The 69,327-nt window shown below is 42.1% G+C and overlaps 1 protein-coding gene and 1 long non-coding RNA gene across 5 annotated transcripts; one reads left to right on the forward strand and one right to left on the reverse strand.

Moving 5' to 3' along the window:
- Positions 1-5,980: 5,980 nt before the first annotated feature.
- Positions 5,981-12,130, reverse strand: LOC309856720. The gene is made up of 2 exons (XR_014307329.1): positions 11,817-12,130; positions 5,981-6,264 (listed from the first exon to the last, which is right to left on the reverse strand). It is a non-coding gene; the product is annotated as an uncharacterized lncRNA (long non-coding RNA).
- Position 12,131: 1 nt separating this feature from the next.
- Positions 12,132-56,513, forward strand: ZNF41 (zinc finger protein 41). 4 transcript variants are annotated; one of them, XM_082718124.1, is made up of 6 exons: positions 12,132-12,220; positions 31,563-31,869; positions 41,133-41,255; positions 45,313-45,439; positions 45,704-45,799; positions 50,067-56,513. In XM_082718124.1, the coding sequence occupies exons 3-6, from the start codon at positions 41,208-41,210 to the stop codon at positions 52,097-52,099; spliced, it is 2,304 nt and encodes a 767-aa protein (XP_082574250.1). In that variant the 5' UTR covers positions 12,132-12,220; positions 31,563-31,869; positions 41,133-41,207; the 3' UTR covers positions 52,100-56,513. The 4 variants fall into 4 exon arrangements, 3 of the variants coding, with proteins under 3 accessions (XP_082574250.1, XP_082574248.1, XP_082574249.1); XM_082718122.1 differs by lacking the exon at positions 41,133-41,255; XM_082718123.1 differs by lacking the exons at positions 12,132-12,220; positions 41,133-41,255 and adding an exon at positions 12,298-13,008.
- Positions 56,514-69,327: the final 12,814 nt, after the last annotated feature.

The following is a 69,327-nucleotide window of genomic DNA, read 5'->3' on the forward strand; positions in this document are numbered from 1 at the left end:
ATCTGCCTTCGGCTCCAGTTGTGATCCGGTGTCCTGGGATGGAACCCCGCACCAGGCTCCCTGCTAAGCAGGGAGCCTGCTTCTCCGTCTCCCTCAGCTGCTCCCCCTGCTTGTGTTCCCTCTCTCCCTGTGTGTGTGTGTGTGTGTGTGTGTGTTTCTCTGTCAAATAAATAAATAAAATCTTTTAAAAAATAGAGTCAACCATTTATGAGAATAGGACGGGGTGGTGGTCACTCTGGGTGGATATTCTTGAGTATGTGGGGTACCCTTTCCAATATTTTTTTTCTGTACCTCCCACTTGCCAGAGACAACAGCCATGTGTACATTAGACAACTTGAATTTATCCCATGGCTGATACACGGCTCATATTTTCCATCATTTTTCCTTCTATATTTTGGTTTGGATATTTTCTATTCCTATGCCTTCAAATTCGCTAATCTTTTCTTCCACCGTGTTTCACCTGCTATTAATGCCGTCCATGCATTTTTCATTTCAAACTTTATATTTTCATCTCTAGAAGTTCTTTTTTTTAATAGATTTTATTTATTTATCAGAGAGAGAGAGGGAGAGAGAGTGAGCACAGGCAGACAGAATGGCAATCAGAGGCAGAGGGAGAAGCAGGCTCTCTGCTGAGAAAGGAGCCCAATGTGGGACTCGATCCCAGGACGCTGGAATCATGACCTGAGCCGAAGGCAGCTGCTTAACCAACTGAGCCACCCAGGCGTTCCACATCTCTAGAAGTTCTATTTAGGCCTTTTTAGAGTCTTCCATGTCTCTCCTTAAGATGCTTGATCTAAGCTTTTGAACATTTGGACTAGAGTTATAATGACTGTTTTCATGTCCTTCACTATTGATTCAAAACCGCCACAACTTCTGGGTCAATTCAAATTGATTGATTTTTTCTCCAAATTATGCATCATGAGTTCCTGATTCACTGCACGCCTGGTTATTTTTTGCTGGGTGGCAGACATTGTGAATTTTACCTTGCCTGGGGCTGGATAGTTTTGTATTCTTATGAATGTTGTTAAGGTTTATTCTAGGACACCATTAACGTATCTGGGAACAGTTTGATTCTTCTGGGTCTTGCTTTTAAGCTTTATTGAGCAGGGGCAAAGCAGGTACACTCCAGGGCTATTTTTGCCCTCACTGTTAGCCTCCTAAGTACTCTACTCAATCATCTATAAATTATGAGGTTTTCTTCTCTATCTAGTGGAGATCAGGAACTCTTGCCAGCTCATTGTGAATTCCCAGGATTATTCCTGCTAATCCTTCTTGGTTCTTTGCCCAGCCTTGGGTAGTTTCTTGTATGTGAATACAAGAGCTGAGGAGTACTTAGCTGAAGACTCATCTGGGACCCTCTGCAGACCTCTAGAGCTCTTTTCAACTCTATGCAGCCCTCTCTTCTCTAGTACCCTGCCCTTGACCTCTACCTGCCTTGGTCTCCTCAGACTCCCAGGTCCATCTCCTTAACTCGCAAGAAGCACCAGGCTCTGCCTGGATTCCCCTCTCAGTGCTGTAATGGGAAACCATCCAGGCTGAGGCATTTGCAGGGCTCATTTCACTTGTTTCTCCTTTCACAAGGATCACCGTTCTTTGTTGGTTGATGTCCATCATCTTGAAGACCGTTGTTTCATATATTTTACCATTTTAGTTATTTCAGTTGGGAGGGTAAATTTAGTCCCTGTTCCTCCATCTTGGTCAGAAGCAGAAGAAAGTCCAGTATGCCCTCTCAGTATATAGGGTTGTTTTATTATTATTATTATTATTATTATTACTCCAAGAAGTTTTATGAAATTATAGTTTTTAGTATTTATTTTGTTTCCTTAGTATGATTTTCTTTTTCAGGGACTGTACTGGTATATGAATTAGATCTCTTTCTAACTTTGATATTTGTCACTTGTTCTCAAATCTTTTTACTTCTTTAAAAAAATGTTCCTCTTTGTCACCTTCTATTTCTCTTAAGCATTATGTGTTGTGTTTATTTGGTTTGTGTTCCTTGTAGTTTAATCTTTTATTCTGAAATGATTTTTCCTTTTAATTCCAAATATTTCCTGAGATCTATCAAGTCATTTCTGAGTTTTTCTACTATTAATTTTATGTTTTCTTTCACTGTTTTACATTTTTTTCTCTCTTTTTAAAGCTTTTATTTTCAAAGAATTTCTACACCCAACCCAGGGCTCAAACCCATAGCCCCGAGATTAAGAGTCACACGCTCCACTGACTGAAGCAGCCGGGCGCCCCTTACATCATTTTCTTCATATCTTTTAGCTTGTTCAAAGTAGCTGGCTCGGGGGTAGAGCTCAGGGGTAGAGCATTTGACTGCAAAGTAGCTGGCTATAGCTTTGATCTGTTCTGTAGGCGTGGGTTTCTAGCACGCCTTCATTGTCTCTTAGGGTGGTAGTCTTCCTCTTATCCTCATAGCGACATTGTATGGGATTTTCCTTGTACGTTTTTTATTGCTCTTCTTTATACAAAATTAGTTTTCCTTAACTTTTGGAGGGAGGTGGGGTTCAGGGTAGCTTCTTAAATGTCAGAGCTCCCTCTTCTGTTGTTTTTGCATAGTGCTAAAAATTATGGCAACTTGTTTCGAAGACTTCTTCACTCTCTATTCACCTACTTTTATCTGGGCATTCTCTTTCTTTACTGAGGTAGGCTAGATTGTTTCTTCCTAAAAGAAATCCAAGTCCTAATCCCTGAAACCTGTGTTACCATAAAAGGACTTTGCAGATGTGATTATAAGGATTCGAGGTGAAGAGATTATTCTGAATTATCCAGGTGGCCCTAACCGCAATAGAATGTGTCTTTGTACAAGGGAGGCAAAGGGAGATCCCACAAATAGAAGAGAAGAAAGAAATGTGATATGTAGGCAGATATTGGAGTGATGGGGCTACAAGCCAAGGAATGCCAGCAGCCACCAGAGGCTGGAAAAAGCAAGGAATGAATTCTCCCTTAGAACTCACAGAGGGAGCATGATCCTGCCAGCACCTTGATCTTGGCCCAGAAATACTGATTTGGGACTTCTGGCCTCCAGAACTGTAAGAGAATAAATATCTTTTGTTTTAAGTCACACAGTTTGTGGTAATCTGTCCTAGCTGCCATAGGAAACAGGCTTTGGTGCTGGAAGAATGGTGTTACTATAAGAAATCTCAAAAAATGTGAAAGTGACTTCAGAATAGGGTAACTGGGTAATAGGTGGAGGCTGGAAGGATGGTAAGGAACAGGACAGGAAAAAAAAAAAAGCCTAGATTGCCTAGAAATAGAAATCCAGATGCAGAAGGTGCTGCTGGTGAGGGCTCAGAGGTAAGGAACATGGTAGAAAAGCCTATTTTGTCTTAGAGAAGATAGACAATTATATAGATATAGACATTCAACAAAATGTTGGCATAAATATGAGCCTTCAAGTGTTGCGCATGAGGGTTCAGAAGGAAATGTGGAACATCTTGCTGGAAACTGGAGGAAAAGCGATCCTCATTATATCTAAACAGGGAATGTAGCTTAATTGTTTCTACAGTGATAGGGAGAGCAGAACTTCTTTTTTTAAAAAGACAGATTTTTTTAAAAAGATTTTATTTATTTATTTGACAGAGAGAGAGATCACAAGTAAGCAGAGAGGCAGGCAGAGAGAGAAAGAAGCAGGCTCCCTGCAGAGCAGAGAGCCCGATGCGGGACTCGATCCCAGGACCCCGAGATCACGAACTGAGCTGAAGGCAGAGGCTTTAACCCACTAAGCCACCCAGGCACCCACTGCGGAAATTTTTTAAGCAAAGTGTTGAAGGTGTAGCCTGGTTTCTCCTTGCTGCTTATAGGAAAAAGTGGGAGGAAACAGGAGAAACTGAAGGAAGAACTGCTGAGCAAAAAAGTCACCAACGCTTGAGGATTTGGGAAGATCTCAGCCTATCCAGATTGCAGAAGGCGCTAAAATTAGGAGATTCACTGTCAGGAAAGCACGTTCTGGAGATGGTGCCAAGAGTGTGGCCAGATAACCTTTTGCTATTACCGAAGAGATCAAGCCTTTGACTCAGTGATCCCCTCCACCTTCACAGCGGAAGCCAGAAGTAGAGATGGGATTAATGAGGGAAGCACGTGTTGAGGCACCTTTTCTCCAATGGTGTGAATCCCTGTGACATAGAGAGGGGACCCGCAAGGTTTTTGAGACCGTTATGTCATCGGAAATACTGCCAGTGTGGACTGAAAGGGACAAAGATAGGATGAAATGAAATGAAGGCTGGCAGATTCCTGAAACAAGAAACAGGCTTCTGAAACTCCTCAGCTTTGAACGTGCATTACCCTTCCAGAAAAAGCATGAATGAGTGGAGTTTGGGGTGGGGTAGGGTCTCAAGCTATGAACGATTATTTCCCAGACTTAAAGTCTGATGACCGTCTCTGCCCTCCTGGATTGCAAAATGGCTCAGTGACAAAGGCTTTCTATTTTCCTTCTATTTTTCTCTCTCTTTGGAAATAGGAATGTCTATGACATTTATCCTATGCCTGTCTCACCATTGTATTTGGGGAGGTGGTTTTAATTTGTTTTCTTGTTTCACAAGTGCACAGATTGAGCAAAATTTTGTTCCAGGATGGCATACTAAAAGAAAGCATTCATCCTTGATTCAAATGATGAGATTTAATACTTCTGAGCTGATGATCTTTAGATGAAATTTTGGACTTGAGTTGACACTGTCATGTGTTGGCCCTTTTAAGGGTGTTGGGGTAGCGTGAATGTATTTTGTATGTGGAATGGACATCGATATTTGGGGACTAGAGGGTGGACTATGGTAGGTTGAATAACAGCTCCCCGAAGATATCCTCATGTTAACTCCTGGAACAGTGAATGTTAGATTATTTGACCAAAAAAAAAAAAAAAAAAAAGACTTTACAGGTATGACGGTCTTAAGATAAGGCGTTAAATTAGGGGTCTCGAAGATAGAGCGATCACCTTGGATTATCCAGATGGGCCTTAAAGGCCATCACAAGTGCTCTTACAAGAGAGAGGAAGAGATGACATGGGCAGAAGAGGAGATGATAATGTGACCACAGAAGCAGATTGAAGTGATACAGCCACAAGCCAAGGAATGCCTGCAGCCTCGGGAGGGAGCTGAGCTCTGCTGACACCATGATTTTAGCCTAGAGATGCCAATTCAGAGTTCTTGCTTCCAGAACTGCGAAAGAAGAAATTCATTGTCTTAAGCCACCGTAGGAAATGAATACACTCACTGTCGACTGTTCTAACCTGCTCAATTTTTATTTCACCCCCCGCAGTTTCTCCTCTCCACCCCCAGATCCCCGTGCAAGGAGAGAGACCCCCATGGATCAGTATGGTAAAGGGTTAATTCAGCCCCACTGGAGTATCCAAACCTCACACTTTCCTAAGAAAGTTTTGGCCCTTGAACAGCTCCTGGGACACAACTTCTAAGACCTTGGAATATCCTGCCTGTTAAGAATATCTTTGTTTGGGGCACCTGGGTGTCTTAGTCGGTTAAGCATCCACCCTCGGTTCGGGTCATGATCCCAGGGTCCTGGGATAGAGCCCCATATTGGGCTCCTTGCTCAGTGGGGAGTCTGCATCTCCCTCTCCCTCTGTCACTGCCCCTGATTGTGTTCTCTCTCTCTCCCTCTCTCTGTCAAATAAATAAATAAAATCTTAAAAAAAAAAAAAAAAGAGTTCACAGGAATTAGGTTGCTCCACCCCACTCAGACCTTACCACAGACCCTTTGCACTTGCTTCTCACTGCATGGAGCAAAACACCTGCCTGTTTCCGCTGCTAAATTCATGCTGGCCTACCATACCAGATGATTGTTTTGGCATTCTCCTGTTCTCAGGTTTGTCAAATGCCAGTTACTTCTTTCTGCTTTTTCCCATTCAAATAACTATATCATAGAGTTCCTGTGGCTGTTGGTAACTTGTCCTCACCCACACGTCTTTTGAGACTCATGGACATTTCCTCTATCTATTGCTGTGTAAATAAACCACACCAAAACATAGTGGCTTAGAATAATAACCATTTTATCGCTCATCATTATCTGGGTCTCGAACTTGGGGAGGGCATAGTGGGGAGGGCTTGTTTCTTCTTCATATGATGTCAGAGACAGCTAAGGCGGGGTCGAACGGTCTGAGATGATTTCATCACATGCCTGGGACCTCAGTGCTGGTTGGGAGCTGGGGCTTCAGTCCTCATGCACATGGTCTGTTTTGAAAATACTGTCTCATTGTCCAGGGTCTCTGTCTTCAAAAGGATAGAGTCCCCTGCTTGTGCTCTCTCTTTTTCTCTGCCAAATAAATAAATAAAATCTTAAAAAAAAAAAGAAAATCATTCTAAAGATTTTTTTTTGAGAGAGAGAGAGAGAAAGCGAGTACAGAGGGAGGGACAGAGGGAGAAGCTGACTCCTCACTGAGCAGGGAGCCCAATGTCGGACTTGATCCCAGGGACCCTGGGCTCATGACCTGAGCTGAAGCCAGACACTTAACCGACTGAGCTACTCAGGTACCTGGAAGTGAAAACGTTCTAAATGTTTCATGCTCCTGAGAAATTAGGGGTAAATGCAGATAATGTGTGTGTTCAATCTACCAATAGAGAAAATCTGAATCATGTTCATAGTGGAAGAGTAATAACAGTAGATTGATAAGCACAGTTGAACATCCAAATTACTAAGAAAGGGAAAAGGAGATTGAACAGAAACTTGACAGAGACAGCAAATGTAAGGAAATGGAAAAAGAATGAGCAACAGAGACAGTCCTTCTGAATAGAAGACACAAAATCAGGCATATCATTAACAAACGCAGTAAGAGACTGGGGAATTGGGTTTAAAAAACAAGAGTTCTTGGATGCCTGGGTGGCTCAGTCAGTTGAGCATCTGCCTTCAGCTCATGATCCCAGGACCCTGGGATTGAGTCTTGAATTGGGCTCCCTGCTCAGTGGGGAGCCTGTTTCTCCCTCTCCCTCTGCCTGCTGCCTGGGCACATGCTCTCTTTCTGACAGGTAGATGGATAAAATCTTTTTAAAAAAAACAAAACAGAACAAGAATTCTGTGTTGTTTACTAAAAGAGGCAAAATTTAACAATAGCAAAGGATACATATCAGGTAAATGCAAGCAGAATGAAAGCAGGTCTGATGATATAATTATCAAGTTAAATTTGATGGCTAAAAGCATTCAACAGATAAAAAGAGATATTACATAATAATAAAGTCTACCTTTGGTGAAGATATAATATGTATAAACCTTTACAAAAACACAAATAGAATGAGCAAAAATAATAGAGATGAAACAAAACCTTAAAATCATAATTTATAGTGAAAGATTATACCTCTTTCAGAATATGATGAATCAAGTTAACAAAAACAAAGGCAAAAAAAGATATGAAAATTATAATCAATAAGATATTTAATACACATAAAAAGAACTTTATATCTTTTTTAATTTTATTTTTTTAAGACTTTGTTTATTTATTTGACAGGGAGAGAGAGACAGCGAGAGTGGGAACACAAGCAGGGGGAGAGGGAGAGGGCGAAGCAGGCTCCCCACCTAGCAGGAAGCCAGATGCGGGGCTCCATCCCAGGACCCTGGGATCATGACCTGAGCTGAAGGCAGACATTTAATGACTGAGCCACCCAGGCGCTCCTATCTTTGTTTTAAAAAGATTTTATTTATTTACTTGAGAGAGAGTGTATGCAAGCTGGAGGGAGAGGGGAAAAGAATCTGAAGGAGACGCTGTGCGGAGAGTGGAGCCTTGCCACTTGCTTGTTTCCCAGGACCTGAAATGAAGACCTGAGCAGAAACCAAGGGCCAGACAATCAACCGACTCAGCCAGCCAGGCACACCAAGAACTTTATATCTTACAAAGAGACTATATAATCCCATGTCCTTGCAACATTAAAAGACATTCAGTTGTCCCACCTGGCCTAAGAGAAATGATGAATACATTTTTAAAAAGTAGGACCTTCACAGATCATTTCCTGTGATAATAGTCAGTAAGAACAGGAATAAATTAAAATGTTACCGAAATACCTTAACCAGCTGGAAGTTAAGAAGCACTTTCCTAAATAAATCATGATGAAAGGGGTCTATGTTTCATAAACTCTACCAGCTCCTAGAGAAAGGTGGAAATTTTCCAATTTATTTTATGAAAGAATAACCTTAATGCCCAAACGGAAATATATTGCTCAAAAAACAAGATGATTGGAGATAACCTTTCATAAATGTGAACGAAAAATTCTAAATGAAGTATCCACATAACAAATCCAGACGTGTCTCCAGAAAACAAGGGGCTCCTGGGTGGCTCAGTCAGTTAAGCATCCAACTGTTGATTTCAGCTCAGGTCATGATCTCAGGGTTGTGAGATCAAACCCCACCTCTGGGGCTGTCTCTGTCTCCTTCTGCCTCCCCACCACCCCCCACCACGCATGTGCTCTTTCTTTCTCTCTAAAAAAAGAAAACGAAAAAAAATACACCATAACCATTAAGATGATTCTAAAAATGCTAGTGTAGTTTAATATTTATAAGTCAATCAACAGATGTCATTACCCCAACACTTTAGAAAAGTTACATAATGCTATTGATATTTCAAAAGTATATGACATAATTCTAGCCATTATATTAATAGTAAAAACTCAAAATAACAGTAGAAGAAAACTACTTAGGGTGCCTGGGTGGCTCAGTCGGTTAAGCATCTGCCTTCAGCTTGGGTCATGATCCTGCTCTCCTGGGATCAAGCCCCACATCAGGCTCTTTGCTCAGCAGGGAGCCTACATCTCCCTCTGCCTGCTGCTCCCCCTGCTGTGCTCTCTCTCTCTGTCAAATAAATAATAAAATCTTTTAAAAAAAGAGTCTGTTTCTTTTTTTCTTTAAGATCCTGTTTATTAAGAGTTTCTTAATAAATTTAAATTTAAATAGTCACATGAGCTTAGTGGCTACTGTACTGAACAGTTAACACAATAAAAAGAATCATAGCAAGTATTGGATAAATGAGAAAATATTATCTATATCTGATAGGTTGTACAATTAGAAAACGAGACACTATATACTAAGAAGCTACCAGAATTGGCAGGTAGTTTTGATAATGGGCTGGATACAAGATAAAATTATAAAAATAGGTATTTTCTTCCTATACTAATAGTAAGCAGATAGGAATAACAAGCAGGCCTTAACATTGACAACAAAAATATTGTGACTATCTGAGAACGAATTTAACCAAAAAAGACGATGGACTTACAAGAAGACGACAAAATGTCATTGCCATATATAAGACATAATCAAGTGGAGACTCATGAAATCTCTAGATACAAAGGCTTATTGTAACGAAAAGCATTGACTCTTCCCAAACTATTATATTAGGGTAATATAATTCCAATCAGAATCCCAAAAGTTTTGTTTTGTTGGGGTTTTGGGGAGGGGGTAGTGTTCATTTTGAAACTTCATTTTAAACTTCAGGGAGTTGTTAGAAAAATAAATTTGTGGGCGCCTGGGTGGCTCAGTGGGTTAAGCCTCTGCCTTTGGCTCAGGTCGCCCATTGGGCTCTCTGCTCAGCAGGGAGCCTGCTTCCCTTCCTCTCTCTCTCTCTCTCTCTCTCTCTGCCTACCTCTCTGCCTACTTGTGATCTCTGTCAAATAAATAAATAAATAAATAAATAAATAAGAAAAATAAATTTGCAAGAAAAGAACTCCTTTGGGGCGTCTGGGTGGCTCAGTGGGTTAAGCTGCTGCCTTCGGCTCAGGTCATGATCTCAGGGTCCTGGGATCGAGTCCCACATCAGGCTCTCTCCTCAGCAGGGAGCCTGCTTCCCTCTCTCTCTCTATGCCTGCCTCTCCGACTACTTGTGATTTCTCTCTGTCAAATAAATAAATAAAATCTTTAAAAAAAAAAAAAACTCTTTTGAAATCAGATTGCAGAGACACAATCAAGAAAGAGTTCAGGTCAGGCAAAAAATATGTGTGACCTTGTATGAACAAAGTGATATTTAATTCAGGGGATACAAGGCAGTGTGTTTCATAAACAGTGCCACGTGGCCCTGTTGAATTTTACCTGAGCCCTGTGATCCTGGTAAACAGTGAAGGCTGAGAAATCCCCTTATTCTTTCATGTTCTGGAAAACTGCTTACTGCTAAGAACTCCCCTTTCCTCCCTGACTTAGACAGGACTCGTGGATGCTCCTGTTCTTTACGTATGACAAGGACAGACGCAGACCTTCCAAATTCCCAGTCCTTGCCTCATAAACACTGACTTTGTTTCAGAACAAAATGCTTGTTACCAAACGGCAGTCGAGTCTCTCTCTTTCCTGCAGCCTCCTGAACTCGGCTTGTCCCCAAGTCTGAGACACACAAAAGATTGTGGAATGGGCCCTCTCTTCTCAGCCTCCCCTGGGAGGGAATCAACCGGCCACAGTAGGTGCTTTCCCTTCAGATCCTATTGGCCTTCTCCTGCTAAAGCAGTTCCTCTCTCACAGATTATGCTTATCTCGGCTTGCCTCCTCCTTACCCGTCTACAAATTAGAAGCCTTTTTCTGCTTGGTTATGAGATAATTGCAGATTTCTAAAATGGAAGCTTTCTCCCTATTTGATACAGGAAGAACAAACCTTGACCTTAGCCTCATACCATACATCACAGTAAATTCCAACTAGATTTAAAAAATTAAAGCAATAAAAAGGAAATAAATGTTAAGACTCTTTTGGGGGGCGGATGTGGAATGGGGGAGGAGGACCATGCAAGACAGGAAATACAGAGGCCAGGAAAGAAAGCTTAGACATTTCAATTGAGAGAATGCGTCTTTCTAATTACATATCGAAGGACACCTATAAAATGCAAAGGAGAATAAGAGTTAGGGGGAAATACTGTGGTGCAACTCACGAAGGGTTGCTATCCGTAATGCACAAAGAGCTTCTACAAATCGATAAGAAAAGACAAATCACTCCAAAGTAAATTGGACAAAGGATATGAAGATCTGCAGAAGAGAAAATCCAAGGGGTCAACAAACAGAAAAAGATCCTCTGTTGCAGAAGTAGTCAGAAAATGCAAATTAAAGCGATTAAACAGTACTGGCCATCGCACTGGCAAACATGAAAGCATCAACATCTAGTGCTGAAAAGATTTGCCTCAATGAACTCCTATTTTGCTGCTGGCAGTAGGCATGTTACAATCTTTTGGGCAACTGATTTGGCTGTATGTATTTGACAACGAACTACCCTCACCTGAATTTAATAATATTAAACTTCAAAATATAGAAGGCAAAAATAGACTAGCACAAGGAAAACCTGACCTAAAAATACAGTGGGAGAATGTCTCACCACTCTCAGGAACTCATGGGGCAAGCAGAAGAAAATCATCAGGAAGGAAATACATTTTTAAGGCCCGACTAACAAGCTTGAGCCAACAAACGCATATGTTCAACCCAACAACTGGAAAATACAATCTTTTAAATCAGATGAAACATTTCTGAAACCTGGGCCCGTGCTTGAGCCATAAGGCAAGTTTCAACAAATTTCAAAGACTCAGCATCCTTCAGACAAAATTCCCAGACCACGATGCGATTAGGTGAGAAAACACTAATATTAGATTAACTTTGTGTGTGTTTGGGAGAATGAAAAATGGTGTCAGGAACTGTAAACTTTTCTGCACTCCCTCTACCTTCCTTCGTGGTATCATTAATTCCAGAGGAGTATGTGACAAAACTCCCCATGCTCTGGGAAACGCTGGGCTGGGCTGTTCTCCCCGTCCCAGCGGCCTGAAAAAAAAAGCCCCATTCCCTTGCCCTAGGAGTCCCGGAGAAGTTTTGCAGGTTGGACAATGGACTTCTAAATAATTCATGGGTTAAAAGGGGGAAAAACTTACAAGTTAGCACTTGAAACCAAACACTAATGGAAAGCCATCAAAACTTGGATCTTTGGAACTTTTAGCCTGAAGGCTTTCATAAGGACACCAGGAAGGCTGATCACTTGATTTAAAAAAAAAAAAAAAAAAAAAAAAAAAGATGAAATGCCCCACCACTGGTATCTTGGGGCCCCCCAGTTCGTCGCTCCACGGATCCTTGGTCCCCAGCGCTAAATCGCCGGAGCTCCCCGCGCCCAGAGTGGTTAAACTCTCGCTGCGGGCGACTTCCGCTTCCTGGCCTAAATCTGACACGTACTGTTCTCCCCCCCCCCCCCCACCCGCCCGTGGCAACCACCCAGGGTCGGTGACAGTCGAGGAGCCCGGCGATGCCCTCAGCCGAGGCGGGGACAGAGAGGCGCCGGCAGGTGGGCACGTTGCGGCGCCCTGGGCCCCGCCGCCGCCGCGAGCCACCCGCGCCCGCCAGGGGCCGTCCCGTTTGCTCTAGAAGGAGAGCTGGGGCGGAGGCCGGGGCGGGGGCGGGCCAGGCTGTGGACCCGCGGCTTGGAGGGGTCTTTCTAGCGGGGACCCGGTGGCAGGACGCGAGTTGGGGGGTGAGAGGGTGGCCTAGCGGCGCGTGAAGAAGCCGCGGCTCCCCCGGGGATGCGGCCCGAGGGCGGGGCTCCTGAGCGCCAGGAAAGGCGAGCGCCGGGGCCTGCGTCCGGGCGGCCACAGCGGAGAAGGTGGCGCGAGCGGGAGAAGTGCCGGCTGCACAGCCCGCGCTCCGGCCGGGTCGGCTCCCGGGAGACACCGCAGGGCCAGATCCGGCCGGGGCCCGCCCGCTCCGCGGCCGAAATGAGCACCCTTCCAAGATGGCGACGCCCGTAGAGACACTCCCGAGGGGCCAGCCATGTTAGCCGCCTGACAAAGTCACTAAAGAACATTTGAAAGCCCGCCTCTCCACCGCCACGCACACGCGCTAACACGGCGCGAGGGCACCCCTATGGGACTGCGGCCGGCCGGCCGCTCCCAGGCTGACACTGAGCATGTGCACGGTCAAGTCCAGACACGGAAGGGTCCCTCAGAGGTAGTTTCCACACTTAGGGTTCCGGGACGTGAGTTTAACAGAGGCGGCAGAGTTGGGCCATGGAAGCACTGACATGATTATGGGGGTGTGGTGACATGGATTTCGCACTCAGTGATGCTACTCCGTAGGGTGAGTGATGAGGCTTCTCTGAAGTCCATTAGGTAGGAGGGGCGTGGAGTGAGTGACACGGATTTGGGGTGACTGATGGGGTCAGTGGGGAAAATAAAATGCGTAGTCTGCAGGTTGAGTGATGAGGGTCCTGGGGGTCTATAGGGTGAGCAATGAGGACACTGTGGGGGAGAGTGGTGAGGATTCTCAGAAGTCACTGATGGGGTCTTGCGGTGTAAGTGATTGGACCCGTGGGGTAAGTTATGGGTGTCTGTGGGGTGATTGATAGGGTATTAGTGGAGTAAGTGATAGGGGCCTGCAAGATGAACGATTGGACTTCAGTAGGTGAGTGGTGAGGGTGTTTGGGAAGTAATGGGTGGTCTGAGGAGTGAATGGTGGAGAGTTTGTGCGGTGAGTATTGAAGGATCAGTGAATGAATGATTCGGACCATAGGGTGACTTGCATGGTCTGTGAGGTGCATGGTGGGGTTTATTGAGTGGACGGTCAACGTTTCTGTGGCATCAATCACGCATTTATTTGGTACTGATTGGTGGAAGGCCAATGGAATCAGATCTGCTGCCTCAGCGATGGGTGGTCTTAAACCAAGATGAAATTGTCTCAAAACCTTACTTTGACTTTGTTGGACCTCCTGTATTTTTGTTTTCTGCATCATTAATTTCTCCCCTTGATTTCATTATTTCTCTTCTTTCGGTTTTTTCTTTTATTCTTAAGGTTTTATTTATTCACTTGACAGAGAGAGCGAGAGCACAGCAGGGGGAGTAGAAAGAGAGAAGCAGACTCCCCACTGAGCAAGGACCCCAGTGCTGGGCTCCATCCCAGGATGCAGCAATCATGACCTGAGCTGAAGCCAGAGGCTTAACCTACTGAGCCACTCAGGCTCCCTCTTTTATTCTTTTCTTCTTTTAATTCCTAAGTTGAATGCTTATCTCATTAATATTCAGTCACTTTTCTTTTATAATATAAGCTGTAAGTTCATGAATTTTTCTCTAAGAACACTTTAGCTCCATGTAACAAATTTTGATACATAACATTTTCACTACAGTTCACTTCAAATGTTTTCTAATTTCTGTTGTGGTTTCCTTTCTGATCCCATAGTTATTTAGATATGAGATTCTGATTTTCCAGAAAGTTGACATTTTTGTTACTGATTTCACTCAGAGACTGTCGTCTGAGTGCAGAAATGGATGTTCCTTAAAGTGGATGGTATGTATTGAACTTTAAATTATTTTCCAAACCTTTTGTAAAACTGGTACTCCCACCAACAACATATAAAAGGGCTCACTCCGGGGGCGCCTGGGTGGCTCAGTCTGTTGAGCATCTGTCTTGGCCTGGGGTCTTGATCTCGGGGTCACATCCCTGATTCGGGCTCCACACTAGGGAGGGGAGTCTGCTTCTCTGTCTCCCTCTGCCTCTTCCCCCATCCTAGACCACCCCTTCCCCGCTTGTGCTCTCTCTAATAAATAGATAAAATCTTTAAAAATTGAAAAAAATTGAAAAAATAAAAGAGCTCGTTCTAACATCCTCTCCCACACTGAATTTTGCTGCTTTTTAAATTTTCCCCATTCTGAGGGCCAGACAGAATGGTATCTGTTTTTACTTTGGTAAAGTAAATGGTATCTAGTATCTTGTTTTATTTTGATATGCATTTTCCTGGCAACTGATGGTTGAATACCTTTGAATGGGTTTTTTAAAGTTTTCATGTCCTTTGCTGTTTTTTCCCTTTAGGTGGTTTGTCTTTTTAATTTGTGAATATTAACCTCCTGTCATTTATTGTGATCTTTTCCCTTTTATCTGTCTCTATATCTTGATTTTTGAAAGATGTTTTCACATATAATTAGAAAAAATAATCATCCAATCAGAGATACCGGTCTTTTTCCTTTTCAGGTTCTGAGTATCTTCTGTTGCTTAGTGAGTTCTCTCCACTTCATGCTTAAACAAATATATGCCTGAAGTTTAACATTTGTATTGTTTTAATTTTTAAAGATTACTTGTTTATTTATTTATTTGACAGAGAGAGATCACAAGTAGGTAGGGAGGCAGGCAGAGAGAGGGAGAAGCAGGCTCCCCGTTGAGCAGAGAGCCTGACTCGGGACTCAATTCGAGGACGCCGAGATCCTGACCTGAGCTGAAGGCAGAGGCTTAACCCACTGAGCCACCCAGGTGCCCCTAATCTTTTTAAAATTAAATTTCAGTCCAGCTGGAATTTACTCTGGTGTATGGTGTGAGATGAGATTGAAGTTTGTATTTCCCATTTGGATAGTGTATTTGCTGGCACCAATCATTACATGAATACACTTTTCTAATTCAACTGCATGCCACTTTTGTCACATAAATTTCCAAATGCATATTGCTCTATATCTGAGCTCTTTCCTTCTGATATATGTTTTCTACTCCCCTTTAAAAAAGTGTATTGACTTTTAGAAATAATTTTAATATCAAATAATGCTAGCCTCTTCACTGTTCCTTTTCTTAATTTTTTGGTTGTTTTCTTTAATTTTTTTAAAAGATTCTATTTATTTATTTGAGAGGGAGAGAAAGGTAGAGAACACGAGTGGGGGACATGTCAGAGGGAAGGGGGAACCAGACTCCCTCCCCCCGTGCCTGACACGGGGCTGGATCCCAGGACCCCGAGATCATGACCCGAGTCATAGGCAGATGCGTAACCAACTGAACCATCCAGGCACCCTTGTTTAATATTCTTTAGCATTTATTCTTCCATGTGAATGTTAAAACCATCTTATTTTGTTTCAAAACAGCCATTAAAACTATGTATTTTGTAGTTTTCTTTTTTGAAAGATTTATTTATTTATTTATTTGAGAGAGAGAGAGGGAGAGAGTGCATGAGAGTTAGAGGAAGGGCAGAGGGAGAGAATCTCAAGCAGATTCCCCACTGAGCGAGCAGCCTGACTAAGGGCTCGATCTCATAAGATCATGACCTGAATCGAAACCAAGAGCTAGAGGCTCAACTGAGGCCCCCAGGAGCACCTGTTGTTTTCTTCTTATAGACCCAGCACCTTTTTTTAAAAGATTTTGTTTATTTGACAGAGAGAGAGAGAGAGAGAGAGATCACCAGTAGGCAGAGAGGCAGGCAGAGAGAGAAGGGAGAGCAGGTCCCCCCAGAGCAGAGAGCCCAATGTGGGGCTCGATCCTGGGACCCTAAGATCATGGCCTGAGCTGAAGGCAGAGGTTCAACCTACTGAGCTACCCAGGCGACCCACCCAGCACCTTTTTATTTTAAAAATTGCATTCTTTAATATTTTACCTTTATTTTTGTCACCATGGTGAAAAACATACTTTTTCTGTTTCCAAAGGAAGAAAAGATCTATCAATTTTTATTTTCTTTTTTAAAAAATTTCTTATCCAGTGCAATGATCAGATTCTCATGTGAATTCTAGTTGATTTTTATAGTCTCATAGTTTTCCTAGCTAGATTATCCAGTTAACAATGATACTCTCTTTTTCTTCCAAATATTTATTCTGATACCTCATCTTCTCTTGCATTAGCTAGCACTTTCAGAACAATGTTGAATGTTACTTGATAGAGGTTATCCCTATTTTGTTGCTAATTTGAAAGTGAAAGGTGCTCATTCATTCATTCATTTATTTGCTCATTCATTTATTCATACATTCGACAACCATTTATTGAGTACTTTCCCCTTGCCAAGAGACTGGGTTTGAAATCCTGCATGGCCACTTACTAGCTACATGATCTTTTTTTTTTTCTAACAGATTTATTGATATAATTCATCTGCTATAAACTTACGGTAAACTATCCATTCAAAGCTTACAGTTTGGTGGTTTTAAGTATATTCATAGAGTTGTGCAACCACCACCACAATCTAATTTTAGAATATTCTATAACCTCAAAAAGAAAAGTGGTACTCATTCCTCATTCCTATTCTGTATCACCCTGCTGCAGGCAACCCCTTTCTGTCTCTGTAGATTGAGCTGTTCTAGGCTTTTCATATAAATGGGGTCATACAACAGGTGGTCTTTTGTGACTCTCTTCTCACATTTACCATAATGTTTTCAAGATTCATTCATGTGTGTGACAGCATTATTGGTATTTCATTCCTTTTTTATTACTGAATAATATTCTTTTGTGAGGATATACCACATTTTGTTTTCCCATTCATCAGCTGAGGGACGTTTGGGTTGTTGCCACTTTTAACTACAATGAATAATGCTGCTGTGAACATTTGCGTCCGCATTTTTGTGTGAACATCTATTTCCATTCTCTGGGGAGTGAAATTGCTAGATCATATGGTACCTCTATGTTTAACACTTGGAAGAACTGCCAAACCGTTTTTCAAAATGGCTGTGCCATTTTACATCCCACCAGGAATGCATGTAGGTTCCAATTAGTCACAGCTCCACCAACACTTGTTACTGTCTTTTTTTATTCTAGCCATCCTAGTGGGTGGGAAGTGCTATCTCATTGTGGTTTCGACTTCTATTTCTCTAATGACTACTGATATTGAATATCTTTTCATGTGTGCAATGGACTGAATGTTTGGGTCAATTCAAATCCTTTGCCTATTATTAATTGAGTGATTTGTTGTTGTTGTTGTTGTTGTTGTTGTTTTTAAAGATTTTATTTATTTGTCAGAGAGAGAGAGGGAGGGAGAGCGAGCACAGGCAGACAGAATGGCAGGCAGAGACAGAGGGAGAAGCAGGCTCCCTGCCGAGCAAGGAGCCCGATGTGGGACTTGATCCCAGGACGCTGGGATCATGACCCGAGCCGAAGGCAGCTGCTTAACCAACTGAGCCACCCAGGAATCCCAGTGATTTGATTTTTTATTATTGAGTTGTAAGTGTTCTTGATATGTTCTGGATAGAAGTCCCTTGTCAGATATGTGATTTGCATGTATTTTGTCCCATTTTGTGGTTATCTTTTCACTGTCTTGGTGGTTGACTTTGTAGCACAAAAGTCTGTGATTTTGCTACAGTCCAGTTTATCTATTTTTTTTCCTTTTGTTTCTTGTGCTTTTGATGTCATAAACTTTTCTTTCCCCATGGAATTATATTGCAACGCTTATCTAAAATCAGTTGACTGTGCGAGCCCTAGCTGGTTCAGTCAGTTAACAGTCTGGCTCTTGATTTTGGCGGGCCTTGATCTCAGGGTTGTACCATCAAGCCCTGCATAGGGCTCCTCGCTCAGCAGGGAGTTAGCTTGTGTCTTGCCCTCTGCCCCTCCCCCCACTCATGCTTGTGCGCACTCTCTCTCTCTCAAATAAATACAAATCTTTAAAATGGTAAATTTCAATTATTTTCTTTTCTCTGATTATTGGTCTTAACAGGTTTCTGCTTTGGGGGGGATTAATTTTGATAGTTTATGTTTGCTGGGGATTTTATATTCTCGCAGAGCTGCACATAATGCTTAGTTAAATTATTTTGTTCACTCCCACCTCATTGTTTGTTAAGACTGCCTTAGCTATTCTAGGGGCTGTGCCTTTTTGTATAAATTCTAGAATATGTTTGTCTACGGATGTTGAACATATTTTCATGTACTTATTTTCCCTCTTTGGTGAAATGTCTCTTCATGTCTTTTGCCCATTTTCTAATTGGATTGTTTGTTTCTTCAGAGTTTTTTTTGTTTGTTTGTTTCTCTTTTTTTTTAAGATTTTATTTATTTGTCAGAGACAGAGGGAGAGAGAGTGAGCGAGCACAGGCAGACAGAGAGGCAGGCAGAGGCAGAGGGAGAAGCAGGCTCCCTGCCGAGCAAGGAGCCCGATGTGGGACTCGATCCCAGGACCCTGGGATCATGACCCGAGCCGAAGGCTGCGGCCCAACTCGCTGAGCCACCCAGGCGCCCCACTCTGTAGCTTTTCATTTCATCCTCCTGACAGTGTTTTTGCAGAGCTACAGTTTTTAACCTGTTGAAGGCAAATATATGTATTTTTTTTCTTTTACTGATCATGTTTTTGGTGTCATATCTAACAACTTTTACTAAGCCCTAAGTCCTGATGATTTTCTCCCACATGGTCTTTTTTTTTAAGATTTTATTTATTTATTTGACACAGAGAGAGAGATCACAAGTAGGCATAGAGGCAGACAGGGGTGGGGGAAGCAGACTCCGTGCCGAGCAGAGAGCCTGATGCGGGGCTTGATTCCAGGACCCTGAGACCATGACCTGAATCGAAAGCAGAGGCTTAACCCACTGAGCCACCCAGGCGCCCTCCCACATGGTCTTCTAACAGTTTTATAGTTTTACATTTTACATTTGAATCTATGATCCATTTTGGGTTTATTTTTTACGAAGTGTGACACTTAGATTGAGATTCATTTTGTTTTTTTCCTTGTGAATGATCCGATTGCTCCAGCACCATTGTTGAAAAGACTTTCCTTCATTCATTGAACAGTTTTTGCACCTTTGTTAAAAAAAAAAAAAGTTAGTTGGCTATACTTTTTTTTTAAAGATTTTATTTATTTATTTGATAGAGATCACAAGTAGGCAGAGAGAGAGGGGGGAGTCAGGCTCCCCACTGAGCAGAGATCCCAATGTGGGGCTCGATCCCAGGATCCTGAGATCATGACCCAAGCTGAAGGCAGAGGCTTAAACCACTGAGCCACCCAGGCACCCCAGTTGGCTATACTTTTGTGGGGCTATTTCTGGGCCCTCTCTTCTGTTTCATTGCTCTATGTTTCCATCCCTTCATTAGTACCACATTGTCTTGATTCCTGTAGTTAAATTAAAAAGCTTGAGAAAACAGGTAGATTGATTTCTCCCATTTTATTCCTTGTCAGAATTGTTTTTAGCTAGTGTAGATCCTTTATTCTTCCACGTAAATTTAAGAATAACTGTGCCTATATCTACAAAAAATTCTTTTTTTAAAAGATTTTATTTATTTATTTGACAGAGATCATAAGTAGTCACAGAGGCAGGCAGAGAGAGAGGAGGAAGCAGGCTCCCCGCTGAGCAGAGAGCCCGATGCAGGGCTCCATCCCAGGACCCTGGGATCATGACCCGAGCTGAGGGCAGAGGCTTTAACCCACCGAGCCACCCAGGTGCCCCTCTACAAAAAATTCTTGTTGAGATTTTAATAGGAATTATATTAAGTCTGTAAATCAACTTGTGAAGAATTGGTATTTTTACTGCATTGAGGCTACCTGTCCATAAGCACAGTATCTGTCTCCATTTATTTAGATCTTTGTTGACTTCTTTCATCAACATTCTCTAGTTTTTAGCAGGCAAGGCCTGTGTATGTTTTGTTACATTTACACCTAAATATTTCACTTTCTGAGTGATGTAAAGTATTGTGTTTTTAATTTGTTTCATTATGTTCATTTGTAGTATATAAAAATACAGTGTTTTTGTGTGTTGTTTTGTGTCCCATAACCTTGCTAAAGTCACTTATTACTTCTAGAAGATTTTTTTGAAGATTTTATTTATTTATTTTATTTTTTTAAAATAATTTTTTATTTTTTTATTTTTTATATAAACATATATTTTTATCCCCGGGGTACAGGTCTGTGAATCACCAGGTTTACACACTTCACAGCACTCACCAAAGCACATACCCTCCCCAATGTCCATAACCCCTATTTATTTATTTGAGAGAGCAGGAGCGAACATGGGTAGGGGGGAGGGACAGAGGGAGAGAGAAAGCAGGGTCCCTGCTGAGTGTCCCATATGAGGCTTCATCCCAGGACCCTGATTTCCATTTCACTCAAGACTTCTATGTGATCCCTTCTGTGGGATCAGGGATCATGACCTGAGCTGAAGGCAAATGTTTAATCTACTGAGCCACCCAGTATCCCCTTCTTCTAGAAGTTTTTGTGTAGGGTCCTAGGGATTTTTTATCTGGACCATCATGTTACCTGCAAGTAGGGTCAGTTTTATTTCTTCCTCTTCAATTTCTATGCCTTTTGTTCTTTTTTCTTGCCTCATTGTACTGGCAAGAATTTTCATTACTGTATTGAATAAGAGTGGTGAGAGTTGACATCCTTGTGTTGTTCCTGATATTAGGGGGCAAACATTCATTCAGTCTCTCACTATTAAGTATGATGTTAGTTATAGTTTTTTTGGTAGATCTTATTTTTAGCAAGTTGGCAAAGTTAACCTTTATTCCAGGTTTTCTAAGAGTTTGGTTTTTTAAAATCATGAATGGGTGTCAGATTTTGTCAAAACCTTTTTCTGCATCAGTCGATATGATCATGTGATTTTTTTCTTCTGTGGCCTGTTAGTATGGTAAATTACATCAATTGATTTTCAAATATTGAACTAGTCTTGCATTCCTGGAATAAATACCAGTTGGTCATGGTGTATAATTCTCTTTGTATGTTGCTGAATTACATTTGCTAATATTTTGTTAAGAATTCTTGCATCTGTGGGGTGCCTGGGTGGCTCAGTTGGTTAAATGACTGCCTTCAGCTTGGGTCATGATCCTGGAGTCCCCCGATTGAGCCCCACATCAGGCTCCCTGCTCAGCGGGGAGTCTGCTTCTCCCTCTGACCCTCTCCCCTCTCATGCTCTCTCTCTCCAATAAATAAATGAAATCTTTTTAAAAAAAAAAAGAATTCTTGCATCTATGCTTTTGAAGGATATTGGTCTGTAGGTTTTTTATACTTTTTTGGCTTAGGCAATAGACTTATTCATCAAGAAAATACTATTTTCAAATACAGGTGATGACAAAATGTGCAAAATTTGCTATGCAAACTACATATAAACTAGTGGGAAAACATGAGCATGTCAATGACATATTTATTGTACTCTTTGTCTACTTTTGGTATCAGGCTTTAGGGAATGAATTAGGAAGAATTCCGTCTTCTATTTCCTGGGAGACATAATGTGCCATTGGTGTTAGTTCTTCTTGAAAAGTTGGTTGAAGTCTCCAGTAAAACCATTTGGCCTAGAGATTTATATTTCAAGAGTTGTTTTTTAACTTGCAAATTGCTTTTCCTTAATAGTTATGAGGCTATCCAAATGAACTCTTCTGTATTGAAAGAGTTGTGGTGGTTTGTACTTTTTGAGGAATTGGTCCATGTCCTCTAAGTTGTCAAATTTATTATTGTATTCCTTTATTATTCTTTTGATGTCTGCAGGGTCTGTGGTGTTATCCCCTGTATCATTCTTGATATTAATCATTTGTGTCTCTGATTTTTTCTTTGTCAGTATTGCTAAAGGTTTGTTTAATTTTATTATTCTTTTTGGAAAACCAGCCCTCTGTTTCAGTGTTGTTATTTTTTTCTGTTGTTTTTCTGTTTTCAGTTTCATTGATTTCTGCTCCTACTTCATTGTTTCCTTTCTTGTGCTAGCTTTGGGTTTATTTTGTTCCTTTGTAATTTCTTTTTTTTTTAAGATTTTATTTTTAAGTAATCTCTACACCCAATGTGGGGCTCAAACTTATGACTCTGAGATCAAGAGTCGCATGCTCCACTGACTGAGCCAGCCAGGTGCCCCTCCTTTTCTAATTTCTCGAGATGAGAGTTTAGATTATTGATATGAGGCTTTCTCTCTTTCACTTATAAATGTTTAGTGCCGTAAATTTTCCTTGTAGCACTGCTGTAGTCTATGGAGCAGAGTCTTGTGCATTGGTTATCAAATCTCAGGGGAGGACTCCAAACACTTTTGCCTGCTGTGAAGGGGTATCAGAGTCACCAAGGAAAACACAGTCCAATGAAACACTGGATCATTTACTTGCCTAGAGTAGACATCCTAGTACACATCCTCTCCTCATAGCTAGTGGGTCACCTGGCAGCCAAATGGCAAGTAAGCATAGGAAAAGATCCTTCACTCCATTACTTAGCAAAGAAATCTAAATTGAACTAAACTAAGGTACTATTCACACCCCTCTCATATTGCAGTGGAAGAACCCCACCCACTCCCCCATGGAGTCTGAAATACTGAAAACTAAGGGCATGCGGAAGAGCCATTGACATACAAACTTGCGCAGAACAGAACAGCACACACTGAGTTCAAAATAGGGAAAGATATTCCCACACAAGGCGGTAGCCCAACACAGGCTGTGTGGGCTCTTGGTCTTATGTTCCAGGCCATTTTTTTAAAGATTTTTTTTATTTATTTGAGAAAGAGGTAGAGAGAGAGACAGAGAGAGTACAAGGGAGGGGGGAGAGGCAGAGGGAGAAGCAGACTCCCCACTGAGCTGGGAGCCCAACATGATGGGGGTGTGGAACTCAATCCCCGGACCTGGAGATCATGACCTGAGCCAAAGACAGAGACTCAACCATCTGAGCCACCCAAGCACCCCAAGGTCCATTCTTATATGGTCAAAGGGGAATTAAATGATGAGATGCCCAAGACTGTATCCTACACATTTTGATATGTTGTATTTTAATTTTTATTCAGTGTATTTTTTTTTTTAATTTCCCTAGAGATTTCCTCATTGAGCTGTGTATTATTTAGAAGCATGTTGTCTAGTTCCTAAGTGTTTGGGGATTTTCCTGTTACCTCTTTGTTTTGATTACTTGTTTCATTCCACTGTGGACAGAGAACATACTGTGTTTGATTTTAATTCTTTTACATTTGTTGAGATTGGTTATATGGTCTAGGATATTTTCTGCAGGTACTTAAAAAGAATGTGTATTCTGTTACTGTTGAGTGGAAAGTTCTATAAATGTCGCTGAGATCCTGTTGGCTAATGATGTTCATGAATTCTTTTATAACCTCGCTGATTTTCTGTCCAGTTTTTCTTTCAGTTGTTAAACGAAGGGTAATGAAGTCTCCAGCTGTAATTGTGATTTTGCCTATTTCTCCTTTCAGTTTTATCAAGATTTTCTTCATATATTTTGCAATTCTATTGCATGGTGCATACACATTTAAAATTGCTCTGTCTTCTTGGTGGACTGACCCTTTTATCATTATGTAATGTCCCTGTCCGTCCCTGGTAATTTTCGTTACTCTGAAATCTACGCTATCCAAAATTAATAAATCTACTCTTGCTTCCTTTTAATCAATGTTTCCATGATACATCTTTTCCATCCTTTTACTTCTGACCTACATGTATCATTATGTTTGAAGCACATTTCTTGTAGACAGTATATAGCTGGGGCATGATTTTTGAAATAGAATCTGCTAATTTCTGTCTACATTTGGTGCATTTATGCCATTTACATTTTATGTAATTATTTATACATTAAGGTTTAAGTCTGTTGTATTTTGTGTTTTCTTTTTTTTTAAGATTTTATTTTATTTATTTGACAGACGGATCACAAGTAGGCAGAGAGGCAGACAGAGAGAGAGGAGGAAGCAGGCTCCCTGCCGAGCAGAGAGCCCGATGTGGGGCTTGATCCCAGGACCCTGAGATCATGACCTGAGCCAAAGGCAGAGGCTTTAACCCACTGAGCCACCCAGGCGCCCCGTATTTTGTGTTTTCTCTGTTTTTGTTTTTTTCTCTCTTTCTCTCTCTCCTTTTTTTTTGGGGGGGGGGGCTCTTTGGAATATTTGGACATTTTAAAGAATGCCGCTTTGCTTATCTAGTGTTTTCAGGAGGTTCTCTTTATATAGCTTTTTTTGACCTGATATTGTGTGTCTCATGTAATATATACACAACTTATCAGAGTCCACTGGTATCATTTGACCAGTTCCAGGGAAGTGTAGAAACCTTACTTACCTCATGTCCCTTTATCCTCCTCTATTTATAATATAATTGTCTTAAATATTTCCTTTACCTGCATTGAGCACCACATCAGATGGTGTTAGAATTTTCACTTCAACCGTCAAACATAATTTAGAAAACTTAGGAGAAGGAAAGCATATTATATTTACCTATATTTTCCCTCTTCCCATGTTCTTTCTGGCTGGCGTTCCAAGATTCGTACTTCTATTATTGCCTTTCTGGTTAGAGAACTTCCTGTAGCTATTCTTTTATGGTAGGTCTCTTGGTAACAAATTCTTAGTTTTCCTTCATCTGAAGATGCCTTAACAGTGCTTTGATTCCGGAAGGATATTTTCTATGGGTATAGGATTCTAGGCTAATGATTCTTTTTTTTCAGCACTTGAAAAGTGTTGAGCCATTTCCTTCTGTTCCTAGTGGCATCTTCTTCCAATAGAAGGCTGTTTCGTCTATGTTGAAAATTTGTTGTTTAACGTAACCACCTTCAGTAATTATCTTAGCTGAATCTTCTGGATAATTAGCTTCAGCTTCCATACCAGCACCTGCTGCTTCACCTTACACTGTTATGTTATGGAGACGCTTCTTTCCCTAAAATTCATGAACCAATAGGGCACCTATGGGGCTCTGTCCATTAAGCGTCTGCCTTTGGCTTAGGTCATGATCCGAGGGTCTTGGAATCTGACCCCTGCATCCAACTCCCTGCTCAGTGGGGAGCCTACTTCTCCCTCTGCCTTCCACTGTGCTTGTTTTCTCTCTCTCTCTCAAATGAATAAATAAAACCTTTTTTTAAAAGTCCTAAACCAATCTCTGCTCGCTTCAGACTTTTTTTCTGCAGTTTCCTCACCTCTCTCAGCCTTCAGAGAACTGAAGAGAGTTAGGTCCTCGATCTGGATTAGGCTTTGGTTTAAGGGGTTGTTGGGACTAGTGATGTGGATATGGCTTGTGGTGCCCCCAAACGATTATGATGGTAACATCAAAGATCACTGACAACAGGTCACCATAATAAATATAATAATAATGAAAAAGTTTGAAATATTACAAAGTATTACCAAAATGTGACACAGAGACATGAAGTGAGAGCAGCTGCTATTAGAAAAATGGCGCCGACAGACTTGCTTGACAGAGTTACCATAAACCTTCAGTCTGTCAAAACTTCAATATCTGGGAAGCACAATAAAATGAGGTATGCCTATATTTCTTTGCTGAGATTCTGTTGTCTCATCTGTGTTAAGCATTTTTCCTAATTGCCCAATGAAGCGTGTTTATGATGGCTGCTCTAAAATCCTTGTCAGGGACGCCTGGGTGGCTCAGTTGGTTAAGCAGCTGCCTTCGGCTCAGGTCATGATCCCAGCGTCCTGGGATCGAGTCCCGCATCGGGCTCCTTGCTCCGCGGGGAGCCTGCTTCTCCCTCTGACTCTGCCTTCCACTCTATCTGCCTGTGCTCACTCTCGCTCGCTCTCTCTCTGACAAATAAATTAAAAAAAAAAATTTAAATAAAATAAATAAATAAATAAAATAAAATCCTTGTCAGATGGGGCGCCTGGGTGGCTCAGTCAGTTGGGCGTCGGACTCTGGATTTTGGCTGGGGTCATGGTCTCAGGGTCATGACTGAGCCGGGTATTGGGCTCTGCACTCGGCAGGGAGTCTGCTTGGGATTCTCTTTCCCTCTCCCTTTGCTGTCAGTAATGGTGGTGGGATCCCAGTGTTTTTGTGGTGTTTGGCCTGAGTGGAGCCATTGTTGTCTAAAAGTTTTCTGTCTTGGTAGTCTGCCTCTTTCCTGGTCCTTTGACTAGAGAGAACAGGCTTTTCTGGGGAAAGTTTGTGTCTGTACCCATTGGCCTCTAGTTCTAGGTTGCTGGCTTCTCCAGCACCAAGTGTAGGCTGGATGAGAAAACCAGGAGAACTCACTGCCAGGATCCCTAGTCAGTCTGGCCTCTTCACTCCACCTTTTCACATCTTCCTATATTTTTTTTAAAAGATTTTATTTATTTATCTGAGAGAGAGAGTATGAGTGAGAGAGAGAGAGAGAGAGAGAGAGAACAAGCCAGTGGGAGAGGCAGAGGGAGAAACAGACTCCTCACTGAACAGGGAGCCCGATGTGGGGCTTGATTCATGGACCCTCGGATCATGACCTGAACCAAAGGCAGACGCTTAACTGACTGAGCCACTCAGGCACCCTTCTCCCTATATTTTATGTATAATATCCACACTTTTTAGTTGTATTTAGTTGTATTAGTTGTATTTAGCAGAAAGAATAGGTAAACTACTCCATCTTCTGAAGAGGAAATCCCCATAATTATGATTTTGAAGACTTCATGTGGTTTCATGCATTTGTGCTGGTTTTATTTGTACATACTGAATGGCCCTAAAAATTTATGCAAAAGTTTATGTACTTCTTTATTGTATATTTTATTAAAAATGAACCCCATTGTTAATCTACGGAACAGTTTGGATTTAATTTCCTCCTCAGTAATTATATTTCTAGGTATGCTTTCATTTTCTTATATTTGCCTGGTGTATATTTTTTAAAAAAATCTTTATTTAATTATGACATAATACAGGAAACTGCACAGATTATGCATTTAGCTTGATGATTTTTTAACAGACTGCGTGAACATGCACAACCACCACCTAGATTTAGAAATAGAACATCGCTACACCCAAGAAATACCCCCCTTGTGTTCCTTTCCAATCACTAACCTCCTCTCAAGGGGTACCAACAGCCTGACTTCTAACAGCATAGATTAGTTTTACGTGTTTTTGAAATTTATATAAACATAATCCTACGGTATTGATTCATTGCTCTTTTGGGTCTGGCTTCTTTGGCCAGTGGAATATTCATAAGATGAGATTCTTGTCTGTCATGCATAGTAATCTGTTCATTCTTGTTACTGTAGAGTACTATCTTGTATGATTATAGGACAACTTGTTTATCCATTCTGATATTGATGGGCATTTGGATAATTTTCAGTTTTGAATAAAGCCATTCTGAACATCATCTTGTCTTTCAATCAAAATATGTTCGCCTTTCTCCTGAGTACATTCCTAGGAGTGGAAGAGCTGGGTCATAGACTATTACTTGGGTTCAGCTCTCTCTCTCTTTTTTAAGATGTTATTTATTTGAGAGAGAGAGAGCACATGAGCAGGGGGAGGGGTAGAAGGAGAGGGAAAAGCAGGCTCCCCACTGAGCAGGGAGCCCCAGGCAGGTCTCGATCCCAGGACCTGAGCTGAAGGCAGATGCTTACCCTGCTGAGCCACCCAGGCGCCCCTGTGTTCAGCTTTCATAGATAACACCAAACAGTTTTACAAAGTGTTTGTGCTACTGTATGCTCCTCGGAAACAATTTATGAGTTCCCATCGCTCATATCCTCACCAGCTCTCTTGGTTATTTTCCATCTTTTCCATTTTCAGCCATTTCTGGTGGTTATGAAGAAGTATCTGATTGCCGTTTAATCTATGTATCCTTGATAACTAAAGTTGAGTATCTTTTCCTATGCTTATTTGCCACTTGGCATATCTTCTCTGGGAAGTGCCTGTTCCCTTTGAGTTTTTCCTGTTACTCCTATTGATTTCTAGGAATCTTGATATATTTGAGATATGAATTGTTTGTCAGATACCAGTATTACGATCATCTTCTCCCACTGTGGGATTTGCCTTTTCACTCTTAATTTTGTCTTCTGATGAGCCAAGGTCTTTCATTTTAGTGTAGTCCAATTTAATATCCTTTTGTTCTACCAGATATCAGAACTTGATATGAAGCACATTAATTAAGATATGATAGTAGTGGTCCACATATAGACAAGTAGACCAGTCAAAACACAGAGTCAGGAATGGACCTCTACCTAGATGGTTACAAAGCAATGCTGCAGAGCAGTGGAGAAAGGACAGCCTTTTCAATAAGCCATGTTGGATCTCCTTGATACCCATATGGAAGAAAAGAATATTTTTTTCAAAAAAGATTTTATTTATTTATTTGACAGAGAGCATGCATAAGCAGGGGGAGGACGAAGGAAGAAGGAGAAGTAGACTCTCCACTGAGCAGGGAGCCTGACCTGATCTGGGGCTTGATCCCAGGACCCCAGGACCCTAGGATTATGACCTGAGCCAAAGGCAGACACTAACTGACTGAGCCCCCCAGCTGCCCTGGAAGAAATGAATCTCGACCCTAGCACATACCACACACCAGAATCCTTCCCAAGAAAGCTATAAATCTAAATGTAAAAGAACAGTCCAAATTTAGAAGAAAACATTGAACATCTTTATGACCCTGAGTTTTCCTAACTAAGACATAGTGACCAACTATAACAGAAAGAATGATAAACAGCAATAGCATGTTTCTGTCCAACGCTTCATTTCACATCTTTGTCTTTTTGTTTTACATATGTGGCACCTGTGTTTTGTTTTGTGAACCAGTCCCATTGTCTTTGTCTTTTATGGCAGGAGTCAGCTCATTCAATTTAGTTGATTTATAACCTATTAAATTTCGTGCCTTCTATTATTTTATGCTAACTATTTATTTGACTTGGTTGGTATTTCTACTCTTTTCCTATTTTTGCTGGTTTGGTCACATTTCTCATTCCCCTCTGGGTTCATATTATCTAGGAATTCTGATAGTTTGGGATTTTGATTACTTACATCAATTTTTGCTAGTAGTTGCCTTCACCTTCCTTACAAATATAATTGTCTATCTTTTCTCTATTACTAGATCCAATAATGTTGTAATCACATTTGGATCTAGGAATAGAGGTGCGTGATTTGCCTTCTCTTCGTCATTTTACTCAGTAGATTTTTCCAGGCTATTGTAAATTTTCCAATTAATAGTAATCTTATTCCATATGCCTAGTTACATTATTTTTCTTTATTCAGATATAACTATATATTACAAGAATCATTTTTCAAGACTGCTTTCCTCTGGTTTTTGAGGTTCCTGTTACTATTCAACTTATAATTGCTTAGACTCTTCCTTTGAGTGGTCTTCTGAGCTAGGAATGGTGGCATTTAATGTTATAAATGTTTTTATGTCTAAATTTGTCTTTTGCTCTGACAGAAGAATAGTATGAAGCTAGGATTCATTTAAAATTCTAGGATCTCAGCCCCTTTCTCTCAGTAATTTGTAGATATTTTCTTCTAATATGATTCCTATCATTGCAAATAATAAGTCTAGTTGCCATTGTGAGCCCTTTCCATTGTAAATAACACATCGTTTCTGCCTGGAAGTATTTTAGATTTTCTTTCTTTTTTTTCGTTTTTTTTAAAAAGATTTTATTTATTTATATGACAGAGAGAGATCACAGGTAGGCCAAGAGAGAGGGGGAAGCAGGCTCCCCGCTGAGCAGAGAGCCCGATGTGGGGCTCTATCCCAGGACCCTGAGATCATGACCTGAGCCGAAGGCAGAGGCTTAACCCACTGAGCCACCCAGGCGCCCCTTGGGTTTTCTTTTTATCCTCTAAATTCAATGCCACATCAGGTTTGGGGCTGATTTGGTTCCTCTGGGAGTCAAGGATTGGGGGGATTTCCTTGGGGAAGGATCAATGAGATAGGGTCCAATAGTATTAGATAATCTAAAGCCTATATATGTGATTCACAATGGGGCAGTGAGTGACAGTCTTGGGAAATTCTTGAGGTTTTATAAGAGTTGGAGATATAGGGGTGCTTGGGTGGCTCAGTTGGTTAAGTGTCTGCCTTCAGCTCAGATTATGATCTCAGGGTCCTGGGATCAAGTCCTGCATCTGACTCCCTGCTTAATGGGGAGTCTGCTTCTCCCTCTCTGTCTGTCTCCCACTCCCCTTGCTTGTTCTCTCTCTCTCTGGTCAAGTAAATAAAAAAATAAATAAAATCTTTTTAAAAAAGAGTTGGAGATATATGTATCTGAAGCCATTGATTAGCCCACGAAAGTTATTGATTGGACCCTGAGGTGGCAAATGATTGCTTGTAAGCCTGGGATTACAAGTTTTGGGGGGTCAGTCTGGTGGCCTTTTACAAGTCATTGATTGAGACCTGTGGATATCGGTAAATGCGGGACTGTGTGAGTTAGTATGTGATAGACTATTACTAAAGATTTTATGGGAGTCACTAATTCTCCATATGGGCTGTGAGTTATGGGGTCCTATAAGAGGTCAGGTTTAGTCTCCAAAAGTCATTGAGTTGGTTTTGCTATTGAGGGTGTATTGCCTGTGTTGATGATTATTTGGGGGAACCTATGAAAACCAGTGGATGATACCATCTGGGACATGATTTTGTCACGCAGTGTGGGTTACGGATTTAGGAGCCTGTACAGACATGCTGGTTGTCAGTGCCCGGATGGGAGTTGGGGGAGGGAGGCAATGAGTTTATGTTTTCATATATGGCAGAAGAAGGTGGGCTCTCTCAGTTGCCCAGAGCAGACACCAAATTATCCAGAAGCTCAGTTTATGCACTTGTGGCATGATCACCTCTAGCCAGAGCACTTTAAGGGCAGCAGGAAATGGAAATAATGTTTTTTGTGACCTCCCATGTACAGAATACCATATGGCTTAGTATTTAAGAAAATGTACCTTGGAGCCAGACATACCTGGGTTTGAGTCCCTGTCCTTCCCCCTTTCTTAATATCTCTGAACATCTCTATGTGATGATAAATGGGAATAATACTACTAGAATACCTAGTTCATAGGATGAGTTTGAAAATTAAAAGAGGTACCTGCTTTGCCCTTGTAATAATAATAATATTTAATATCAATGGAGTATGTTCCAGGTGCCAAGTAGGAATGAGTGCTTTGGAGGTATTTAATATACCATTTAATTCTAATGACCCTATGAGAACAGATGTTTTCATCCTCAGCTGTAAGATAAAGAAACTCAGACTGAAGTGACTTCCCCCAGATTCTAGCTAGAAGATCTGGAATTCAAGCCCTCATTCATTTTATACTAAGTCTTACGAGTATTTTTTTTTTCATATTATATGCTAACACTTGGTATTGGTTTTACTGAACATTTTCACAGTATCCAGCACAGAGAGCTGCCCCCTCGGTGCCCCCAGGAGGCAATTGTGGGGAGAATGGTGAATGACTGACCACGTGGACACTGGCTTTTCAGCATTTCTTGGAGTCTCTGCGGAGCCCCCAGGCCAGACCCCAGCAGCTCTGATTGGGTCCCCGGCTGCCCACCCGGCTTTGAGCTCCTGGGAAGAGCAGAGTCATCGGCAAGAGAGCCCGGAGAGCTGAGGCCCAGCGGGAACATGCCAGCCAACCAGAGTTCTCCCCAATGGTCCTCGGTCCTGGCTGCAGAGGGACATGGCAGCCTGTGTGAGGTGAGGAGGGAGAGGACTCCAGGGGCTGGAATTCACCCAGTGAGGAGGCAGCCCTGACTTGTCCCCAGGGCCACAAGGAGGGGGCAGGTGGGTCACAGAAGTGGCTGATTCCAAGACTCCAGGATACCAGGTCACCGTCCTCCAGCTGTGTGAGTACCACGTAGCCGGTGTCCCACATCCAGAGCCCTGTGTGTTTCAGTGGTCATGTGATGGAGGGAAGGTAGGAGGGGAGGGTCACCCCACATCCGGGGTCCTAGCAAGGAAGACACTGCCCCTGACCCACAGCACAGACCCTGCGCTCTCCACTGGCTCTCCGTAGATGCTCAGCTGATCAGTCCCCCTCCCCCAGCCTCCTTTCTCCCTTGTCTCAGGGGATTTGCTGATTTCTCCTCTATCCTGATCTAAGGCAGAAAAACCCCTTTTCTCTGGAACTGAGAAGATGGCAGGGTAATAGGACAACAACAGGATCCAGGGTCCTTCTAGTTCTTCCTCTTCCTTTCAAAGGTGTAAAATGGCCCGAGAATGGACATGACTTACCCAGGCCCCTTGGATTTTGAGTAACAGCGTTAGACTGGAACCACGTCTCCTGAATGGGTCCTCCACCCTCACCACACCACAGCCAAGACCAAGTTGCCCACTACAGTTTCCCTTTGAGCATCTGGGTGGCTCAGTCTGTTGGGCACCTGCCTTTAGCTCAAGTCATGATGTCCAGGTCCTGGGATCGAGCCCTGTGTCTACTTCTCCCTCTCCATCTGCCCCTCCACCCCCCACCCCACTTATGTTCCTTCTCTTTCTCTCTCAAATAATTTAAAAAAAAAAATAAAAAGAAAAATAAATGTTCCCTTTGAGAATCTGTAAACAGGGGAAGGAGATGAGAAAGCCAGACCCTGCCCGACAGCTCCTTGTTTCAGACCTTCCTGTGGGTGCTGTCACTTCTTGGACAGGCTTCTGGGACAGGCTTCTGGTCACAGAGGCTCAGGGTCTCGTGGTCACTAGGATATTAAACTTTAAAAAATTATTTTGATTTTTATTGTTTCATAATTTCATTATACCACGATAAAATGTTAGAAACACAGGTAAACAAATAGAAGAGAATGAAACATTACTTGTAATTCCAGCATCACCCAAAGTTAACCATTGTTAACATTCAGCTACATTTCCTTTCAGTTCATTTTTCCTTTGTACGCACATGCGTGCATGTATGTGGGTGTATGTTCAGGACTGTGTCTGTGCACGCATACCAGACACGGATACATCCTGTAGCTTAAGTTTAAAAATGGAATCACAGTATTTGGTTGCCTCCTTTTTCATTTGTCAGCTTAACATGATTTTCTGGGCATTAAGTATTTTATCTTCCTGTCTGCATAACGCATAGCATTATGTCCTTTGGATAAACTTGAATTAATTTAACCAATCCGCTGTATGTGTATTTAGGGTGTTCCAGATTTTCTGTTGTGACCAACACTGCTGTGGGAAAATTCCTGCACTTGAATCTTTTGCTCACATCACTGAAATTATATTTGGGTCAAAGGTATGAAGTTGTCGAATGGTAAACAAATTGCCACCTAACCATAGTGCCCTTCCTTCCACCCAGGGAAATGTATAGGCTCCATCGTATCAATCACAGACCCACAGTTTGGGCCCGCAACAAAGTACTCCTCCCCAGTCTTTCTGCAGGTGGCCTCTTGCCCAGCCAGTGTGTGGGAATTTCTAGATGAAAGATTCTGGGCTCTACAGGGTACATTTCTCCATTCATCCCTTCCTTTCCAACCACAGACCTCTGACCCTTTTCAAGAAGAGATGGAAATGACCAAGACACTGTTGAATGTTATTTATTCACTTATTTATTTGTTGGGTTTTTTGTTTTTTTTCATTAGACGTCAGGGAGCAGGGAATGGGCAGATATGCCAAAGAACCAATAAGAGTGTAGGGAACAGCCAGCGGGACCAGGAAATAGTGGCTGAACCTGGAAAACAGGCAGAAGGGTCAGTAAGAGAAAGAGGGATGAGGAACAGCTGAAGGGACCCTGGTGCTCTCCCTGGAGATGGAGGATAGCCAAGGGACCCAGGGGACAGATGAGAGTGCAGTGGAACAGAGGAAACGGGAAACAGAAGCCCAGAAGCCAGGGGCAGCGGAGAGACCAACAAATAGTCATGGGGACTGGAGAAGTAGAGAGCAGGGAAAAGCCAGCAGGTCCAAGAACAATAAGAGGGATCGCAAAATAGGAGGAGGGACCAGAAGGTAGATAGCAGCCAGAGGAGCAGAGACCATCCAGAGGGATGGGAAAACAAAATTTGGCTAAAATGGAAAAAGTAGAGGGGCACCTGGGTGGCTCAGTGGGTTAACGCCTCTGCCTTCAGCTCAGATCATGATCCCAGGGTCCTGGGATCAAGCCCCGCATCGGGCTCTCTGCTCAGCAGGGAGCCTGCTTCCTCCTCTCTCTCTGCCTGCCTCTCTGCCTTCTTGTGATCCCTGTCTGTCAAATAAATAAATAAAATCTTTTTTTAAAAAATCTTTTTAAAAAAAGTAGATAGGTTTGGCATTCTGGGCAAGAGCCTGTGGGACAAGCAGCTTCACAAGGCACCAGGGCTTAAGGAAGAATCCAAGGAGATAGGGAAAGGTAGAGGCTCCAGGGAACAGAAAAAAAATAGGAAAGAATGGGAAGGGAGTGGATAGCAGCCAGAGGAGCAGGGACCAGCTGCCGAGGCTATAAACAGGGGGAAGGGTGGGGAGGGGACAGGCCCATGGGACAGGTGGAAAGACAGGGAAAGGCCTCCCAGGCTGAGGACATCAGGAGCCACACGGAACAAGGAAGTCTCTGGGTCCAGGAACAGCCAGAGGGAACAGCAAAGCTGTACTGGGCACAGGGTGTCTCCTGGAGGTCCCCGGGGCTAACCAGGGGACTAGAAACCACAAAGTGGCCATTAAAAGCTTATCTGGTGTTGGAGAGCAGCTTGATGGACCAGAGAACAGCTAGAGGGACTAGAGAATAGCAGGAAGGCATAGTAGGCATTCCTGAGGCCAGTTAGCAGCGAGAGGCCCCATGTAACAGGCACCGGGGTTAAGGGCCAGTTGCAGAAGCCAGGGAGAGACTGAGGAACAGCCAGAGTTCCCTGGAATAGGGTGACAGGGTTTCCTGGGATCAGGGATTTCAGTACAAAAATAGGGAAAGTCCTGGGCAAATGAAACAGTTGGTCACCCTACCCAGGAAACAGAAGAACCAGCAAATAGACATGATGTAAGTGATGGAGAAAGGAAAGTCCAAAATCAGGCATGGCGGAGCACCCAGAACTGGTAGACTTTGGTGGTCAAGAGTCTAGGCTAGGAGCCGGGTTGACCAGCTGTCTGCAAAGTGCCCCCTGCCACCTCCCCAAACCAGATGCAGGAGTGTCAAGTGAGAGTATATTAAAAATGCATTCTGGATTTGCTGAAGGCACAGGGAAGAACTGGGACCGGACAGCAGTCAGGGCCCTCAAAGGGCAGTCAGTCTGTGCCAAGTAGAAGGAATAAGAAAAGCTCATCAGGACCAGGGAACAGCCAGATGGACTAGGGCGCCATCAGAAGAATGATGCCACAGACTAAGGTCAGCTAGAGGGAAAACTGTCAGAGGAAACACAGGACAGTCAGAGGCACCAGGGAGCATCAGAAGGAAGAAGAAACAGGAGGCATGGGACAGTTAGAGGAACCCAGGGACAATTCGGAAAGAGACCAAAGGGCACTCAGAAGGAGCAAGCAACATTTAGAGGGAACAGTAAACAGAGGGACCAAGGCAGTCCGATGAGGACTGACGCTGAGGGAATAAGGACCAGCAGAGGGAGCAGCAGGGAGAAGAGACAGGAGTGGGCAGGGGAAGCAGGGGAAACCCAGAGGGAGCCCTGGAGGGGTACGAGAACAGTCCAAGGGAACAGGGAACGGCCAGAGGGAGCCGGGAAGATCAAAGCAACCCCAGCCAAAGGCAAACACACACAGAGGCTGGGTCTTTGGCCTCTGGTGAGGGCCCAGGGAGCCAAGAACTCGCTGCGCACTTTCAGCCAGCCCCATAAGCACCACGGAAGCCCTTCTGCTAGGCTGGGACAGGGTATTGGAGGGCCGGGTCATATCACAGGAGGGGATGTGGAAGTGTTCAGCGACAGGAGTGAGGCAAGCCCAGAAGTGGGGGTATGGAGACCTAAGCCGGCTGCGGGAAGGGCGGAAGCTGAGGGCCAGGAAACACAACGGACAGTGAGTAGTCAGTCCTGGCAGCCCAGCAGGGCCCCCGGGATGAGAGCCTGTAGTGTGTGGCTCAGATGATCCCGAAGGGAGACAGGAGAGCCGCGAGGAGCTAGAGTGGGGATCCTCACCTCGGATGAGGAAGTCCTTGCAGGGGTCCTGGTGGTGGTAGGCGTGCCATCCTGCCTGGTATAAATGGGACAGGAAATCAAACCCTTTCATAGGTGGCGGGTGAGGCTGAAATCTGGGCGAGTCTGTGTTAGCAACTTTCTCCCCAGATTTCTGGCGCCAAAATCCCCCTCCCAAAGCTGCTATTTTTGTGGGGAAGGGGAGCAAAGACGGGCATCTGTGGGCAGTATACTTTGTGTATATTTATCTTATGCCTGTCATGGGCTTTGTACACTTTTCCTGCAGACGGGGCCTGGGCCTTCATGACTCCCAAGGAGGGAGGGACTGACTGAGGATGGTCTTTTGTCCACTAGCTTGGGCCACTGGAGTTGTTAAAATGTTGAACAGTGCCAAATGAGAGAGTATTTTCATTCTTGCACACTGATTGGTGAATAGCCACGCATGTCCCGCCTCCTGAGGGCCCCCCCTCCCCCTGTTGGCCACACACCTGCCCCTCTGCCCTCGGGGTAGCTGGCAAGCTGCTCCAGAGGATGGGCGGGAAGAATGAGAGCTTCCCGCAAGCCTGACCCCAGAGTTCCCCCTCGTTGACTGCCCTTGGGTGATGAAGGTGGTACAGGTCAGGTGTGTTCCTGGGGGCTCAAGTGAAGGTCCTCCTCTCAGCAACCCTCAGGGCTGTGCTCAGGAGTGCTGGCTTGGTTGGGGCGGGGGCGATGCTCCAAGTGCTGGGCTCGGCCCAGAGTTTGTGTTGCTGCCTCCAGAAGCTACTGGTGCTGGAGAAGGTACTGTGAGTTCCTGCACGCTTGGTGCCCCTGATCATTCGCCAGCAAGGGGAGGCCAACCTGGGCTCCCAGAGGCCAGAGGGGCTTTCGGCAAATAAAGCTTCTTCACTTCCAAAGAGTCAAATCATTAGGTCTTTTCTTTGATGCCCAACAACGCATATTCTCTGTCCTTTAGGAAATCCTCACCCACCCCAAGGCCTAAACAAATATTCACCTAAATTTTCCAAAGCTTTGGTTTTTTGTTTTTAACTTTTGATTCTTTTGAAATAATTTTAAAAATGAAAGAGAAATTACTGGAACAGCACAAAAAACTATGTACCCCTGCATCCAAAATAACCCGTTAACATTTTGCCACATTTGCTTTCATTCCATTCTTGATGTATGCCTGTGTGTTTGTAAGTTCGTGTCTATGTGTATACACACAGCTATATTTAAAACTTTATTTTCTGAACCGCTCGAGAGGATTTTGCAGACACGGTTTTTAGTATTTACCCCTAAATACTTCAAGGCGAATCTCTTAAGAACAAGGACATTGTCTTCCGTAACCACAGTACAGTTTTCGGAAAGAAGACATTTCACATTGATAAGGGGCTAACATAGCATGTATTACCTAATTATCTAATCTGGAACGTATAATATACAGTTTCCCCAGCTGTCACAAGAAGGTCCTTTATAGCATTTTCCCCTGGCCCAGGATCCAATCCAGGTTCATTTATTACATTTCCTTGGCATGTCCTTTTAGTCTTGGATCCGGAAGAGTGCCTCAGCCTTTCCTTGGCTTTCAGGACATGGACCGTTTGGAAGAATGTCCCTCAACTTGGATTTGTTTCTTGCTTCCTCATAATCAGATTTAGGTCATTCCTTTTTTCGCTCAGGAATATCACAGAAACAGTGCTGTGTTCTTCTCAGTGCTTCGTGTCAGTAGGCATTCAATATCAATTTAGATTTCATTGATAATATTAACTTTGTTCACTATGACTGAGACAGTGTCTGTCAGGTTCTGTAACGTGACTGTCTTTCCCTGTGTAATTAATAACTATTTTGTGGGGAGATGCTTTGAGGCTATGTAAATATCCTATTTCTCATGCATCCAGTGACAATTCTTGCCTCTAACAATTAATTACTCTGCTGTTTCCCTAATGACGTTTTTCTAATCCCATCATTTCTTCCGCATTGATTAGTTGGCATTCCAAGGAAGAAGAGCCCTCGCTCTGACTGCTGAAAATACAATTACACGCCAGGCACAATGAGCACACCTTGACTTGTCATTCATCACTAATGGGAACCAGAGCTTCTTGGAGAAATGACTGATTCCAGGTTTAGAGCAGAGAGTACAAAATGATCGTGAAAGAACTCATTGTACTGAAAAGTAATAGAGTGCTTAAAAGATGAGGCCATGTCAAAATGACACAGGAGCCACCTGGAGGGAACGCCCTGTGGCCAAATTGGACAATTTGAGTAGCAAAATAAAAAATGATAGCAATAGATTATAACCCACTGAATAAAGTAGGAAGTCACCAGCCCATATAATAGGTAGATAGGTTTGTAGGTAGGCAGGGAGGAAAGAAATGAATGCATTCTGATATTTTCTGGTGTGCTCACTACTCCAGTCCTTCTGAGGATAATATTGGTAGCTTGTTAAAACTTTTTATTTTTGAAATAATTATAGATTTACTGGAAGTTGCAAAGATGGAAAGAGGTCTCATGTAACCCTTCACGCAGTTTCTGCCAGTGGTTACATCCTGCATCACTGAGTATCACAAACAGGAAACTGACATTGCTACAGTGTGTGTGTGTAGTTCTCTGCCATTCGTGTACTGATTCTTCCTTTTTAAAGATTTTATTTATTTATTTACTTACTTACTTACTTACTTATTTATTTGGAAGAAAGAAAGGGAGAGAGAGCATGAGGGGGGAAGGTCAGGGGGAGAGGCAGACTCCCTGCTGAGCGGGGAGCCCAATGCGGGACTCGATCCCGGGACTCCAGGATCATGACCTGAGCCAAAGGCAGTCGCCCAACCAACTGAGTTACCCAGGCACCCCCATGTATTGATTCTTGTGTAATAATACAGGTACAGAACAATTCCATCACCAAATAAGTCACTGGCATTGACATGTTACCAGTTAGAATGAAGCATAGAAGACTCAGTGACCTTTAAATCCCTTTACCCTTACCAGATTATATTATAATACAGTTGTCTTAAATATTTCCCCTACATACATGGAAATCCACAGTAGACAAGGTAAACGTCTTGCTTTCACCTGCAAATGTAATTTAGAAAACCCGAGAGGAGGAGGAATGTTTATTGTGTTTACTTGTATTTTTACTTTTTCCATTTTATCTTCCTTCCTGATGCTCCAAGATTCCTTCTCTTATTACCTCCTTTCTGTTCACAGAACTTGCATTGGCCATTCACTTAGGGTAGGTCTGCTGGCCACAGATTTTCCTTCACCTGAGAATATCTTGGTTTCCTTTTCATTTCTTTCTTAATTACAGCTTCACACAATCCATTTCACAACAATTTCATCACCTCAAAAAGAAGCCCCATTTCCTGCAGCCGTCACTCCTCCCCACCCCTCCACCCCCGTTCCCTGCCTCCCCCAACCCCAGCAACCACTCATACACTTTCTGTCTCTATAGACTTCACTCTTCTGGACAGTTCACATGAATGGACTCATATATTCTGTGATCTTTGTGTCTGGCTTCTTTCACATAGCATAATGTTTCAAGGAACTCCCTCTGGTCAAATCTGGGACAATTTGAGTAGCAAAATAAATAATGGTAGTAATAGGTTATATATAACTTGAAGAATAAAGTAGGAAGTCTCCAGTCTCTATAGGTGGGTTAGTTTGTACGTAGATACAGATAGGGAAGAAGTTTAGCACATTGGACATGTACCTGTTGTAACATGTGTCCATTATTTTATTCCTTTTTATAGCTGAATAATATGCCATTGTATAGATGTATTGTGTTTTGTTGATCCCTTTGTCAACTGACGTAGGCCGGTGTGATATCCACCTTTTAACTCTTATGAGTAATGCTGCTCTCGACATATGTGTATGTGTTTTTATGCGGCCATATATTTCTTTTTTTTTTTAAAGATTTTATTTATTTATTTGACACACAGAGATCACAAGTAGGCAGAGGCAGGCAGAGAGAGAGGAGGAAACAGGCTCCCTGTTGAGCAGAGAACCCGATGCGGGGCTCGATTCCAGGACCCTGGGATCATGACCTGAGCCAAAGGCAGAGGCTTTAACCCACTGAGCCACCCAGGCGCCCCCACGGCTGTATATTTTCATTTCTCTTGAGGATGCATGTACCTAGGAATGAAATTGCTGGGTCAAATGGTAGCTATATGCAGTCATTTGGGGAGCTGCCAGATTGTTTCCCGAAGCAGCTGCACCATTTTACACTCCCCCGGCAATATATGAAGGTTCCAATTTCTCCACGTTCTCACCAACACTTGCTATTTTCTGACGTCTTGATTCCAGCCATCCTAGTGGGTGTGAGGTAGTATCTCATCATCGTTTTGATTTGTATTTCCCTGATCATTAATGACGCTGAGCACCTTGTCATGTATTTATTGGCCATTACCAGTTCATTTCTTTTTATTGGGGGGTGGGGGAGCAGGGAAGGGGGCTGAGGCAGAGGGAGAGGGAAAGAGAGAATCTTAAGCAGGCTCTATGCCCAGCACGGAGCCCAATGCATGGCTCAATTTCATTACCCTGACATCATGACCCGAGCCGAAATCAAGAGTCAGCCGCTTAAATGACTGAGCCACCTAGATGCCTGTTACTACTTCATTTCTTAGGGGTAGTTTTGCCAGATATGGCAGGGTCGACAGATCTTTTCTTTGAGTACTTAAAAATGTGCCAGTGTACCTCGGTGGCTCAGTCAGTTAGGCAGCTGATGCTTGATTTTGGCTCAGGTCATGATCTCAGGGTCCTGGGATCAAGCCCTGCATCAGGCTCTGCTTTCAGTGGGGAGTCTGCCTGAGGATTCTCTCTCTCTCTGCCCCCCCCACCAATATAAATAAATAAATAAATATTTGAGAAGAAAAATGTTGGGCCATTTGCATCTCTCCTTCATGGTTTCTTTCTTTTTCTTTTTCTTTTTTTTTAAGATTTTATTTATTTATTTTACAGACAGAGATCACAAGGAGTCAGAGAGGCAGGCAGAGAGAGAGGAGGAAACAGGCCCCCTGCTGAGCAGAGAGCCCGATGTGGGGCTTGATCCCAGGACCCTGGGATCATGACCCTGAGCCGAAGGTACAGGCTTTAACCCACTGAGCCACCCAGGTGCCCCTCCTTCATGGTTTCTGATGAGAAATCTGTTGTCACTTTGTTTTCTGCCCATAAGTAAGTTGTGGTTTCTCTCTAGCTAATTTTAAGATTTTTTTTTTCTTTGTCTTTAGTTTTCTTAAGTCTGCTTGTAAAGTGTCTTGGTATAGATTTCTTTGGCTTTTCCTCTGGGGGTTTTCCTCAGCTTCTTGAAACTTGTAAGTTGATAATTTTTGTTAAATTTGGGAAATTGTCAGCCAGTTTCTTCAAATATTTTTTCAGCCCCACACTTGTTCTCCTCTCCTTCTGGGACTCTGATGACACAAATGCCAGATCTTCTATTACTGTCTCACAGGTCCCTGAGGCTCTGTTCATTTTTTTTTTTCCAGCCAATTTTCCTTTCTGTTCATATTGGATCATTTCCATTGTTCCATTGTCAAGTTCTCAGATTCTTTCCTCTGTCCTCTCTATTCTCCTGTTGAACCCACAGTGGAGTTTTAAATTTTGTCAATGTATTTTTAGGTTCTAAAATTTCCATTCAGTTTGTCTTTGTATCTTTTCTTTCTTGGCTAAGACTTTCTATTCTCAAATTTCTTTTGAGTATGTTGAAACATTTCTATGATAGATGCTCTAAAATTCTTGTCAGATAGTTCTAACATCTGTGTTATCTCAATGTTGGTATCTCTTGATTGTCTTTTCTCATTTCAGTCGAGATTTTTCTGCTTCTTCTCATGATGCCTGATTTTTCAGTTACGTCCTGGATATTTTGGGAACTATGACAGTCTAGATTTTATTTAAATGCTATGTTTAACAGGTCTCCTCTGACACTGTTCTGCTAGAAAGGAAGAATCTTCTTCTTCTGAAGAGGATTCTGAAAAATGCTCCTTATTGCCAGGTGGATGTAAAGTTGAGGTTCCCCAGTTGACCTCCTTTGACACCCCAGAAGGAGACAAGCACCTTGTTGCTAGTGGGCAAGGGTAGGATTTCAGGCCTTCCTGCACACAACGTCTGACACCACCTTGGAGGGAAGGCAGATGACACCTTGTTGTCAAGTGGGGTTGGAAGTCCAAGGGCCCCACGTGGCCTAAAGTGATACTATGGGCAAGGGGTCTCGTTACCCCCAGGCTGGGATGAAAATCTAGGCTCCCCATTCAGCCTTTGCTGATGAGAATGGGAGTAGGAGCACAGTTCTTTTCCGTGATACTTGGCTGGAACAGGGCGGTATCATTGAAGTTTTTCTCTCTTGCTACATTGCCTTTTCCCTGGTACTTGAACTCATGAAAGCAGGCTTTCCTGGGGCTGTTTTCAGTCTATGCCAGTTGGCATTCTAGGTTGCCAGTTTCTCTAGCACCTAGTCCAAGATATGTGGGGCAAAAAGAAAATGAGGAAATCACCACTGTGGCATTCCTCAGGTTCCGACAACCATGGCAAGTTTGCCTCCATCTCTCCAACTTACAGAGTACCCTTATCTTTGTTTTATATATAATGTCCTGGGATTTTAGCTGTACTCAGCAGGAGAAATAGAGAGAATTATGTCTATTCCATTTTGGTCCCATCGGTGATTTTTAACTTAATTTTTGAATAGGTAATACATTCACATGGTTCTCGCCCCAACTCCCCAGATCTCCCTAGCCAGAAAACTGGTCTTGGGTCGTGTGTGTGTGTGTGTGTGTGTGTGTGTGTGTGTGTGGCACAGGGGTCTGGGGGGGTGTAATATGCTTAGGGATTATGCAAATAAAAGGCACTAAGAAGATATTCTTTTTTAAAGTTTTTTTATTGGTTTATTTAGAGAGAGGGAGCACAAGTGGGAGGAAGGGCAGAGAGAGAGGGAGAGAAAGAATCTCAAACAGACTTGGCACTGAATGCAGAGCCTGATACAAGCCATGACCCCAAGATCATGACCTGAGCCAAAATCAAGAATCGGTCAGGGCGCCTGGGTGGCTCAGTGGGTTAAGCCACTCAGGATCGTGGGATCGAGTCCCACATCGGGCTCTCTGCTCAGCAGGGAGCCTGCTTCCCTTCCTCTCTCTCTCTGCCTGCCTCTCTGCCTACTTGTGATCTCTCTCTCTGTCAAATAAATAAATAAAATCTTTAAAAAAAAAAAAAAGAATCGGTCACTCGGAGCTCCTGGGTGGCTCAGTCATCAAGCATCTGCCTTCGGTTCAGGTCACGGTCCCAGGATCCTGGGATCGAGCCCCACATGGGGCTCCCTGCTCAGCAGAAAGCCTGCTTCTTGCTCTCCCACTCCCCCTGCCTGTGTTTCCTCTTTTGCTGTCTCTCTCTCTCTCTCTCTGTCAGATAAATAAATAAATAAAATCTTTGTTTTTATAAAGAAAATCTTAAAAAAAAAAGCATCAGTCACTCAACCAACTGAGCCACCCAGGCATCCCCGAAAATATCCTTTTTTATAAGTTTTTATTTATTTATTTGACACAGAGAGAGAGATCACAAGTAGGCAGAGAGAGAGAGGGAGAAGCAGGCTCCCGCTGAACAGAGAGCCGCATGCTGAGCTCGATCCCAGGACCCTAAGATCATGACCTGAGCTGAAGGCAGAGGCTCAACCCACTGAGCCACCCAGGCACCCCCCCAAAAAAATTCTTAATATTTTTCACACAGAGAATAGATACTCTTACTATTATGTTGAACACTGGTTTTTTTCATTACTATTAATTTTTAACTTTTTATCATGAAATATTACACACATTTTGAATAATGCTGCTGTAAATATTCTTGGCCATGCCTCCCTTTGCACATGTACACATATTCTGGTTGGGCATATTGCCACGAGTGGAATCACTGTGTTCTCGAGTATGCATGCTTTTAACATTACCCAATAAAGATAAAATGCTTTCCAGCAAAGTTGCACCAATTTAGATCACCATCAGAAATATGAGAGTTCTTATCACACCACATTCTCCTCAACACTTCATACTATCAGTCTTTTTCATTGAGGACATTCTAGGGATTTTATAGTGGTATCTCACTAAGGGTTTTTTTTTTTTTTTTTTTTAGATTTTATTTATTTATTGACAGAGAGAGAGCGCACAAGCACAGGGAGCAGGAGAGAGGGAAGCAGGCTCCCGGCTGAGCAGGGAGCCCGATGCAAGGCTCCATCCCAGGACCCCAGGATCATGACCTGAGCGGAAGGCAGATGCCCAAACAACTGAGCCACCCAGATGCCCCTCACTGTGGTTTAAATTTGCATTCCCTGGTTACTAAGGTTAAGCCCTTTTCATGTTTACTGAAACCTTGAATTTCCCCTTTTGTAAAATGCCTGTTCAAATGCTTTGCCCACTTTTCTACTCAGTGATCTTCTTATTGGCTTGTAAGAGTTCTTTACGTCCTCTAGATATAAACCCTTTGACAGTAATAGGTGTTGCAGATATCTTCTATTCGGTGGCTTTCCTTTTCTTCTCTTATAACACTACCTTTTAAATGAATAGAAGCTTTAAAATTTATGGTAGCCAGATGTCAATCTTTTTCATTATGGTTAATTTTTTTTGCATCTTGTTTGAGAATTATTTTCCTAATCTGTGATCATAAAGATACTTGTCTATATCATCTTTTTCCTGTTTGTTTTGTTTTGTTTTGTGCCAAAACCTGGGGATGAATTTTCTGTATTGTCTTTAAAGGCTCTATTGCTTCACCTTTTCCCCTATGTGTTTCTTGTTATTCGATTTCTATTTTATTCAATTCTCTATTGCCATGGTCTGGCACATGATCAATCAGTAAATGTAGGTAGTACCCACATTAACTAGAGGACTTAAAGAGAGCCTATTTTAATCCTCATGTTTGCAAAAGAATGACTGACTATATAAACAAATGAACGTACTACATACGCAATGAATGTCAAGCTACTTCAATAAGTTTTTTTCTCTCACAGAATGAAATACAAAACCAGGTACTGAGCGAAAGCCCTATGTGGTACATTACGGTAAAACATCATGAAAAAACTACTTCCTATTTGCCTTCCTTCCAACCCTCCCCCTACCGCCCACCGCCCCCTGCTGACCCTGTTGCCTTGAACAGGACTGTGCTGTTACAGGTCTCCGTGTCATTTGAGGATGTGACTGTGGACTTCAGCAAGGAAGAGTGGCAGCACTTGGACCCTGCTCAGAGACGCTTGTACCGGGATGTGACGCTGGAGAATTACAGCCACCTGCGCTCAGTGGGTAAGCACAGCTGCCCTGTGTGCCTGCCAGGCGCCTGAGTGTGGCTATTTCCATTCTCAGCTGCTGGGTGTTCTGGAACATCTTGAGTGTGTGATGGGGTCATCTTTGATCTGTCCAGGACTCTTCAGTCCCTTTTCAGCACTCATTATTACTCTGTTGCCAATGAAATGTGCTTACTTTTCTGGAGAGCAAATGGAAATGTCATTGAAGGTCCCCTGGAATCCAATCAGCTGGACCCTATCCTGTACTATGTCCTGTTAACAGGGTGCCAGGTTCCCAAACCAGAGGTCATCTTCAAGTTGGAGCAAGGAGAGGGGCCATGGACATTGGAGGGGGAAACCCCACATCAGAGCTGGTCAGGTGAGTGAGTGGGACTCAGGCAGATGGGGGACATGGAAGCAAATCTCATTTTTTTTCGAAGAGGCTGATAGCTTTGAGAGGCTGTGAAGATAACCTGCCTGCAAGATCTAAACTGCCTTTTTTTTTCTTGGGATTTTATTTATTTATTCCACTGAAAGAGCAAGAGAAACACATAAGCAGGGGAGAGGGAAGCAGCAGACAGAGGGACAGAGAGACAGAGAGAAGCAGGCTCCCCACTGAGTAAGGAGCCTGATGCCGGGCTTATCCCAAGGACCCCAGGACCGTGTCTTGAGCCAAAAACAGATGCTTAATCAACTGAGTCACCCAGGCGCCCCAAAAGTTCTAAACTTCTATAGTTTATTGGAGATAGCTCATGGAAGCTCCTTTGATACCTGAACAGTTTCTCCAAGTGCAATTCTTGCAAATAGCCATTGTCTTCATTGCTTGGCATTTTGACGAGAGAGCTGTCTCTCATCTCTGTATCCTGGATCACATACCAACCACCTTATCTTATCGAAGATCTGTTTTTTCTTCCTACTCCGCTCCCACCCCCTTTCTCTTAGATTCTTTCCCTGCACATTCAGACATTTTAACATTTCTTCCCTTTTATTCCAATTCCGCATGTTCGTTCCAGGGGCAACGGAGCTACTGTGTTTATCTGGGAATTTGTGTGGTATCCGTTAAAAACTGGAAGTATGGGTTTATGAGTTTATTTTTAGTACATATAAATTATATTGTGCCCCAGGTCTTAATTCCGTTCGTTCCTTTTTTTTCACTCATCCATAAGGTCTGTCCATATTACAGTGTGTTCATCTGGCTTCATTCCTTCAAATGGCTGCATAATATTTTACTACTTGCCTCTTTTTCCAGCCTTGTCATCTTCCTCATACCCCCCAGCCATGAGGTTGCTCTAAGGGCCCTGTCCACTGTTCACCAGTCTTTTCTTCATATACATGGACACATTCATCCGTATTAAATTCTGATGACTCTGCTTTTGACATCTCCAGTCTGGTTTTCACTGGTATTTTAGTACTAGATTTAGCTACCCAGAAAGTTCCCATGAGATGTTTCTCTTGACCCTCAGTAGGTCAGAAATTGGGAGTCATCATCTCACACATCACCTTCCCACCTTCCAAATTCTGTCACATTCTGTCAGTGCTTCTTAAATCTTTCAGCCTTTTTTTTTAGTCACCCTACAGTTCCTAGTGCTTTTCCATTTTTGCAAATACCATTTTCAGTTCTCAGCCCATCTTCCCAGTTCCTAGTGATACCACCTAAAACCGGCTCCATGTTTTCTTATGCCTGAATTATGATGATTTTATGCCTGATTGAATTCACTGATTCCATTCTTTCTATTAGTTCACTTTCAGTGACCCTTTGGGTGTCTTCTTTGGAAAACTGTCTATTCAGTTCCTCTACCCATTTTTTAAATTGGTTTGCTTGCTTTGTGCCAATGAGTTGTATGAGCTTTTTATAGCATTTGCAGTCAAATGCTCTAACCCTGAGCTATACCCCCTTTTTATAGCATTTGGATATTAACTCCTGATCAGATACATGACTTGCAAAGATCTTCTCGCCTCACGTTTGCTGCTTTTTCATTTTGTTGATTGTTTCATTTGCTGTGCATTTCTGACATCTTCTTGATGTCTCCCACGTTTGTCAGTGTTCCATGAATCTGACTCTTTATTCTGTGCCCTCTCCCTTCAGATGACACGTTTGCACCTGGTGATCAGATGTTGGTGTTCTGCGAAATGGCTCACTTAGTCCAAGATAGATGGCTCTTTCTTTTTCCTCACCTTTCTTTCCACAGGAATTCAGAAAAAAAAGCATAGATTTTAGACTGTGTGGTAACTGAGGCCTTTACCTCCATGTTTTTAGAAAGTTCTCAGAATGAAGAGCCTGTTTCTTGCTGTACAATTCAGGGGCTGATCAGAAGAGAGAAACTATGTACAACTTTAAACAGGGAAAGCAGAACATAAAGAATTATTGGGGCTCCTGGGTGGCTCAGTCGTTAAGCCTCTGCCTTCAGTTCAGGTCAATGATCCCAGGGTTCTGGGATGGAGCCCTGCATCGGGCTCCCTGCTCAGCAGGAAGCCTGTATCTCCCTCTCCCTCTGCCCCTGCTTGTGTTCCCTCTCTCCCTGTGTCTCTCTCTGTCAATAAATAAATAAAATCTTAAAAAAGAAAGAATCATTAGCTCTGGTGAGACAGAAATGACAAGAGATTAGCTAGTAGAAGTAAAGAGAAATCTAAAGAATAAAGGAACCACAGATAAAAGGAACACCAGTGCCTCTAGGGCTGCAATGGGCCACCCACCAAAGAGCCTCCCCTGCTTCCCAGGGAAGAATCTAGACCTTGTTGAGGGGCCCAGCCATGGCCCAGAGCACGGAAGAAGAGTAACTGAGGTGCCATGCTGGTGGAACTTGCTGGAAAGCCGCCCCACCGCCACCGGTGTTCCAGAGAAAGCTCAACACTGTGACAGATATTTAAAGAGACTCAGATCCGTCTTTGTAGAGCAGGCAAAGAGGCATGAACTTAGAGTTGAGAGGCAATAAGTTGGTTCCCAGCACCTTTATTCTTCCATTTTTCTGAAGCAAAGCATGGGAACTATTTGGCAAACTTAAATTCATTGAATTTGGGGAGATCGGCAGAGGAGAATCTCTTGCTGTCTTTCTTTCAGAAGGAGGTTTCAAGCGTCGGTTCAGGGGAATTCCAAGGACCATAGATTATGTCTGGAAAGGGACGACAGTTGCATGAAATGTTAACAATTTCAGTCTTTGTGTTCTGAAAGAAAACCATGCCAAATTCAGTATCGGTGTGAGTGGTACCATGTCTGATTTGTAAATTCATAGCAGATATAACCTCCGGAGAAGTGTCCTAAAATCAGAGCTAACATTTTCAATATGCGGAGGAGCAAAACAACAAGCTCAGTGTCAATGTATAACGTCTTTTGTATAAGAAGTCTGAGATGAGGGGCGCCTGGGTGGCTCAGTGGGTTAAAGCCTCTGCCTTCGGCTCGGGTCATGATCTCAGGGTCCTGGGATCTAGCCCTGCATCGGGCTCTCTGCTCAGCGGGGAGCCTGCTTCCTCCTCTCTCTCTCTCTCTCTCTTTCTGCCTGCCTCTCTACCTACTTATGATCTCTGTCTGTCAAATGAATAAAATAAAAATATATTTTTTTAAAAAGTCTGAGATGAATGGATTTGTTCAGCAAGTCAACTCTGATCGCAGCAGGCCATTCGGGGACCACGTTCCAAGTCCCTGCTCTGACATCTCCTAGGGCATCGTTGTCAGCTGTGTGGTGAATGTTGGGTCATTGTTGAGTCCAGTGGGAAGGAGAGAGGGGAAGAGTGTTGCCCACTGTCTTAAGTCCCAGCCTGGTAGCTGCACATGTCATTTCTACTCATACTTCACTGGTGAAGACAAAGGAAGGCTGGTAAATGGGTTGCCCAGCTACCTTCTAGTACTATAAAAGAAGAGGCAAATGCAAATCTTTTTTTGGTGGATAGCTTGCAGTTTCTGCCTTAGGTGGCTTTCCCTGGCCTATTTGACACTTGTTGAAAGCATCGATCCCTGGGACCAAGGAAAACTTGCAGCTGGCCGAGAGTTGGAGCGCGGGATCTATTTACTATTTAGATGGCTGATGTTGGCACGGTGTTTCCTATAGATGTAGAAGAATGTGTCTTTGAGGCACATAAAGTTTATGCTGGTGCTCCTATGGTTCAGAGGGAAAAGCGAGAGAAGGCAAAGAGATTAGAACAGTTTAGAGCTGATAAGTAATGAAGACATATAATCTGAACTCTCTTTCCCCTGCCAGGATTCCCCTTAACAGACTTGGGTTTCTTCTTCTGGTTAGACTCACTGTCCAGACCTCCTCCATAGTGGATATGAATCCCCAGGATTCAAATCCCATATCTCTCATTTATTTAGCAATTTGATTTCAGCAAGACGCATAACCTCTGTGCTGCTGTTTTCTCATCTGTGAAACATGGTTGGTAATGATGGCCGCCTTTTAAGGTTTAGTGAGGATTAAATGAGCTATTACATGTGAAGCACTGGGAATGGGGCCTGGCGCATTATAAATGGTATATAATTATTTCGTATGTAGTAAGCACTTTAGAAGAATTTTATATGACTACACTATTACTATTTACATGATTGTCATATGGACTCTTCCATTTCTGTGTTCACCTCATCTGAACTACATGTACCCCCTACCCTCTGCTAATTGTCCTTCGTGTCATTTTTACTTTTTTCTTTTTCTTTTTAGACGAAGATATCGGGGGGAAGCAACACCAGAGAATTGCTGGGAAAGTTTCATTGCACTGTGAGAAATTTGGTCCACCCATAGGAGAAGATCCATTGTGTTCCATTTTAGAAGAATTGTGGCAAAACAACAGCCAGCTAGAGAGATATCGGGAGAGCCAGAATCACCCTTTAAGTCATGTGAAAGTGTTGATTAAGGAGAGGGGCTATGAATGTAAGAATATTGAAAAAATAATCCATGTGAGTACCAAGCTTGTTCCTTCAATTAAAAGTCTCCGTAACTATGACCCATTTGGAAAGAGTCTGAAGCATACTTTAAACTTACACAATCATAATAAAAGCAATGCAACAAAGAAGCTTGATAAGATTTTTGGAAATGATAATAATTTTGCCCCTAGCTCTTCGTCTGCTGAGACTGTGAGTACAGGGGCAAATTCCTGTGACATTAATCAACGTGAAAAACATCTTGGCAACAAACAAACTCTCATCCACCATCAGACAATTCAGACTGGGGAGCAACTGCCTGTATGTACTGAGTGCGTAAAGAGCTTCCCCCAAAAGCCCCATCTCTCTGAGCATCAGAGAATTCATGCTGAGGAAAAATCCCATGAGTGTCATAAAAGCCACAAAGCCCTCAGGCAGAAGCCACCAATTAATGTACCTCAAAGTGCTTATACAGGAGACAAACCCTATATATGTACTCAATGTGAGAAGGCCTTTACTCTCAAGTCGAACCTCATTACACATCAGAAAATTCATACTGGGCAGAAACCCTATACATGCAGTGAATGCGGAAAAGCCTTTTTCCACAGATCCTATCTCTTTAGACACATGAGAATCCATACGGGAGAAAAACCATACGAATGCCGTGAGTGTGGAAGAGGCTTCTCCCAGAATTCAGACCTTACCATACATCAGAAAACTCATACGGGAGAGAAACACTACGCGTGCAGCGAATGTGGGAAAGCCTTCACCAGAAAGTCAGCACTCAGAATGCATCAGAGAATCCACACAGGAGAGAAACCCTACGTATGCCCTGAATGCGGGAAGGCCTTCATCCAGAAATCCCACTTCAACACACATCAGAGAATCCATACCGGTGAGAAGCCTTACGAGTGCAGCGAGTGCGGAAAGTCGTTCACTAAGAAGTCACAGCTCCACGTGCATCAAAGAATTCACACAGGGGAAAAACCCTATATATGTACAGAATGTGGAAAGGTCTTCACACACAGGACAAACCTCACTACACATCAGAAAACTCATACTGGAGAGAAACCCTATACGTGTGCTGAATGTGGCAAGGCTTTCAGCGACCAGTCAAATCTCATTAAACACCAGAAAACGCACACTGGAGAGAAACCCTATAAATGCAACGGCTGTGGAAAAGCCTTCATATGGAAGTCACGCCTCAAAATACATCAGAAATCTCATATCGGAGAGAGACACTATGAATGCAGCGAATGTGGGAAAGCCTTCATCCAGAAATCGACACTAAGTGTGCATCAGAGAATCCACACAGGAGAGAAACCCTACGTTTGTCCTGAATGCGGGAAGGCCTTCATCCAGAAATCCCACTTCATTGCACATCATAGAATCCACACCGGAGAGAAGCCTTACGAGTGCAGTGACTGTGGAAAGTGCTTTACTAAGAAGTCACAGCTTCGTGTGCATCAGAAGATTCACACAGGGGAGAAACCCAATATATGCGCCGAATGTGGAAAGGCCTTCACTGACAGGTCCAATCTGATAACACACCAGAAAATCCACACTAGAGAGAAACCCTATAAATGTAGCGACTGCGGAAAAACCTTCACTTGGAAGTCCCGCCTCACTATCCATCAGAAATCTCATACTGGAGAGAGACACTATGCATGCGGTAAATGCGGGAAAGCCTTCATCCAGAAAGCAACGTTAAGCATGCATCAGATTATTCATACTGGAAAGAAACCCTATGCCTGTACAGAATGTCAGAAGGCCTTCACCGACAGATCGAATCTCATTAAGCACCAGAAAACTCACAGTGGAGAAAAAGTATAAAGCCACCGACTGAAAAGGCCTTCAGCTGGGACTCAGACCTGGGGATACATCAGAGGTCTCAGAGTAGGGAAGAGGAGTGCCAGATGCTGTGATCAGGGGTGCGGGGTTGGGGCGGGGGAGTGGGCATGATGGCCCACAGCTTAAGGGAACAGAAGGCAAACAAAGCCAAGTGTCCTTCAGCCAATTGGAAATAGAAACACTGGCACCACCAGTTGATGTGCAATTATATGCAGAGGGAAACAATTTGATAAGGGATTTGGGCCATAGTCCTTTGGAGACCCTCAAGCTCCTGCAAACAGTAGAAAGACAGACCCCAGGAGAGGACTTGTAATCTCTTATGTTTCACTTTTTGGATTGTATAAATTCAGCACTGATTGGTTCTTCATATCCTGGGATGCAGAAGTGCTTAATACCAGCCACCTTGTTTTCTAATGTCTCGGGTGGGGAGAAAAGTTTTCATTGTCCAAACTCCCTTGGAGCACCAAAGTCAAGGCAAAAACCTACTGGGAAGACAGATCTGTGAGGAGAAGCCAGAAGTTTTTGTGATTATTGACATTTAAGACCCAGAAAAGATGGCCACGAGGCACTGTTCTTTCTCTTCCCTTCTTCAGAGTATATATTTAAAAAACGAAATGGAATTCTAATGACTTTATATATTGGCAAATTAGGCATAGCTGTAGCCAGTGTTACAGGAATATAGTTATTAAACCTTACAGACATCTAAAGGTGGCAGTTTATTCCCTCATTACTTCCATGCTGTGGCCACAGGTGATTCACATCCAAAAAAGGTATGCATACTTTCTGACCTGTACACCAAAAGCTAGCTTTCATGTAGCCCACAGACCACAGACTTCTCATCCCCTTAGTAACTGACCCTAAAACAATGAAACTGAGCCACGACACACTGGACTTCTGGCCTCATCTACTGAAGCTTCTGCTTTCTTTAGGTTTCCTGTTTAAAAGGAGTGGTTGATTAATTGGGTTTCAAGACATAACATTGTGATTTTGTTTTTCTTTCAATTTGGTAAGATACATTCATTTTCTACAAGCACATGAAGAGCAGAATTGTGTTGATTGCTATGGGATAAAGTCATGTTGCACTGTATTTGTTTAGTCTAAGATACAATTATAGTTGAACAGCTAGAAGACTTCTCTAGAAAAAGCACTGCTTTTTTTAAAACACTGATCTAAAGACACTTTCACATTTTCCCTTAAATGTTTTTTATGATACTCATAAGAAAAGGGGCTTTCTAACATGCAAATTTACCTGATTTTTAAACCTTTTTATTAACATATAATGCAGACAGAAAATGCAGCTATCGTAAGCAAACAGCCCAATGGATTCTTACAAACTGAACACACTCAGATCAAGAAACACAACGTGCCCAACACACCAGAAGCATTCCCTGTTCTCCCTTCCAGGCCTCGTCCCCTCAACTCCCAAGATAAACACTATCTGACTTCTAACAGCATCGATTAGTTTTGTCTGTTTGGTATTTTATGTAAATTGAGTCAAATAACTAAATATATTTCATATTTTAATAATATACTCTTTAGTGTCTATGTTTCCTTCACATTGTAAAGTAAGTGTTCATCCACTTTATTAAATACCCTTGTAGATCATTCATTCATTCTCATGGTCACGATATATTCCATTGTGTGAATTGTAGTATACCACAGTATATCTGTTCCACTGTTGGTGGACATTTGGGTTGTCTGCAGCCTTGGGCTATTGGAAATAGTGGTGCTATAAATATTTTAGTACCCATTTATTAGTGACCATATTTATGAATCTCTGTTAGGCATATTTCCAGGCTTTGAACCACCAAATCGTACAGTATCCATATGCTCAGCTTTAGTTTATAAAACTAGTTTTCTAACGGGGCTGTACTAATATACACTCTCACCAGTGCAGTAGATGAGTTCTAGTTGCTCCAGGTTCTTGCCAACACTTGGTATTTTCCATCTTTTTTTTCTATAGCTTATATAGTCTCCATAATGTTAGTATCTAGTGATATCTCCATGTGATTATAATTGTTATTTCTAACAATTCCACCATAGCAGCTCCCAAGACAGTTAATGATATCTGAGATCTGAGACCCAGGCGTGGATCTCACATGCTTCACAGTAAGCAAATACTAAGTTTAAATCTTCCCACACAAAAGAGCCTAAAGCCAGATGGCTTAACAGGTTAATTGCATTAAACATTTATAGGAGAATAATATCGAAGCTCCATAAAATCGTTCAAAAAATAGAGGAAGAAAGAACAATCCCCAAGTCTGTGAGGCCAGTATTACCCTGATACTTGAGCTATACCACCACATAAACACATAACAACAATAACAAACTACAGAGCAGTATTCCTCATGAATACAGACGTAAAAATCCTCAACAAAATATTAGCAAATTGAACCTAACAACATATAAAAGAATTATACATCATGACCAAGTGAGGTTTATTCCATGATGCAAGGCTGCATCAACATTCAAAAATTATTCAATGTAATGATATTAATAAGCTGAGGAAGTCACATGATCTGCAGATTCAATACGATTTTATCAAACTTTGAGCAGGCTTTCTTCTCTCCAAAACTGATAAACTAATCTTCAAAATATAGAGAGATGTAGAAAGGATCAAGAATAGCAAATAGGTTGGGGCACCTGGGTGGCTCAGTGGGTTAAGCCTCTGCCTTCGGCTCAGGTCATGATCTTAGGGTCCTGGGATCGAGCCCCGCATCAGGCCCTCTGCTTGGCAGGGAGCCTGCTTCTCTCTCTCTGCCTGCCTCTCTGCCTACTTGTGACCTCTCTCTGTCAAATAAATAAATAAAATCTTTAAAAAAAAAAAAAGAATAGCAAAAAGGAATCTGCCAAAGAACAAAGAGGGAGGACATTTGCTGACCAATTTAAAAATTATTATAAAGCTACAGTAATTGAGATAGTACGGTACTGGCATGGGGATAGATCAACAGAACAGAATAGAGTCCAGTAATAAACCCTCATGCTTACTGTAAACATCTTGTTTCTACTTTATTTTTTTTCCACAAAAGAGCGAAAGCAATTCAATGGGGAAAGAAAACCCTTTCAACATTTGGTGGAGGGATAATTAGATATTCACATGCAAAAAGATAAATTTAAATCTTGCTTCACACCATCCTAACAACTCAAAATGGACCACAGACATAAATATAAAAGCTAAAACTATAAAGGTTTTAGTAGAAAACAGGAGACAAGTCTCTGTGACCTTGTTTTAGACAAGAAATTCTTAGATAGGACACAAATAACATGATCCATAAGGAAAAAAATAATAAACTGGACTTCAGCAAACCCAAAACCGAAAAGTTTGTCCTTCAAAAGACACCACCGAGGAAATGAAAAGACAAAACAGACTGGGAGAAAACATTTGTAAGTTCTATGTCTGATAAAGGACTTGTATGCAGGATATATAAAAAACTCCTACAACTTGATTAAAAAAAAAAAGACAAACAACCCATTTTAAAAATGGGCCAAAGATTTAAAGAGACCTTAAGCACATAAAGAAATGCCCAACATCATTGGTTATTAGGGAAATTCTCATGAAAACAACAATAAGATACCCCTAAAATGGTTATAATAAAGACTATCATAACAAATGTTGGCAAATACATGGAGAGTTAGGAACTTTCATACATTTCTGGTGTAAATGCATTAAAGTGGTATAGCCACTTAAGAAAAGTGTCATTTTCCTTAAAAGTTCAACATAAGTTTACCATAGGACCCAGCGATGTCACTGCTAGGATCTGCCCAAAAGATACGTAATGTGTTCACGCAAACACTTGCACCGGTTCATAACAGCATTATTTATACCAGGCAAAGAGTAGAGACAATCCAAATGTTCATCAACAGGCAAACGATACACAAAATATGATGCATTCAACAATAAAAGGAAACAAACACTAATAAACACTACAACATGGGTGAACCTCAAAAATACTACGCTAAGTGAAAGAAGCAAGACACAAAAGATCAAGGATCGTATTTGTATATTGTATTTCTATGGAATTTCCGGAAAAATCTATAAAGATCTGTAGACTAGTGGTTGTCTGGGGGTGAAAATGGGAATGGTCATTAACTGTAAATTAGTACAGGAATCTTACTGGGGTGATATAGATGTCCTAGAACTTGATTGTGGTGATGCTTTCATGACTGGGTAAATTTAATGAAGGTCATTGAGGTGATCCTTAATTCCATTCCTTTTTGAACACCTGCATTCCCTGCCGTACCATCTGTAGCCCCTACAGCTAGACTGAACTCTTGTTGTCTTGGAGCCTGTTGTACGTTTAAGAATAAACTTTTGTTTTGAAAAAAGTCCTTGAACTATACAATTTAAATAATGGAATGTAAATTATACCTCAATAAAGTTTTCTTTTTCAGAGTTTGTTTTGCCTGTTCTAGCTCCTTTACATTTCCATATGAATTGTAGAGTAAGTTTGTCCATTTCAACAACAACAAAGCTGCTGTGGTTTTGATTTGGATTAATTTGAATCTATAGATCAATTTGGGGATAATTGAAATCTTAACAACACTGTTTTCTGACTCATAAATAGGTATCTCTCTCAATTTTTAAAAAGATTTTATTTATTTATTTGACAGACAGAGATCACAAGTAGGCAGAGAGGCAGGCAGAGAGAGAGGAGGAGGCAGGTTCCCTGCTGAGCAGAGAGCCCGAAGTGGGGCTCAATCCCAGGACTCTGGGATCATGACCTGAGCCGAAGGCAGAGACTTTAACCCACTGAGCCACCCAAGCGCCCCTATCTCTTGATTTCCTTAAGTATTCTTTAATGTTGTTACATTTTATTACATTTGTCATTTTGGGGTTTTGTTTTGTTTTGTTTTTAAAGACTTTATTCATTTATTTGTCAGAGAGACAGAGAGAGAGCACAAGCAGGGGGAGCAGCAGACAGAGGCAGAAACAGTCTCCCCCCTCAGCAAGGACTTGGGGCATCTGGGTGGCTTAGTGGGTTAAAGCCTCTGCCTTTGGCTCAGGCCCTGGTCTCAAGGGCCTGCTTCCCCTTCTCTCTCTGCCTGTCTCTCTGCCTACTTGTGATCTCTCTCTGTCAAATAAATAAATAAGATCTTTAAAAAAAAAAAAAAAAGAATAAGAAGAAAGAGAAGCAGTCTCCCCCCTGAGCAAGGACTTGATCCCAGAACCCTGGGATGATGACATTAGCCAAAGGTACACAGGTCTTTCACATCTTCTGACAAATTATTCCCTAAGTTTTTCATATTTTTCATGCTTTTTTACTTCATGTCTTCTTGTTTCTACTTTATTGTGTGATATTGGGTTGTTGTTGTTTTTTTTTTAACTTAAATTTCTTTTTTTAAAGTAGCTTCTCTACACCCAACATGGGACTTGAACTCACATCCCTGAGATCAAGAGTTGCATGCTCAACTGACTGAGCCAGCCAGGCACCCCTTTAAATTACTAGTATATAGAAACTCAGTTGATGTTTATGTTTATCTTGTGCAGAAGTTAGAGGAAAGAGCCCCCACACAAGACTGCCCTCACTTATGACAGCAACAGCAAGTTCAAGGGTCTCTAAGACCACCCTCTCTGTTTCAATAATTCACTAGCTGGATTCTCAGAACTCACCGAAAGCTGTTAATACTCACAGTTACGTTTTATTACAGCTGGAGGATAGACATTAAAATCAGTCAAGGGAAGAAGGGAATGGAGCACAGTCCTGGAAGGTAAGCTTCCAGTTGGAAGGAAGAGCTTCCAGTTGTCCTCTCCCCATGGAGACATTATTCTCCTGGCCTTGATAAGTGAAAACAGCATGGAGTACTGCCAACCAGTACTCAAGCCTTCAATGGGCTCCATCATGTAGGCATGGTTGACTGCTCACATGGCTGATTTCGGTTTCCAGCCCTCAGGAGGCCAAGCTTCATGCAACAAAGCCCCCACACTTCATTATGTTGTTCATATGGCTCTGACCCTCACCCTAAATCACCTAGTTACTATCTGGAAGGCATGAGACCCCCAGGTAAACAAAGACATTCCTATCAGGCACAACATTCCAAGGGCCTAGAGATTATTTTCCAGAAGCTGAAGGCAAAGGCAAGACTTCTCTTTGAATAAGCTTTAATTATTTACCATACAGGCCACCCCCCAACCTTTGGCCAATGCTCTTTCACAGCAAAATATATTTACCTGAACTTGTGATGAACTATTTATCATAGAAATTAGCTAATGGTTACTGAAGTCCAGTTCTTCAAGCCATTTTCCATCAGGGGGAAAATAAAGCCTTTAGCTCAATTACTCAATATATTTGACCACCAGTATATATAATCTATATAATAGTATAATCTTAACCATAATGCCAACATTACACATCATAGTATAGTAGTAGAGGTGAACTATGTACACATTAACCCTATAATCAACAATAAGATATTGTACATTTAAAATTTTGCATCTCTCCTGTTAAGGGTTCTTTTCCAAATTAAAATAAATGTTTTTAAAATGAAGGAAGAGAGGTGCCTGGCTGGCTCAGTCGGTAGAGCATGGGACCTTTGATCTTGGGGTTGTGAGTTTAAGCCCTATGTTGGGTGTAGAGGTAACTTAAAAATAAAAAAAAACTTTTAAAAAATAAATAAAAATTAAAAAATAAAAATGAAGGAAGAATAAAGACATTCTCAGATTAACACTCAGATTCTTGAAACTATAAATTTACCTCATACCAAATTTAGGAAATTTTTGGCAGTTATTTATTTGGGTAGTTCTTTAGTCATGCCCTAGTTCTCCTCTCTTCCAGGACTCGGATGACAGGATCATTAAATACTGCGTGATTGTCTCACGAGTCCCCTGAGGATCTGTTCATTTAAAAAATTCTATTTCCTCTCTGTTGCTGAGATGGGGTAGTTTCTGCTCTCCTATCTTCCAGCTCCCTGATTCCTTCATTGGTTCCCCCAGTGAGCTTGTCTTTTGAGGTCTTCATTCCTGGTTATTGTATTTTTCAGTTCTAAATTTCCATGTGGTTTATATATGTATATTTCTGTATCTTTGATGAGACTTTCCATTTTTTTGCTGAGAGGCTATTTTTTCATTTGTTTCAAGTGTTCTTTTTCTTTTTTTTTTTTAAAGATAGATTTATTTATTTATTTATTTGACAGAGAGAGACACAGAGAGAGGGACCACAAGCAGGGGGAGTGGGAGAGGGAGAAGCAGGCTTCCTGCATGGAGCAGGGAGCCCAACACGGGGCTCAATCCCAGGACCCCGGGATCATGACCTGAGCTGAAGGCAAATGCTTAACGACTGAACCACCCAGGTGCCCTGGTTTCAAGCGTCCTTTTTGTTCACTAAAGCATTTTTTTAGTTTTATGGTTTTATTAACACAAATATGACATGAACATGAGCTGTCTGTTCATTTTCTTCACTTCACAGCCTGGCATTGGGATTGGTGACGCAGATGGACAGCTGGGCTGCTCTTTCTACAGTGGCTCGGCTGTTCTTGGAGGAGACATTGTGAGCAGCCTGGGCGCAGAAAGATTTGCTGCACATCAGCAGCACCTGACATAGACTAGGAACTTCCGGAAGCCACTGGGCAGTGTGTGCTCTGTTTTCTTGTTGCTTCTGTAACTGATGTTGGGCATCAAGGTTGGGCCTTTGATTCTTCTGCTCACCCTATTGTCAATACCTCTGGGTTTTCAGCAGTTGTGCTTAATTTTGACCTATCAGTCTGACTGGTCCCGGATGAACTTACTTCTTGGTCCTCTTTCTAATGATCTTAGGCTTCACGAGGGTTCTGAGGGCGGCCATGATACCAAGTAGGAGACAGCTGCCATCTCTGCAGGGAGCGCCAAGGAAAAGGAACCATTTTTATTACAGCTGCTTTAAAATCTTTGAAAGATAGTGTCAGGTAATTTGTCATCTTTGTGTTCACATGTATTGATTTTTTTTTCATTCAGTTTGATATATTCCTGGTTCTTGGTATGACAAGTGATTTCCAATTGAAAGCTGAACATTTTATGTATGTTATGAATCTCTGGTTCTTACTTAAGCCTTCTTTTTATTTTTAAAAATTTTTTGAATTAGTGAATATATTTATTTTGTATTTTTTAAATTAACACATAATGTATTATTTGTTTCAGGGGTACAGGTCTGTGAATCACCAGTCTTACACAATTCACAGCACTCACCATAGCACATAACCTCCCTAGGGTCCATCATCCAGCCACCCCATCCCTCTCACCCCCCTCCCCTCCAACAACCCTCAGTTTGTTTCCTGAGATTAAGAGTCTCTTATGGTCTGTCTCTCTCTTGGGTTTCGTCTTGTTTCATTTTTCCCACCCTTCCCCTATGGTCCTCTGTCTTGCTTCTCAAATTCCTCAAATAAGTGAGATCATATGATAATTGTCTTTCTCTGATTGACTTGCTTTGCTTAGCACAACACCCTCTAGTTTCATTCACGCCATTGCAAATGGCAAGATTTGGGGTTTTTTGATGGCTGCATAGTATTCCATTATATACATATACATATGTATATGTATATGTATATGTATATGTATATGTATATGTATATGTATATATATCCATTCTTCTGTTGATGGACATCTAGGTTCTTTCCATAGTTTGGCTATTGTGGACATTGCTGCTATAAACATTGGGGAGCAGGTGCCCCCTTTGGATCACTACATTTGTATCTTTGGGGTAAATACCCAGTACTGCAATTGCTGGGTCATAGGGTAGCTCTAGTTTCAACTTTTCAAGGAACCTCCATGCTGTTTTCCAGAGTGGCTGCACCAGCTTGCATTCTCACCAACAGTGTAGGAGGGTTCCCCTTTCTCCACGTCCTCACCAACATCTGTTGTTTCCTGACTTGTTAATTTTAGCCATTCTGACTGGTGTGAGGTGGTATCTCACTGTGGTTTTGATTTATATCTCCCTGACGCCGAGTGATGTGGAGCACTTTTTCATGTGTCTGTTGGCTATCTGGATGTCGTCTTTGCAGAAGTGTCTGTTCATGTCCTCTGCCCGTTTCTTGATTGGATTATTTGTTCCTTGGGTGTTGAGTTTGATAAGCACTTTATAGATTTTGGATATTAGCCCTTTATCTGTCATTTGCAACTAACTTGCCCATGCTGTCAGTTGTCTTTTAATTTTGTGGACTGTTTCCTTTGTTGTGCAAAAGGTTTTGATCTTGATGAAGTCCCAATAGTTCATTTTTGCTGTGGTTGAGGTTGTGAGCCTTCTTTTTAAATTGGCTTTTTCTGATACCATTCCAACAGGGAAAATGAGTGGAGGGTGCTAGTTTGCTAATGCCAGGTATGGGAAGAAGTCTAGCTTCCCCACTTGTCCTCTGTTGATAACAGAGAGGGGAGGCTCCTTGCTACTGTTGGGTAGGGCTTGGAGTTCCGCTCACAGGTAGGGCTCCACTTATATTTCCCTGAGTGGAAGGGGTAGCCATGCCTCCTTTCTGCTCTCTATATGGCCTCCAGTGATATGACCCTGGGGGGAAAGAGAGGGGTGACTTGACACTGCCAAGTGAGAGAGCAATTTGAGGCTCCCCACATGGTCTCCACTGACACCACATAGGACAAGGCTTGTTACAACCCAGTCAAGACAAAAGTGCTAGCTCTGTAATCAGTCTTTTCTGAGACCACCTTGGCAGGGGTTTGGCATGAATTCACAGCATCTAGAGGGTGAAAACATAAGCTCCTCGCTTGGCATCTGTTGGTGGAGGTGGGAATTAGGTCACATCTTTTTCTACACTGTTTTGATTCAATAATGTAACAATTTTCTAAAAGTTTACTATCTCTTGGAGCTGCCCATTTCCTGGTTCTTTGACAAAAGAAAGAAGGCTTCGGTTACGGTCATTTGTCTTGTTTGGGTCCATTGGCATTTCTAGGTTGCTAGGTTGCACAGTCTCAAATGCATGAAGAAAAAAATCTATAGAACTCACCAGTGTGCTCTTTTTTGGGTTCTGATCCCTAGTTAGTCTGCATTCTTCCCCCTACCTTTCAGAGTCATCTTACGTTTGCTTTTATGAATATTACTTCCAGGGGCTTTTTGTACTCCAGGGGAGAGACAGGGAAAAAGGCATCTACTCCGTTTTCCCAGAAGTGGAAATCCTGTACTGGGTCTCTCTCTACATTTTTTCCATGTCTCTACTAACTTTCTGAGGATATGCAATACATTTGTTCATTCATTCATTAAATAAGTCCAAACTCTTACTGTGTGATTAATGGTTGAAATCCTTAAGATGAACTCGATGCTGCACATTGTTCCCTCATGGAATCCACGCCAGAGTCTGCAGCATACAATTTTTAGGTCCATCATTTGACCAACTGGTCCCAGTAGTATTTCACCTTTTAGCTTTGGCACTGCAGTTACACTTTCCCTTCCTCTTGGCAGGATAACCACATTTGCCACAGGTCAGCTTCCGAATGTGGTAGGCCCTCAAGCCACAGCGCAGAACAATGTGTGTGTCTTACTACAATGCTTTCCAAATGATGAAGTCCCCTTCGACATCTTGTTTAGGTGGCCACCACCAAAGAGCTGGGGAGAGAAGCCACTGTGCAATAAATTTATAATAATTATTTAATATCCTTATTTGTTAATTCTAACATGTATGTCCGCTCTGGGTGAGTTGATCGATTGCTTGATTAGTCTCACTACATGTGCTGTTTTCCTACCTCTTTGTGTACTTATTGATTGTTGATTGAATGCCACTGTGGATTTTACTTGGTTGACTGGATACTTGTACACTTTTATAAACTATTTTGAGTTTTGTTCTGGGACACAAGTAAGTTCCATGGAAAGTTTTATCCTTATATAAGGTCTTCCTCATATAATTTTTAGGTGTATCTGGAGCAGAGGTCAACCTAGGGCCAATTATTCCCCACTACTGGGGCAAGAGCTTCTGGAATTGTTTATGCAGTGCCTTATTTTTCCAGTCTGGTTGGTGATTATGGCACTATTACAAGCCATGAATGGCCCCATTTCCTCTTATCCTTTTAGATGGCTCTCTCACTGACCTCAGTTTCCTCACCCACGTGTGCTGATCAATACTTTATTGAACACTTAAAGAGGACCCTAGAGGGATCACTTGGTGCTTCTCTCTGCAGTTTTCTCCCTTCTGGTGGTTTGTCCTATGAATCCTAGCTGCCTTCTCCTCCTTAGACTCTCAGTTCCTTCTCAAGTCAGGGAGAATTCACCAGGCTTTTCCTCAGTTCCCCCTCTCTGTGCGATGCCCTGGGATGTCTCTCAAGGAAGTATGCTAGAACAATCAGACGCTCACTTTATTTGTTTCCCTTTCCTTGGGGATCACTGTTGTTCATTGCCTGATACCCAGTGCCTTGAAAACTGTGGATTGTTGTTGTTGTTGTTGTTGTTTCCATGTATTTTGTCTGTTTTGTTTGTTTGTTTGTTCCAGGCCTAAGGGAAATCTGGTCTCTGTGACTCCATCCTGGCTGAAATAAGTCATGGAAGAAAATTTATAAATGTGACGTTTTGTCAATGGAGGTCACCAGTATGAGATATACTTGAGTTAGTGTGATTGTTATGAATAGGGAATACTGTAATCTGGGTTTGAGACAATATGCCAATGAACTTGTATCAGTGAACGTGGAATTTGTATCTATTAAGTGCTCATCAGTGTGGGATATATGGGGAAGTATTTAAGAAAGAGGAGATATATTAATGTAGGTTGTCACTAAGAAATATTCTCCAGTATGTGAAAATTTGTGAATATATTCAACTGAGATTTTCAATGTAAAAAATTCCAGTGGGCAGGCATTTACTACACTTGATCTTAGCCAAAGGGCCGAGAAGTGATAGGCAGGCATTTACAAATCAGATCTGTAAACTGGGTTGTCAATGAGAGATCTGCTTAATGAGGATTTAGGAACAAAGAGATTTTTCACCAGTGATCATCAGTGGAGTTTTACGGGTTGGGTGCAGTATTTATGAATATAGATCCTGATAAATGTGGACCTACCAATCAGGGATACATTGATAGGCGTGCGTGAATGGGGAGATATACAATAGGTATTGTGTTTTTTGTTTGTTTTTAAAGACTTTTATTTATTTATTTGACAGAGAGAGAGCATGTGAATGCACAAGCAGGGGGAGGGGCAGAAGGAGAAGCAGACTCCCTAGTGAACAGGGATCCCGATGCAGGGCTCGATCCCAGGACCCTGGGATCATGACCCGAGCCAAAAGCAGACACTTAACCGGCTGAGCCACCCAGATGTCCCTGTGCAATAGGTGTTGTATAGGCTAATGTAGTATATGTCAACAGGAGTATTGTGATTGGATAGTTGTAAAACCAGCTGAGCAATAGAGCATATGCCAATAGGCAGATGTTTGAAAGATAAGGCAAGGGGCGCCTGGGTGGCTCAGGTGTTAAGCGTCTGCCTTCAGCTCAGGTCATGATCCCAGAGTCCTGGGATCGAGCCCCACATCAGGCTCGCTGTTCAGCGGGAAGCCTGCTTCTCCCTCTCCCATTCCCCCGTTTGTATTCCCTCTTTTGCTGTATCTCTGTCAAATAAATAAAAAATTTTAAAAAAAGAAAGATAAGGCAATTTGTCATTAAAGTCATAAACGAGTTATACAATCAGGTGGCTATTTAAGAATACAGATTTTTTTCAAAGGCAAGCAACAATGGAGTATGTATTGTGATGGTTATCAAAAACGAGATTTTTTTTGAGAGAGACAGTGTGTGCAAGGGGAGAAGAGGGGCAGAGGCAGAGGGAGAGAGAGAATCTTAAGCAGGCTCCACGCCCAGACAGAGCCCAACACGGGGCTCGAATTTATGACCCCGAGAACATGACCTGAGCTGAAATCAAGAGTCGGATCCTTAACCAACTGAGCTACCAGGTGCTCCAATAGAGATTTTTAAAACAGGGGTTATATATAGATTTATTAGTTTGTTATGTGCAAAATATCATTGGTGTTTATATTATTCTTTAGTTTTTTTATAATTTCAATTTTAATAAATACAACCTATGTGTTTCAAGTAAATAAACAAACAAATAAAAAATAAACAGTTATTATAATAAGAAATATTCCAGTGGGGATGGCTGGCTGGCTCAGTGGGAAGAGCATGGGACTCTTGATCTCACGGTCATGAGTTCAAGCCCCATGTTGGGTATAGAAATTACTTAAATAAAAACAAAACTTTAGGGGCGTCTGGGTGGCTCAGTGGGTTAAAGCCTCTGCCTTCAGCTCAGGTCATATCCCAGGGTCCTGGGATCGAGCCCCACATTGGGCTCTCTGCTCGGCAGGGAGCCTGCTTCCTCCTCTCTCTCTCTCTGCCTGCCTTTCTGCCTACTTGTGATCTCTGCCTGCCAAATGAATAAATAAAAAGTCTTTAAAAAAATAAAAATAAAATAAAAATAAAAACAAAACTTTAAAAAAAACAAACAAACAAAAAAAAAAGAAAGGGCTCCTGGGTGGCTCAGTTGGTTAGGCATCCAACTCTTGATTTCAGCTCGGGTCACAATCTCAGATTTGGGATACAGAGCCCCCTTGCTGGGCTCTGCACTGGGTATGGAGCCTGCTTTAGATTCTCTCTCCCTCTCCCTCTGCCCCTCCTCCACTTCTTTTTCTCTCTTAAAAAAAAAAAAAAAAAGAAAGAAAGAAAGAAAAAAGAGGGGCGCGTGGGTGGCTCAGTGGGTTAAAGCCTCTGCCTTCAGCTCAGGTCATGATCTCAGGGTCCTGGGATCGATCAAGTCCCACATCAGGCTCTCTGCTTGGTGGGGAACCTGCTTCCCCCTCTCTCTCCGCCTGCCTCTCTGCCTACTAGTGATCTCTGTCTCTCAAATAAATAAATAAAATCTTAAAAAGAAAAGAAATATGCCAATGGGTGTTCATGAATAAGGTTTCTCAATGTCAGACACCTACGGGTGATATGTCAATGGTTTTTATTTCTCAGTGGGGGGATTTGTCAAGAGGGGTGGTGAACAGAGATATCTTAACAGATATTTTTGAATGCAGCAGGTTTTTTTTTTTTCCCCAAGAGGTTAATGGATGAAAGATTTGCCAATGGGTACGTATTTATGTAAGGGGAGATATACCATAAAGAACCATAAATGGAGATAAGCCAGTGGGACATTCATGAATAAATAGATAGCACAAAAGTGGCTACAGTAGGCAGAATTCCGAGACTGACCCTCAATATCCTTATCACCCTTACATAAACTCCTCCCCTTGAATGTGAGTGAGGAAACCTGTGAATATGAAGCCCTGTAACTCCGTGATTGTATTACATTAAGTAGCAAAAGGGATCTTGCCAATGAAATTGAGGTTAATCGGTTGACCATAAAATAGGGAGATTAGGGGCACCTGGGTGGCTCAGTGGGTTAAAGCCTCTGCCTTCAGCTCAGGTCACGATCCCAGGGTCCTGGGATCAAGCCCCGCATCGGGCTCTCTGCTCAGCAGAGAGCCTGCTTCCTCCTCTCTCTCTGCCTGCCTCTCCACGTACTTGTGATCTCTGCCTGTCAAATAAATAAATAAAATCTTTAAAAAAAAAATAGGGAGATTACCCAGGTGAGCCTAATCTCATTAAGCACAGGAGCCCTTCAAAAATGCAGTTTTCTCCCGCTGGTGGCAGAAGAGACATCAGAGAAAGAGAAAGCATGAGAAACGTTTGACACATCCTATTGGCTTCGAAGACAAAGAGGCCCAAGTGGGGAGGCACGCAACTGGCCTCTAAGGGCAGGGAACGAGCCCCGGCTGAGCAAGGAAATGGGAGCCTCAGCACCACAGCGCCAAGACTCTGAATATTCTGCTGATAACATGAATAAGGTTGGAAATGGGTTCTTCCTGTGAGCCTCCAGGTAGTTGCTCAGTGTGGTCAGCTTCGGTTTCGTGAGACCACTACACAGAGAATTCAGCCAAGCGCTCCTGAACTTTGGACCTACAGAACTGTGAGTTAATAAACGGATGTTGTTCTGCTGCTCAGTTTGGGGTAATTTGTTACATAGCAACAGGAACCTAATAAAGTATTCGCCAGTTGGGTATTTATGAAAGAGGGGTTATGCCACAAAGGGGGGACTTTCCAAGGTATTTACCAATGGCTTGGGGATTTGCCGTGTGCAATCTCTGCCAACAGCTGAGATTTATAAACATGGGGATTTGTCTACAATAGGGATTGCCTAAAGGGGAACTAACGGTTATGGGTTGAATTATGTCCTCCAAAAAGGTAGAGTGACGCCCCAATTCCCAGTACCTTAGAATGTGACTTTACTTGGAAATCGTAACAGGAACATTATCACTAGGGGCGATGGCTGTCCTCAGAAGTCTTTGAAAACGTTGGTATTTGCCAGTGTGGGTATTTACACACCAGAAATTAATGTATGAGCATCATTCTCAGAAAAAAGGCGTTACAAATGAGCACTTTAACATTTGTAATGTTAGGGGAAAGACCATCAAAATCATGAGTTAAATTAAAGGTACCAGCGTGCATGAAATTATTACTCCTAGTATTATACATTATTTCTAATATTATAAAGTATCATTCCTAATAAAATATTATTTGTAATATTATAAGTAATTTACTAGGATTCATCACTACAAAGTTATAAATTATATTTACTGTTACCACTCATAATAATAAGTAATAAAGAGAGCTGACTAGGTGTCTGGCATTGTTTTAAGCACTTCATGCATATATGACTTCATTTAATATTCACACTGTTCCTGTGAGTTAGGCATTATTTTTAATCCCCATTTTCCAGATGTAAAAACCGAGGCATAGAGAGATAATATGATTTCTCCAAGGCCACACAGGTAGGACAAGGAAAAGGTAAGATTTCTTAGGCAAAACCGTAAGCAGACACTAATGAAAACTTTTTTCATTAAAAAAAATCACAAGGACTCAAATTTTAAAATACTGACCCAGTTAAAATCTTTTATTTTTATAATCTTTTTCTTTTTAAAACATTACTGAGGTGTAAATCACATACAATAAATTTTATCCATTTAATGCGACAATTAAGTTCATTTTAGCATATTCACAAAGTTGTGCAACCATCACAGTAGAATTTTAGAATAGTTTCATCATCCCAAAAAGGAGACCCTGTACCCATTAGCAGTCTACTCTCCACTGCTCCCCCTTCCTCCCACCCCAGCCATAGACAACCACTAAGTTACTTTCTAACTCCACAGTTTTGCCTATTCTGGACATTTCATATAAATGGAGTCATACCATATGTGATCTTTTGTGACTAGCTTCTTTCAAATAATATTTTCAAACTTCATCTGTGTTGTAGCAGTATCAGTACATCATTCCTTTTGATTACTGAAGAACATTCCACGGTAAAGCTATACTGTATTTTGATTAGCCATTCATCCGTCAAAGGACATTTGTGTTGTTTCCACTTTGGGGTGATGATGAATAATGCTGCTGTGAACATTTGCGTATAGGTTTTTATATGGACAGGTTTTCATTTCTCTTGGATGGATACCCAGCATTGCAATTCCTGAATCGTATGGTAACTCTGTTTAACGTTTCTGAGACACTTGCAAACTGTTTTCCAAAATGGCTGCCCCACTTTATGATATACCAGCAATGTAAAATGGGTTCAATTTTTCCACATCCTCACCAATACTTGTTGCTGTCTACACTTTTTCTTCTAGCCATACTAGTAGGTGTGAAGTGTTATCTCATTGTGGTATTTTTTTTTTTTCATTGTGGTTTTGATCCCCACGTCCTGATGCCTAATGATGTTGAGCAGTTTTTCTTGTGCTTAGACCATTTCTATAGCTCATTTGGAGAAATTGCTATTCAGATCCTTTGCCCATTTTCAAGTTGTGTTATTTATGTTTTTATTATTGAGTCATAAAAGTTCTTTACATGTTCCAGATAAAGGATAAAGGATAAAGATAAAGGATATGTGATTTGTAAATATTTCCTCCCATTCTGTGGATTTACTTTTTACCTTCTTAACAGTACTGTTTGCAGAACAAAAGTTAATCTTGATGAAATCGAATTTATCTGTTTGTTTTACAGTGTCTGCTTTTGATGTTATATCTAAGAAGCTATTAAGGGACAGGATTTAAATACAGATTTGGCACCAGCATTTGTGTTCTTCATTATACTACATTACCTGTCTAGAAATGAAATCACTGCTATTAATGTTACACAGGAAGTTATTATTATGTGTTTTGTGTTTTGACCTGAAAAAATACACCCATCCATCATCCTCCCACCCTAGCACGGACTTCAGGATTCTGGGTGTGGATTGT

The sequence above is a fragment of the Mustela nivalis genome, assembly GCF_964662115.1.
Source record: "Mustela nivalis genome assembly, chromosome: X".
NCBI lineage: Eukaryota > Metazoa > Chordata > Mammalia > Carnivora > Mustelidae > Mustela > Mustela nivalis.

Excerpts from the sequence above, each read along its gene's own strand:
- ZNF41 (XM_082718122.1), top strand. The coding sequence starts at position 31,798 with ATGCCAGCCAACCAGAGTTCTCCCCAATGGTCCTCGGTCCTGGCTGCA. Across the intron at positions 45,440-45,703 it reads CAGCCACCTGCGCTCAGTGG|GGTGCCAGGTTCCCAAACCA; the intron begins GTAAGCACAGCT and ends TCCTGTTAACAG. Across the intron at positions 45,800-50,066 it reads CCCACATCAGAGCTGGTCAG|ACGAAGATATCGGGGGGAAG; the intron begins GTGAGTGAGTGG and ends TTTTCTTTTTAG.